This window comes from Monopterus albus, unplaced genomic scaffold (genome assembly GCF_001952655.1).
Source record: "Monopterus albus unplaced genomic scaffold, M_albus_1.0 scaffold209.1, whole genome shotgun sequence".
NCBI lineage: Eukaryota > Metazoa > Chordata > Actinopteri > Synbranchiformes > Synbranchidae > Monopterus > Monopterus albus.
The window spans coordinates 1,411,890-1,476,713 of NW_018128089.1; the positions used below are offsets into that span (position 1 = coordinate 1,411,890).

Sequence of the window (64,824 nt, forward strand, 5' to 3'; positions counted from 1 at the left end):
GTGGAGAGGGAGGAGGAGGGGCTGTTCTGCTCAGAGGGGGCAGGGGAAAGCTCTGGCTCTGTTTCCTCCATCATCGCCACTGGGAAGCTCTGCCCCCTCCAGGGGAAACAAAACAAGTCAAAGGTCATTAATAAGGCAAGATCCAGTCAAAGGTCAAACAATGGAAAAAGTTGGAAATCATTTCTGCTACATGTTCTGGTCTGCTGCTGCTGCTTTATGTGCAGTGTAAAACATAACACAGGTATAAACACAGACTGAGTGAGATCAGGGGGTACTGCACAAAAGCAGATTTAAGAAACCCAGGTTAACAAGACAAAGTGAGGTTTGACCTAGTCTGCCAAGTGCATCCTGGCTTAATGCGATTCACAAAGGCTAAGCCAGGTTGAGGATTGTGGCTAGGTGATGATGCCAGGTCTAAGTAATTCAGATGAATGTGCTTTCACAGATTTCTTCAGACCACAAGTGGATCACAGATTCACCGATGCTGACATACAAGCTGCATTCCATCTGGCCATGCTGCTACACAGCATATTAAGTACGGTCGTTAAAATGAATGACTCCACACCCAACCGGCACGAACGGCACCGTCCTGGTTGTGGTTTTGAGCACATTTCAGATACACTCATCAAGCACGCTCATGGACGCTTATGGGGAATTCAGGCACATGATCTGTAAAAACAAAATGAAACACAGACACCAAGACCTGCCAGGTGGCAGCGGACCGACTGACTGTGTAAAGTCGCCTAAAGGATAAGGAGGATAACCACCATTATTGGCCAGGTATGTTACACACAAGGAATTTGTTTCCGGTACAGAACTGAGGCAGCCATCTGTGGCGCCAACTCAACCGATGGCTCTAACCATCGGGGGCAACTTGGGGGTTCAGTGTCTTGCCCAAAGACACGTGGACTGCAGGCACCGATATTCAAGCCTCTGAGCCTCCGGTTGGGAGACGACTGCTCTACTCACTGAACCACAGTTGCCCCCGCACACATTGACTAACCACTGTTCTTAACTGAAACCATACGTGACTCAAGAAATATACCACAAAGGTTAATTACAGCCACAAATCCACAACCTAAATGTGTAAAGTTCATTCTGCAAATGGTAGAATCTGGGTGATATTGTAAGCATGTTCCCACTTACAAACCTGAAACTTCTCATCAGCAATTTCTAAATTCGATAAATCCACAATAAGCAGATCTTAACGCAGAGGCCTATTTTGGGTGACTGATCTCTTTGATATTATTGGCATTAACTTGGCTTAAAATATTTGCTAAAAATAAAACTGAACAGTACATGATTAAACTTTGTTTTATCATTGCAATCACAGTCTTTATCTATTCAATACAGCCAGTATAAGTAACGTGATTATTATGTCAACTTTAAAGATTTTGGTGTCTGCAAAAATAAGATCGGTGACATCTCTTCCACTGTTTTCTAAAATAACCAATATAGGCTTTTTAGATATATATATATATATATATATATATAGTAAAGGAAGACAAACACATACAGTAGTATAGACTGACTCCATTGAAGACGCCTTTGCAGCTTTATCCCCTGTCTCTAATCGCCTCAACAGCTGCAATAAAATTCATCTAACTTCTAACAGTAATATGAACAGCAGTCTTCATGAACACAATCAGTAACAATGACTATCACATTTAACAGATTAACTGTGAAAGAATTAACTGGTTTCTGATCAGAGTCACTACTGACAGAATCAATAAGGCACCAGGATAAATTAAGCCTGGCTGTTAGCCTGGTCTGGAGCAGACAAGCTGCACAGAACAAACTTCCATGGGAACTTAATCTATCTTAGTTTAACCCGCTTTCATGCAGCCGAGTCAGGACTAAATTCAGCCCAGATAACTGGAAAATCCCAGTGTAATCCCTTATCTTGGTTTTGTGCAGCACCCCCTGGTCGAACACATCCCGAGGATCTGATCATGCTCCTATTTGATGCAGTTCAATTTGAATCAAGCAAGTCTACAACACACATAACATCTGCTCATATCTGACCTACAGTGTTACCTTGTGAGGCTACAGTAAGTGCCACAGTACACTTTCGCATCATGTGCTGTGTCTATACACACCATGCTAACAGTGGGCCATGGGTCTCAGTCACACGTTTAATTACTGTGTGAGACAGTACAGTTGGTATATTTTTGAGTTTACCTTTGAAAACTCAGTAAAACTGTCCACCAGCTGCCAACGCCTTGTGCTTGAGAGCTCTCTTCCCTGTTCCAGGCATTCTGGAGCCAAGGTTGCCCTGTTCACAAAAACACCAGAAAATAGAAAGTTAAAATCTTCACGCTCTAACATGTCAGTATTCTACCATCTATTGACAAAGGAAATACATGTGCACAGACTTTTTGGTACACTGTAAAAACTGACCAAATTAATTATTCAAGCTTATCAATATATTGTTTCCCACTGATCTGAACACCAGTAGATTTAGGACAGGATTTTCCTTAATATCTCGACATGTTCCTGTTTTATTCTTGCAACGTCTGTTCATTCACCTCACTCACAACACTGTCCATGAGCACATCAGTGTGTTTTATAGGGTGTCTGTGCTTATGTGTGGTCTGTTGTAACTAATCCTCGAGCTCTGATGAAGCATCTATCTACATTTTAAAAAGGAAACAGATTCAATCACTATACCATTAGTCGAGATATCTATAATCACAGTTCAACTCATCTTAACTGCTGAACATAAGTAATGAGTTTTAAAACTAAATTCCCCCACTGACAACCAGACTTCAACACAAACGACCTGCACATTTCATACAATAACAGATGTATCTTGCAGCTTTATAAACAGTCTTTTGGTTTATTACAGCTCGTTTCGTATCGTTCGGGACTGTAAACACTGGATTAGTAATGCTCTACACGTGAACACAATATAGAAAAATAATAGTTTGTTAAATCGTCTTTTGAGCCGTTGTACCAAGACTCGGACGATGTTAGCCTAGCATGGCTTAGCGCGAAGCTAACTGCGACGGGGGGGAGACACTAAGACTCCTTAACTTCTCCAAAAGAACCGTTGCCACTGAAATGGTAGTAAATCAGCGTCAACTGTAACGTTACGGTTCGAGTCATCATTAGCGTAGACGGGTTAAAGTTCAGTTATAAACGGACCAAGTTATCAAACTGCTAGTTACAAACTAAAAATTAGCATCGCCCTGTTAACAGTTAGCCTCGAAAATACTCGGAGGCTAGCTAATTACATGCTGGCCTAAACCAGCTTTGGATCTTGACTTTAACACAAATTTGGCCAACTCCAGCATTAGCCGAGAGATATCAGGCCAAATGTTTCTATGTCCGCTCAGCTGTTTAAAATCTGTATGCTAAGCTAACATTAGCACCCTCATAGTAACATGTCTGCGCTCCAAGTTAAACGATGTACCCAAGTATTTTCAAGTGAGTCAGTCTTACCTGGTGATAGTTTAGCGGGTCTAAAGTTGTTTTATATCCAGTTCTTGTGCTCCATTGATTCAGTTTGATCTTCATCTCACAACTATAGGTTGTAGCTAGCGCACAACAGGGGACGCTGTCGCTGATTCTTCATCTGCTCTAGTTGTTACCCGTTGGTCTCTCGTGCTGGCTGTTTCATTTAAAGGTAAACAAAATGTAACCCAGGTTATGTTTTGAAGCTTTTTTTTGAGACAGACTGTAGTTTGGGTCATATTTTTGTGGATACAATGCACTGTGCACTCGATCTCTCTGTTTGTTTGTGTGTATGTGCATACAGCACATGTGCAAAGATATTACTGGACATGCAACTGACTTCACCATGGTTCAGTGTTTGGACATTAATTCTCAAGAATGCTGAACACAAACATAAAATGTCTACAGCTTCCCCTGACCTACAAAGCAGCAGTTCACATAGCGAGGGTACTACAGCAAGGAAGATGTTTTCAGCTTTGTGTGAGAAAAAAGGTCCATTCTTTTGAAAAGAGAAGACTAATAAAAAGATATATTTCTCTATATGAAATTTATTATGCATTAACGTATCAAAATAAGCATGTGCACATGGATCTCATCTGTTTAGGATAAACAGAAAAGACTAAATTCAACTTAGCAGTACACAACATTTATATGAAAGAATGTTGCTCTCTGATTGGTCCAAAAACTGTTGGGGAGGAATTGTGGTTTAAACTTAATTCTCCCAAGATTGGTCCTTCAGTCCGTCCATCCTCCTCCTCTGATCCAATGGTTGTAAACACCCAGGGTTACAAAAACAAGGATTAAAATGTACTAAGATCAAACTTTGCAGTCAGGACAATATAACAAAAAAATCTGGTTGTGTCAACCCAGAGCTCATACTTGGCTGCTGTTGTAAGTGAGGGTCTACCTGGGCAGCTAGAGAATGAGTTTCACATTTCTGATCAGAGGGAAGACACTGCTGCTGCCATCACTATACATCGCACAGGCCAGAGGATGTGTTGAAACAAATGAGTGCATCAAGTTTTACTGTAAAAAGTAACAATATAATCTACATTAATGTGAAATGTGCCATTTTGCACAATGACCGATTTTATTTTTGCTACTTCAAGTGTACTTTCCTGCCGATACCTTTGTACTTTTACTTAAATAACATGTTGAATGCAGGACATTCACTTTTAACAGAGCGTTTGTCCACTGTGGTAATGAAACCTTTACTTCTTCCATCACTGGGCACCATACTGCTGGGGAAAGCGAAGATGACTGTGCCAGGACCTCTGAATTTGGCAGCACAGCTGAGAATATTTTGTTGAAATGGTTAAATTGTGTTCAGTTTCTGTGTCTCTTGTCAGGTCAAACAAAATTAAGCTTGTTCTTTGGCATTAAATACAAATACTCAGATGACCGATCAACCTAAACTTTATTTAAACATCAGTTGTGTTTACATTGCAGGAGAGCGACAGGTAATGGTGAGACACGTGAGTCTGATCTGATCAGATGCAGGCTGACAGTTGATTTGTTAGGAAAAAGAAACTTGACAGAGCAGGAAGTGACTGTGAGAAGAAACTAAATGAAAAGATGATGTAAGTGTAGGGTGAATATCCTGTCTGGGCATTTGCAGCCACAGAAATCACTGATGCGACATCTTCACAGCCAGATGTCAGACGTACAGTCCCCTCCTGGATATCGCAACTCATGGGCCAGAACCGGACCATCAGGTTCTTTACCGAAATCCACCAGGAATTTCTTGTTCAGGGACAGACCTCCACTCACAGAGTTCACATCGATCTGCATCATGAGCGAGCCCTTTCTGAAAAGAGAGAGGACAGGAGACGAAGTTTATCACAGGTCACTATGTGGCCAAAAGTATGTGGACAGTTACCAGCAAATATCAAATAGCATTTTAGTTTGAAATACCCAATCCAGGTGACTAGTGCACATACTTGACCATATCGGGGTAAAACTGTTTGTCCCAAGCACTGTACAGAGACGTCGTCACATAAAGTCTCCGACCATCCAAACTCAGCTGCAACATCTGAGGCCCTCCATAGACACGCCTCCCCTGAGAGAGAGAGGTGAGACAGAGGTAAGAGGGGGACAGGTGGACACAGTTAAGCAGAGACAAAGGTGAAGAAAGGGTAACAACCAATCAGTAAATAATCAATAAACCCCGCAGGGGACAGCAGAGAGATCCATGCTGTCACATCACTTCCTGTCTGCTGTACCTTGATGATGCATGGAGGGGGTTGTGGCTGGTTCTCAGGGTCCTCCAGGACTTTAACTGGCCCATCACTGACAATACTTCCTCCCAGAAACACCTGAAGCAGACAGAGTGGTGAGCTGTCTCAGTCTCCGTTTTCTACCTTTCCAACATCATCAGTGGACCAGTGTATTATCTGAGCTCACCTGTCCAACCATTCGGGGGTTCCTCCTGTCTGTGATGTCATACTGTCTGATGTCGCCATGCAGCCAGTTACTGAAGTAGAGAAAACGGTCATCCAGTGAGATCAAGATGTCTGTGATCAGACCTGATGGGACAAACAGACGGATAACAGGTCAGACCAGACACCAGAAACTAGACCAGACACCAGTCAGCCAGACCGGAAACCAAACCATACACCGGTCAGCCAGACCGGAAACCAGACCATACACCGGTCAACCAGACCGGAAACCACCAGACCGGAAACCAGACCCACCGGTCAACCAGACCGGAAACCAGACCCGACACCGGTCAAGGAGACCAGAAACCAGACCAGACACCGGCCAGTCAGTCAGTCTCACCAGACATCTCAGGCAGCATCCATCCCTCCACCTTCTTACTGGGAACACTGATCACCTTCTCTGCAGCCCAGTCACTTTTCTGAAAACACACAGACACTGATCAACAACCAAGACCAGGCACGTAGATGTTACCTGTGGCTGCTGGTTTAAACCCCACATTTTATAGGAACCAACCCTGGAACTAGTGTTGCTTTCGTCAATGAAAATTATGACTAAATGACGTCGTCAACGAACCTTTATCGCGTGACGAAAACGAGACGAGACGCAACAAAAATGCTGGTCATGTGACGATGACTATAATTAAATATATAATGCAATATTGTTGACGATAAAAAACGAGACGAAATGTTATGTTATTTCGTCTTGTTTAGTCATGTTATTATTATTATTTTGCAGTATTTCTGTTTCCCGTGTCTCGCTTCAGGGGCCGCATCAGAACACAGAGAAAGGGATCGATGGCCGGCCAGCCGCGGTTTGTCATTGGGAGAAAAAGAAGAAACGACATTTGGAAAAACTTTAATTACATAGAAGTGGAAAAGAAAACGGAATTTGTTGTGGAAAAAGATGGGGAGAAATGTGGCCACAAAATCACACAAAATGTGTATTGGATGTACTCTTGAGTCTATAAGGTAACAATAATATAATAAGATAACCTTGTTTGAAATGGGTTTGACTAAAAGAAACGTTTTGGTCTCTATACTACTAGTAGGTACTTATACTCTATAGACTGGGTTAAATAGAATTGCATTACTAAAAAGAGACTAAAATACTATTTTCATTGACTAAAACTAGACTAAAATGTCATCAGTTTTCGTCGACTAAAACTAGACTACACTAAAAAGAGTATGAATTGACTAAAACTAATAAAAACTAAAATGACAGCTTCACACAAAGACTAGACTAAAACTAAACTAAAAACAGGCCGCCATAAACAACTATACCTGGAACATAATTTTAGCAGCTGTATTCTTCCTGGGATCTAAAGCCCTGTGGTACTCACTGAAGTATTAGTGCAGACCAGTTTATATGATACTAAGTGGAATCATAGTGGGATCTGGAGCCCTGTGATCCACCCTAGAGTCCTGCTGGGATCAGGATCTAGATCCCTGTGGTAGTGACTGCAGTCTTACAAGGATCAGGAGCTAGAATCTTCTCCTTATGACAAGGACCTATAACCCTGTGGTACTGACTTCTGTTTTGAAGAATCTGAAGACTGTTCCTTGCAGGGCACATCCCACGTAGCCCTCAGTGGCGCTGGGGTCGTGGAGGAATCGCACCTCCAGAGGAATAGTACCCTCTTCACCCAGATCAATTGTCTGCAGCTTCCTGTGGGTGGTCCAGTCCCAGACATGGATGGATCTGCCGTAGTGACCTGGGACACCAACAACAAAGACCTGAGGTTTTGTCCGAATGTGCAGCAGGTAGTTCTTGGATGTTTGTAGAGCTGAGTGGAAACTATCAGCACTGATGGGCTTTTACTTTACTGCATGACATTTTTTCCCAGCAGTCCTGACTACAGACTAGCACCAGAAGCTTGTGTTACTCACCATAGACTAACCTTTAATCCTGCTGTACTAACTGGGCTTTTACTGGAATAAGACACTGAATTGCTGTTGTTCAGACTTGAGTCTTACTGAGATCAGAACCTGATGGTGCTGCTGGTGGTTTGTAGATTTTAATGGAGACTTACTGGACCTTCTGTGCCAAGTTATCTCAGTAAAGGAGTGAAATAGAAACACTAAGACTTGTGGTTAGGAAAGGTTCATCCTGACCCACCTTCTATGACGTGAGCTGGATTAAATCCATCAGCCAGAAATTTAGGTGCCCCCCATTCGGTGCTGATCATCACGTTGTGTCGCGGTTGGTACCAGAAGTCATACCCAAAGGGCACAGCTTCACCCGGGAGCTCCCAGTTACCGACCACCTCAAATGTCTCACCATCCAGCAGGATGAACCCACCTGTGAGGACGACAGCAGGCATAGTGTACATAAACAGTACTACTGAAGATGATTGTATACTTGGGGTTTGAAGGACCTGCAGTTGGCTCTGGGTCTCACCCTTGCCATTGCCATACGGGTCTCCCATGCAGCTGATCATGATCTGACCATTGGCCAGACAGTGGGAGGTGTGAGGGTTGGCCAGACCGCACTTCCAGTACACATCCACAGGTTCCACCATCTGAAGTCAAGAAACCACAATAAAAAGATCAATGAAAACAAAGTGAGTTTGTTTTTATGGAGTAAAACAAAGCAAAAGCTGCAGAGCGCTTCGCAACAAGCACTTAATTTAAAAACAAGACATCTCTGCTGAACTAACTCACATTTTGATGGTGTCAGCAAAGCACTAGCAATGATCTGAAACACCCTGGCATTTGAAACTGGGACTTTGTTCCAAACTGTGGTGTGATGTCTGGACCTGGAACTTTGGACGCACATACATGTCCCACTTCAAAATGCCTGTGCTGAACCTGGAACTTTGGATACACATGCATGTCCCACTTCAAAATGCCTGTGCTGACTCTGAACCAGTCCATCTGGTGAACCAGAACCTGAGCTACTGACCAGCAACCTCAGACTGGGAGGTGCTGACTCTCATCCTGCCCCAGTGCTCACTGGTCCCAGTCTGAAGAAACCAGCAGAAACACATCCTCTATCAGAAGCCAAGAATCTGTGTCTCTGATCATTATTTTTATGATTATCAGACAGAATGAACCCTGGAGTTCAACTTCTCTTCCCGTTATTTGAAATCTTTAAAAGGTTTTTTATTTCCCCACTTCATCCACAAAAAGTCAAAAGTCTGTCAAACAATTTAAGTTTTATCAAAGAGCAGCTGGGACAGTGCTTATCAGCCTGAACTCTGGATGAACCTTCATCCCCAGAATAACAAGCTTCTGACATGTTTTCACTCTTAGGTTATTCCTCTGAATTTAAAAAAAACAGCTGCTGTTTCCACGTGGACCCACTAAATCCTGGTCCTCCAGGGACACTCTATGAGACCAGACCTGAATTTGTGGAAATCGGGCAGGAGCCTCCTCGAGCTCCTTTCATGTCACTTTATGTTGTGTTATGTTGTGTTGTGCCCCTGCCAAACAATTAATCAAGTCACCACACACTAAATAACAATGGACCTGCAGCTTTAAGACCCCTGAGGCACTGGGCCCCAGGGAGAAGGTCTCAAATGACTTTTCCTTCAAAAGCAGCATGAAAAACAAAGTGAGAAACAAGAAGTCCAGTTTTGCTCAGTTGCGTTTCCTGCCTGCTGTAAAAACCAGATCACATATTCAGCAGTTTCAGTCAGTTCATCACAGATGTGTCTTTATGAAAACTTCAGAGAAACCATGTTGGTGTTTTACTGACAAAGTACTTGACATACCTGCCCCACTACAAACACTTCCAGCTGACTCTCAGACTCTTCTAGTAGCTTAGGAAATGGATGAACTGCACATTGTCTTCATCACAATAACCAGGACAATTTGAAAATGAAGGTTTGTTTGCAGTGAATTGCTGCAGTCAAGATTTACAATGGATTTTAGATACATGGGGAAATTAGGGTCACCAGTGTCAAACAGAATGCTAACACAACAGACCAGCACTGTGAGGATCCTAACAGCAGCCTCATGCTAACAGTCAGGAAGAAGAAATCTGGTATTTCAGTGGGACCTTCTTGGACAAAAACAGGATAAAATAAAAAGTGAGTCCTTAGACCCTCGAATCAGAGTAGCAATAAAAAAATCTTTAAGAGGGGAAACAACTGAAGGAAGTTCAGGAAGGGCAACAGAAAAGGGAGCCCTGTTCAGGACAGACAGACAGGAAGTAGATGTATAAAGAAAAGGTCCACAGCCTCAGTGCTCGTACCTTGTGTAACTGCGGCGCCCTGGGATTTGTCCCCACATCGACCACGTAGATTCTGGACGAGATGAGCGACGGCAGAATCAAGCGGTTCCTCTTCTTGGAGGCGTCTCCAAAGCAGCTGCTGCAGGCGTTCCAGCCCGAGTGATGCAGCTCGTCACGAAGGTTCGGCATCGGCAGCCGGTGGATCACCTGACGGGGCAGAGGCCAAAGTTCACGATCATTTTCATTTCTCTTCAGGCTGGGTTTATTTATATACAGATCTGCAAAACCACAAGGATTCTATACATTTACAAGAAGGTTAAAGACTTTAAAAGGTGCATTAACTAAGGTTTTGCACAGTCTGATCAACCCAGTGAAAGTGGGACATGGTGTGTCTCAGCTGTAGCACACTGGGTTCCTACAGCCCTTCTGCTTAAGAAACAGGTGGACCTAAAGAGCCAGCAGTGGCCAGTTCAGGCGCTCAGTAGCCGGATCTACCTGGCAGTAGGTGGGGGATTTTGGATCCACGTCGACAGTAGCAAGGTAGTCTGGTTTCTGGATGTCTGTGTTGCGGTAGATACAGGGCAGGTAGACAATCTCCTCCCGAGGACCTTCGATAAGAAAAACAAGAAAACTGTGTGAATCCACATCTAAAGTCCAGAAACAGGGAGGCTGCAGAATCCAGATCATCCTGAAGGTGTATGGGCATTAGACCAAGGAGGCACGTGTTGTAATGTCCTGACAAACTGTCTGACACATGCTTTGGAAGATTCTGCCAAAATACTTCCACGGGAGCTAGAATCCAAGTGCATGTTCAGTTCATCAGATGGTGACATTTATGTTGACTACAGACATATGGAATAAATCACTACGCCTGTCATAAAGGCATCAGCAGAGGTACAACAGGACACTAGCTAGGAGGAAAAAGCTGGTAAACAACAAATCACTCTCAGTAAAAAGGTTCATTTGTTGGAGACTATTTGATTTAAAATGAATTCTGTGTGATTTGATACCAGAAGAAAAATGGAGACGAGCAGCAGCTCTGCAGTAAGAGGAAGGAAGGATCGGCATCTGACTGGCTTTGCTACAACTCAAGTGGAGTTGGATTTGATGAAAGGGATCATGAGTTCAGTCTGGGGTGTCAGAAGATGTTCTGAGGAAGGAGACCAGGACTGGAACTGATAATCTGAACAGTGAACCAGACGTGTCTCACCCTTCATGGCATCCAGCGGGCTGCAATATCCCGGTCCACATCCTGAACAGCTGGCTGAGAAAACACAACAACAGATGAAAGACATCAGAGGGTTCAGTACTGGACCAGCACTGCTGGACAGCAGGCATCCCTGCAAAGACCTGTATCGCTGTCCAGAGAAACAGTGGCGTGGAGCAGCAGCTCCACAGTTCACAGTCCACCTTTTACTTCTCAGACTCATGCACTCTTGATCAGTAATACCCAGCATAGGCCTCTGATGTATACACAGCTGTAATGAATCACAATATTTTAAACAAAGGCCACAACATGCTGTGCACGGTTAGTACTGTTGGTACAGCTGTAGCAGGGGGCGGATTCTCACCGTTCTTATCAGGTGTGCCAGCTCCTACACCTGTACAGCACACCACCTGTAGGCTTCCTATTATTATTATTAATAATAATAATAATAATGTTTTATTTTTCTTCTGCCAAGATTTCGCTGTGATACTCATCATTAATAATAATAATAATAATAATAATGTTTTATTTTTCTTCTGCCAAAATTTCGCTGTGATACTCATCCCATAGTTTTTGAGATACGTGCACAAAATTCATGTATATGTCGTGTCTTCCCATTGGGAGTAGTGTGCTATAACTTCTGGTGAGGATCCGAGCTACAGTTTGCATACAAATTGCGAAAAACGAGTGATTACGCGATCACGAGTACAAATGCCGTACTGGGATGTTCTGTGGGTCCTTCTGGTTCTTGTGGTCTGTGATCTGGATGAAAATAAAAGTGCTCCATCTTGTCTTACACAGACACACTGTTGCTCCATCTCTGCCTCTTTTTGTCGGTCTTCCGTTTCCTGTCACTCTGCCCTAGGACTTTCCTGTATTGTGTTGTATTATGTCATGATCCAGCCAAATCCTACGTCATTCTCTACATGATTCAACAGGATGTCACCGGGTGTTGTTTCATCACCTGTGGACAAACCCTGTACCGCCGTGTCCGACCGCAGCGTGCGCCCTGGGTGACGCGAGTGGCGGCTGGAGCTCGCACGCCTAAAATTCCTTCTGAAATGTTTAATTCTCCAGGCATCCTGTGCACCCATCAGTCTAGAGGAGCTGCGGTGGTTTTACAGTCAGCTGCTGTGACTGGACCCACGCAGTGAGCTCCGGTTTAAGATCTGTCCCTCAGGGACAGTAGTCTAGTCTCGGCCAGCCCTTTGTTCACCTGCTGCCGGCTGGTGTTACTTTTCCTTTTCGTCTCAGAGCTGAAGTATAATATCTATTGCTACGAGTTTGCCTGAAGCTAAAGTTGAACTGAGAACAAACCCAAACCCGTCTAAACCCACACTCTGACTTTGGCCCCTAGGGGGCGCTCTTTCAGACGTTTCCACGCGGTTCTGACTGACTCGGTGTTGAAAGCTCCGAATCTCCTCATGTCACTGCAGCGGTTTTCAATTCGTAGCAGGTGTAAGAGAAGTCAAACCTGCACACCATCTCCACCAGCCCGGAGTCCTGTGAACAAGACGCAGCTTTGGTCCAGTAAATGTGTTGTCACACAGCAAACACCACTCCTGCTTTATCACAGAGCAAACACCACTCCTGCTTTGTCTTGTTGCGCAGTTGTTTTGTGTCTGAGGAAACGTGCCACATAAATATGTGTTGTTCTAAAGAGCTGTAATATCGGGCACAAACATGTGTGCACACACACACGTTTCCTGACAAACAACAACGTGGAAGCTCATTCAGATCCATCGTCCTCAGCTCTGACACACAACTGGTTCCACAGTGTTTACTTTTTCTCACATTTCCACCATGTTTGTTGCTGACTCTGCCCCATTTCCTCTTTTACTCACTCTGACTTAATGGTTGCAAAGTTTACTTTCACGGAAGACCATGAAATCACAACCTTTGGATCCTGGGCTTGTTATATTTTGTGTGGAGAAGTCTAAATATCGGAGCTGCCCCTGGACCCAAAGCTACGCCTCCACATTGCAATCAAAATAAATCCTAAGGCCTTGGAGTGACAAGTGCAGCGTATAATGACATTTTGGCACATTTTTAAAATTATTTAACAAAATGGATAACAGGACATTTAGACCTCTAGCTGCTCTTGTTGCATTTCTGCCTCTCTTAATGTTTGTTTGCTCTCTTGCCTGTAGTTTGTCCTGATGATCCACTGTCATTTAACAGTTTAAAATCTATGGACTGCACCTTTAGTTTTCCCTCATGAGAACTTGAACCAGAACAAAGGTCATCAACACAGCTGCAGCTCTTCTCCCACCAGACTCCATGCGGGAAAAAAACATAATTTAAGTAGCTGCATTGGGGCTGATTAAATAGAGAAAATTAAAAGAGCTCACCCATTATCTGAGCTCCTGGTCTGGTCAGATCCTGTAGTTCCCGCTCTCAGTCCTCTGGACTGTCAAGACAAGATCCACAACAAAAAACCAGCAGGGTGGAGTGTAGTTCCAGCCAATCAGAGCGGAGGCTTGGGGCGCACACTGGCCAAGAAAGCTGCATGTTAACCCTCTGAGCTTCAGTTTAACATGAACTGTGTGTGTGACTCAAAGTGAGTTTCACCAGCGTTTTATTCTTTTATGTTATGTAAAACAAAATCTGGACACAGTGGAAAAGAAATGGAGATCTCTACAGAGCTGGTTCGATTTCAGTAAACTATCAATGAATTTAAATCACACTCAGATAATTGTTGTTGGGAAACATGCAACAGATACACAAAGCAGACTGAGACAATAAATGAGGAGACACTTGCTTCCTGGAATCAAACTCTGGACAAATAGATAAATGAGCCAAGAGTCATGGCTCTGCTAGAGGAGGCTGTTGTTAGTTTGGCAAAGCTGCTGTGGTGTTTTCTTATTTAAAAAAACCAGCCGTCCATTACAGCCCCGTGACACTGGAACACGCTGCCTGAACAAACACACTAACAGGGCCCCGGCTTCTGTCAGCTGACGGATGAGACACGAGGGTTATCTCACTTTCTTTGTGTGAGTCTGAGGACAGCGTGTGTTGTGAGCTGTGTGTTGGAAACAGACAGCCTCCCATGTTTGAGTTATACTGATTTAGAATTCCGACACTGTACTTGTATGAACTGCATTAGTAACATTAGTGTCTGCAACTGGAAATGAGCTTGTAGCTAAATCTGGTTCGACATCTCTGATAAAAGTAAACAAAAGGTCAAATCTGAGCATGTTTGTGTTTTATTGTTGAGGAACAGTATCTGAAGTCTCTGTACATCAAGAGCCTGCATCACACAGAGGTTTGTCTCATCAAGACAGGAGCTAATGAATCTGTGCATTTCAAATAAAAACAGGCAACGTCTCAGACATTCATCATCATCGTCGTCGTCGTCGTCAGTTCAGCTCGAGGTCACATGACCGTGTGTTTGTGTAGTTCAGTTCGAGGTCACATGACCGTGTGTTTGTGTGCACCTTCAGTGTTTGTAATGACATGACAAAGTTTTAACCAGCAGTCACACACCGATCCAGTAGATTTACCTCCACCTGTTCCAGATCAGCCAATCAGCTTTGAGACCTCATCTCCATCACCACAGTGTTCAGGAACAAGCTAAGTGCTAACAGACAGGAGTTCCAAGTCATTTTCACCTCTAACATCTCCCCTCAGCAGAAATGTGCTTCTCGTTGAAGCATCTGTAATTTGCTCAGCTTTATAGCTCCTGGATGTGGATTCTGGCGGACCGGCTGATCTGGAAGCACAGCTCACACCAGTGTCACCAGTTGAAAAAGATTCTCATCATGTTAGTCAGCGACTGATTTTGACATACATCCAGGACTTGTAGTCCAGTTTTCCTGGTCAGGATTCAACAGCACACCTGTGGAAGACTAGAGCCTCAGGTCCAGGTGTGTGTATGGGCGCGTTTCCTTGGACCGACAGGTGACTTGGCCTTTCACATTTAGCTGAACTGTTGCTGCTTCTTGTTCCTGTGTCCACCCCTGATCTGGTTTTCAGGCTCCAGGAGACTGCAGAAGGGAGAAAATCCTCAGAAGCCTTTACAGGGACTTGGTCAGGTGTTTACAGTCTGTGGACCTTCATCCTCTAATCAGCTTTTGTCCATCCTGTCCTCATCTCTGTCAACCTCTACACCTTCAGTCCTGCTCTTTATCTTCCACTCGTCCCCAACTTCCTCTCCTATCATAATCCTGGTCTCTCGTCTCTCCTTGTTCACCTCCTTTCTGTCCTCCTCTGTTTCCTTTCCTTCCTCCTCACTGTCCTCCATCAGCTTTTTAACTTCCTCCTTCTTGTCCTCCTCCTCTTGTGTTTCCTTCCCTGTCTCCTCCCTGTCCTCTTTTACCTCCTTCCCTTCTTCTTCTTTCCCCTCCTGTTTCTCCTCTGATGTCTCCTGTCCTTCCCCTCCTTCTTGTTCCTCCTCAGAGTCCTCCTCATCTTCCAGTTCCAGTGGATCGGAACAATCCCTGAGAGCTTCACACCCAAGCAGGGTCTCTGTCAGGGTCTTGAGGAGGTTTGACTGGATCTCCCCAGGTTTCTGACTTGTCTCCTCCTCTGCCCCATCCTCTGTTTTCAGAGCCAGCTGGAGGCCCGTCAAATGGAATGACTTCTTCCAAAGCTGGGGGAGTTTGTTCAAGTGTGTCAGGGCCTCGACCACCCAGTCAAGCAGCAGCTGGGCCACATGCACTTGGAGCCGATGGGGTGATGTGTCCTCCAACTCCTTTGGGTTTCCAGCAGTAAACTTTGCCCAGCGTGACAGCAGGAAACGCTGCAAAACTGGCTTCACGCAAACCTCCAGAGGCTGGAGACAGAAGGAACAGCCTCCAGGGATCACTGCTGGGAGGGTACCTGATCCACTGATGGAAGTAAAGAACTGATCTCCCATGTGCTCCCGGTGTCGATCCAAGACCAGCATTGATTTACTGGGCTGAGTTGGACCAGACAGGTGCCGTAGCCAAACCTTGTTAGTCCAGAGATCCAAGGCTTCTTCTACTAAGAGACTGTCTGGGCTGGCCTCCAGCAGGATAAACTCTGGCAGGACTGTCTTGGCCAGCTGCCCATTTGCCAACACCAGAGATGGCAGCATGGTACCATCGGCCAGCGCGGTCAGGTACACAGTGACCAGAGGTAAAGACCCAGTGAGCTCCAGGGCCTGTGAACGGCGAGACTTGTCCTGAACCGACCTCAGATCCACAAAGAGACACAGCTCATCCATTGCAGCTACAGTGCTTTCTGACAGCTGGTGGTCCTGGATGATTTTCTGGGTAAACTCCCTGAAGGAGGTGACTTTGGCCTCCAGGGAAGCCGGCAGTGTGCGCGCCAGTGTGGCTGCCCTGCCGATGGTCCGTATGCCCAGCCGGTGCTGCAGCCTGAAGCTCACCGCCCAGTCGTAAGATATGCGGAAGGAGTCGCTGAAACCTCCTTTCTTCTTCAGTGTGGAGGCTTTGTGGAAGAGGCTGCTCTCAGTGATAGGAAGCTGCTGCTCACGCATGGACAGCACCCAGGCCACCATGCGATCCCCGCCATCAGTGTGGACCTTCTGTTCCTGTTCAGTGTGCTTAAAACGCTGCTTGGCCTCCTTCAGCCACATCCGGATGAGCTGCATGTCGGTTGAAAAGACCCTGGAGGCTTGGCGGAGTCCATCACACAGGGCCAAGAGGGCGATCCTCAGCTGACGGGCAGTGAAGGAATCGTCACGCTCTTTACAGGCAGACAAGATGGCTGCAGGCTGGGCATGGCTGTTTGTTGTGGTTGGTAGCTGAGACATCAGAGGTTTGAATTCTTTGATAAATTCTTCCTTAATATCTTCGGCTTCCTCATGCGTTTCATCCAGATCGTCCATTCTCTCGTCATCTGAAAAGTCCATGTCCTCCACGGGGGCCAAAGTCTCATCCATGTTATCCTCGACTTTGTCCACCTCGACTGCTCCACTGTAAGAGAATCAAATGTACATTTGTCGATATTATTGTCAAGATGAAAGAACAGCAGCAACTTCCAACAAAACACAGGAAACCATTATGTTTCATTCAACCCTGTCACTAACACAGGAGACAACAATTACACCCAAAACAAGCATGTTTACAAATGAACAACAAACAAAGCCAACATGTTTCAGTGTGCATACATTTGGTGAATAGCTACCTTATTCTGTCCTTGAGAAATCCAACCTTTGTTGATCCTGTTAAAAACATCACATACGCATCTTCAGTTATGCAAAGCTGAACAGCAATAAACCAACTTGTTACTGACACAACTGAGCAGGACCTGTTGAACATGAAACACTGACCTTTGTTTAGAGGTGACAGGCCGTGATATTCCCAGAAGCAGCTCGGCTGTTTACATAGGTTGGCTTTACATACAACGCAGCCATACACACTCTCGTGGCGCATGTTCTTCAAGTTGCAGTTCTTGCACCTCTTTGAGATGGCGCTGATCTTCACCATCCTGTGTCTTTGTTTAACTGGTTCACCAGCCACTTCCACCCTCATCCCGCGGGAGCTGGCAATCTCCATGGTTTCAAAATATTTCTGGGCACACTTGGCAAGCTGGTTGCCCAAACGCTTACGGAAGTTGACCTGAGTAAAAAGACCGTCTTGCACCCAAGTGGGTGGGTTCTCTTTGCGGCTCTCCCGCAGCACAATGAAGGCATTGACAATGCTCAGGTTGATCAGAAACCAGAAAAGGCTGCGCCAGTGTCGGTCCTGAGGGATTCCTCCCAGTGGGTTGCAGGCCAACAGCTGCTTGCAGATGTCGACTCCTCGCATGTTCTCCTGCAGGAGGCGAAAGGCCATGGGGCGGTTGATAGGGTCCAGCCCCCCCATTTTGGTCTGAGACCTCCTCCAAACTGTGTCCTGTTCACCTGGAGCAGCATTAGTCGACAGGCAGCCCATCTCCTTGGTGTCCCGCCAGCGGGTGGCCAGCAGGGGTCCAAACTGTCTCTGCAGGAAGTCACCGGGTTTCTCCAGTTGGCCCTCATCCCACAGCTCTCTGGGCAGGATGGAGTTTGGTGGAGGGAACGAGCTTGAGGCGTAGATGCCCCTGTCCAGAAGCTTCTGCATGAGTGGGACAGATGTTAGCGAGCTGGCTAGGTAGAGCTGGTGGTGTTTGCCCTCCAGATCCTTCATGAGCTCCGGCACCACAGTGAAGCCTGGCTCCTGGCCCACCTTCTCCCCCACCTGAATGAAGAAACGGTGGCAGTAGCCTGACTTGGAGTCACAGAGCAGCCATACCTGGGGCTGGGTCTTTGGGTTCCCCTTTGATTGACAGCTCTCCTCCTCCAGGCTGGGCAGCAGTGCCCTGTCGATGGTCAGGCAGCAGTTTGGCCAGTAGGCGCTCCACATCGCTCCACCCAGGATGTCCAACATCGGTCTGAAAATGTGCAGCGAGTCCGTGGGGTTGTTGGTGCCACGGTAATCATCTGTGGCAAAGCTGCCCATGCGGATGTTGGCAGCGATCTGCTTGAAGCGTTTGAAGCTCATGGCTCGATAGAAGGTGTAGCTATTGTCGTAGTGACTCCAGGACCAGTAGTGTGATGGGTCAGGCAGGTTCTGAATCCCCATCAGAATGACCAGGCCCATGAAACCTTTGATCTCATGGCTGGTGACAGGGACCCAGTTTTGGGGGCAGGAGCCCAAGAACTGGCAGGTCTTGGCATGGGCGTTGGTCTCACTGGTGATCAGCTCTACTAGCGCTGTGGGGAAGAGCAGGTTGAAGAAGTCGATGGCATCGCTGTTCTTGGGCAGGTGGTGACGGGGCCCGCTGCTTTGACTGAAAGGGATGATGGTGTATTTGGTGCTATCGCTCTCTGCGGGCTGTTTCCAACTTTGTGCTACCCTCCAGGATGGATCAGGTAAGTCCTTGTTCTGAGCTTGTTCCTTCTCTTCTGAAGGAAGCTGCTCTTCACTGTTGCAGAACTGGAGGTCAGGTTCAACGTAGGCTGGAAAGAAGAGAAAAGACATTTTTGTTAATATCAGAAGCATCACTAACAAAACAGAGGAAACTTGCTAAACCTCCTGCACCATAATCCATGTCTTCCCTGTTAATTGAGTTCATCAGTTAAGTTTCAAGCACCCAGTCTGGTGAAGTAGTTGTGAAGCCAGCATGTTGTAGTGCTGTTGTCATAATTTTTGTCTGTGTCCGAGTTTCAAAGCATGTTCCCACGACTGCATCTGTCTCGAGCCTCCTCACGATGCAAGAGCTCTGTCTGAAGTGACGTGATTTACACAGCATGCATTTTTCTAGACCAGCGTTCCAAAGTACCTCACAGTTACAAACACTACTATAAAATGCATCTGTGGTTGAAATATTTATACTACAGACACACAAGCACTGAATAAATAGCTATAAACAATAAAATCTTGCAGCAGCTAAACTGGTTAACAGCCATCACACCTGCAGTTAGTGGGTGTAAATAGTTACACAACCGATCTCTACTGCATTTAACAACTAGTTTGTGTGACACAGCCTGATTTAATTGAATGAAGGTGTAAATGCCAACAGAATAAACACTGTAGAAGCAGAACGAGGATTCACTGACACAGCTCTGGTCTCACAGTAAAATTTTTACTGCACATGTTGCTGCAGTCTTCGCTTCTTCAGACTCGCTGAACACTGGTGTTGCCGCAATTTTCGCTTCTTCAGACTCGCTGAACACTGTGACAAAGTCTGAACTTACAGCTGGAACAACTGGCTCCTGGCCCTTAGAAGGAAACTGATGCAGAATGAACAGAAAAAGCTTGAGAACCTGGAACTAAGATCAGAATCCCTCTGATATGATGGAGCAAGAGCAGGTCAAGCCCTAAAACCAGATATAACTGGTTACAAATATTTACAGATGTTCTGACAAGTTCATGTTGCTGCTGACTCCAGGAGTCCATGTGGATTTACCACAGATGGGAGTGATCTCTCTGCTGTCTTCTTAAAAAAGCAGGAATGTGGCTGCATCTGAAGCCAGGAGCTGAGTGCTGTCTGAGCTGTGGAGCAACAAGCTCCCAGACCTCCCAGGGGCAACAAGGAGGAATGGACGCAGCTGAGGATTCAGTTAAACACTCAGCAGAGGAGATGTGACACAATGACAGCTCAGCAGTATGTGAAAGGTTTTACAAATCTGATCAGATATTTAGTGTTGAAACACAACCCACAGGCATCAGGATCCTTTTACTGGGGCACGTGCACCAGTACTGATCTGCTGTGTCCCAGTAAAATCACATGTTCGATTTTTAACAAGCACCTATATTTGGTGGTGGATTCAATTAGGAAGATAATAGAAAAATAACTGATTTGTTCTAATCCAGAATGTCAAAGCATGATGCAAGCTGAGGCACAGCGGTCAGAGTCCGTACACCATGGTGCACACATACTACATGTTGTGCACATTGTAGCTGATTCACTGCAGCGCGCATGCACAATTTATGTATTGGTGCATGAAACAAAAGAAAGGAACGGACTGTATGTGATGGGGACTAAGTTAAGTTTTTGAATAATACCGATGACCTCAAACACCCCAAATTTTCTCATAATAATAATAATAATAAAATTTATTTATAAAGCACCTACCAGCTCAAAGAGCACTAGGTGCTACATCAAAAAAAATTAAAACCAAAATCATCAAAATATCAATATCAGAATAAAAATCAACTAAGTAGACATATGACAGGCACATACATTCATCGATCTATAGCATAATTCCTGTCCAGGCTGACACCCCTCAGAAAAGCTAGAATAAAGCTAAAATAAAATAGAAAGCCAAGAGGAGCCTTATAAAGATTAAGCATAAAAAGCTTGTTTAAAAAAATATGTTTTCAGTGTCGATTTAAACGGAACCAATTCAGTTATAGAGCGTAAATCTAATGGCAGAGCGTTCCACAATACCGGGCCGTACACGGCAAAGGCCCGACCTCCCCATTTTTTATAACGGGAAGAAGGGACCACAGGGGCATCAGATGTGTTAAGAGAGATGAGGGTGAGAGAGGTGAGACCTGGCTGTGGTAGGGAAACAAGGTAATGTTAGTTTAGTTACCTTGTACATAACCAGGCACAGATGTTGAATGTGAAGCAAATTAGGGACATGAGTGTCACCACCAGCCATTGACATCACAATTCTCAAGTAGATGGAACATCCATATGTTATGTGGCCTTATGAGTTAAAAAATGATTAGATTGTTTTTTGAATGAATTATTTGTTAATAGATCGACTTGTGAAAGTTAAAATTTGACAAAAAAAAGAGGGGCTGCTTGACAACCCAGTTAAGAGTATACGTAAGACTTTCCTTACTTACGTAAGTCCCCCCGACCCCCACCCCTATAAAATAAAGTGTTGATGTGGTGTTGACCCTTTAGTGTGTGTGATACGTTGTGGACACTTACTCCGGGTGCGACAGGTGCCGCTGTGGTGCTCTGGGTTCATCAGTAGGTGGTCGGCCATCTGATCTGCAGTCTGAGGGGTGAAGGCACACTGGGAGCACTGCAGGAGGAAAGGGCTGCAGGACCAAACAGACACAACGCCACAGTGAGAAAACCTGCAGGAGCTCCTCTTTGCCGTCACAACAGAAACAGCTGATCACACCGGACATCAAAGAGTCTTGAACACATCTGGGTGTATCTCACAGATCTGTGGCTAATCAGAGCATCTCACCATGGAGGAGGTCGTTGGTGCAGAGGAAGGACTTTGTCTTTGGAGCGTGGCACATGGTGGCTGAAATTGACAACACGACAACAACCACAGCTATCAATCAGAGCAATCACTCAGTGCAGTGCTCTGAGTATCAGTGTAGTATTCTTACTGGATCATGTGGGCAGCATAGGCTCTGGAGCAGCAGCTGCTGTAGGGACAAAGCAGACAGTGGACGTGGGTCGGGTAGTGAGCAGAGAAGTCAGAGGCATCAGTTCCACACTCCAAACACACCAGCCTGTCTCCATCACACGAGGAGCTCCTGCAGGAGGGAGGACAGGAGCATTTCACTCATATCTGAAGCAAGGGGACTGTTGTGAAGCAGCTGTTCCAGCTGATTAGCAGCTCTACTGTAGCAAACTGGCCCGGAGTGTCCGCTCCAGTTCATAGCTCTGTGAGGCTGTGCTTAAACACAACACTGAGCTAAATGCTAACGTGCTCATGATGACTGCTGACATGCAGGTAGTGTGTTTAGTTCAGCTTGTTAGCATGCTAACACTAGCTAGTTTGTAGCAAACACAGCTGAGAGCGATGGGAATGACAATGGTTTTGCAGGTGTTTTTTTTTTTTTTTAAATCACTAAAGTATTGGACACCTGATATTAACCTGATGATGGTGCTACAGGAAAGGACAGAGGATCAGCAATTTCTAGTCCCAGTCTGACCTGCTGACGCTGACTCGGCGGCTGATTGCCCTCTTGGTGGGGGATGGTTGGGACTTGGAGAGGACAGGATGTTTCTGGATCGGGGACTTCTGCGGCTCTGTCTTGATGTGGATTGGCTGGATGAGAGATGAGGGACTCTGAAGGAGCTGACTACCTGCTGATGTCGTCACAGGCCTGATCTTCCCATAGGTCCTGATGGTCACCTGGAGACAAGTGGATCAGTAAGAACAGATGGGCCAGGCCTCACGTGGCAGAAATATGAAAAAACACCATAAGTGCTGCTTGAGGGTCCTGACGCTCCCAGCTTAGTAGAAAGGCAGGTCAAAGGAGCTGACCTTTGACCCCGGTGGCAGCCCTTCCAGCAGTGCTGGCCGCCGGAAGCTGCGATGGTTTTCCAGTTTATGTTGCATCTTGTCCTTGAGGAAGACGAACTGAAGACGACACCTGTTACAGTGGAAGGCCTGGTTGATCTGAGACACACAAAGTCTATTTTAGAGATGGAATAATCCAAACATGGGTTATAACTGAATGCTTACACTGCAGGACATTCGGTTCTGTACAATGATGCTCTTCAGTTTGGGAGCGTCATCAAAAGAGTTACTGTGCCGTTTGCCTGATAGACTCTTCATAGCAGGAGTAGACAACATGACCACAAACCAAAATCTAGACAAGTTCAGGGCTGATTCATAATTTTAGCCGAGTTTGTAAACCTGCAAAACATGTTAAAAGCATGTTTTAGAACCTAACGCGCATCACGGCTCAACAAAAATAATAAAAGACCTGAACCACCTGCAACGCTGCCACTACACACATTTTTAAAACACCAGGTTGTCTCCAAATTCTGTGGGCTGCTTCAACTAAACAGCACCATCCTCCACGCCAAGTTCCACACAAAGGAATGAGCACACTGCACTCATTTATCTGCTGCAGTGTTTGGTCCCGAGCCTGATATCTGTGTACAGGGATTAGCAGCTGTAACTGGCAGGTCAGGGACAAAGCAGATCAATTTGGAGTTTCCAGTTTGTCTCACGTGCGAATGCAACAGTTAAATTCACATTGAGATAACCAGAGGCAGCGAGCAGTGCCACCAACTGCACTATCTCACAGCATCAGAGTGGATATGGAAGGAAGCCGTGTTTCGTTCTGTTTCCTGGAACTCTCAATTTCTGGTCTCTATGTTCTTGGCGAGCTAAATGACATGTATCATTAATGATGGGTTTGTTTTTGCCAAAAAGGTCTGAGAACTCGTGCTGGGACACTATCAGTAAATGATGTCAAGGATGTTGTTTTCTTCTCACTGGATTGTAAAACAGCGGATGTGTTCATTTGTACTCCGAGTTATCTTAACCAATGTGTTTGTGAAAGAAAGTTTGCAGTCCTGTCATAAATATACTCGCTTCTTTTCGTCACTGTACGACAACTCTTTCTTCACTGACTTCAGAGTGACTTTTCAAGGGCGTCCAGCTCTCTACCAGTTTACCAGCCTGCTCGCTTGTCAACAACAAGAGCAGTGGTCTTCAGTCTTACTTCCAGAGCAGAAGCAGACTCTCGTGTTAGACTCTGCTCACATGGTGGATGTGATTCACTCCATAGTCCGACAACAGCAAAGAATTACCTCATGTATCAGTTTTAAAGATTAATTTATTTTCAGGGGACTGACAAAATTGTCGGTACGCTTGCTTCTGCAGAGTGTGTGACTGCAGTGAGAACACGTCATGTTTTTATTTATCTATCCCTTATTTAACTAGAAGGTCTCTGGAGCTAGAATCTGTCTTTTGAAAGAGAGACCTGGCCAAAATGGCAATATGAAAGGGTTACACAACAACACACACCTACATAGTCACGCACTACACAATAAAGTAAGATCTGTGAAATATGAGCATAAAACCAAATCATGTAAAGCTGTTACAATCCTCCTGAAGTATTTCTGTAATATGACATTTAAATATCTTCTCTTTTTTTCAGTTGAAGTTTCTCCTGTAGATTTTTCCAAACCCAAGGTGCATAAAATGAAAATGCAGTTTTTACGAACTTGGAGCAGACACTAGGTTTACTGTAGGTGATCCATCTGACTCCATCCAGCCCATTGCCGGACAAATTGGCAACTCTTGTTAGATAACATGGCACCACATGTAAATCAGACAGGTGTGAGTACTTACCTGGTGTCTCAGCAGGTGCTGCTGGTAGCTGGCAGGATTCCTGGTCACCTTTAGACAGAACACACACAGCAGGAAGCGAGAGTCTCTGTGGAAGCTGGCAAAGTGCTGCGTGACGTCCGAGTAGAAGGACGAACGATACGAACACACCTGCAAATCACACCTGAGTTAACAATGAGCCCTGAGGACAAACCCTGAGGGAGGTCAGAGGTCAGACTCACCTGGCAGATGTAGGGCATCTCTCCAGGTTTGTGGTTGGACTTCATGTGGTTCAAGAAGGCCGGCTCGTTCTCAAATGCCCACTCGCAGATACGACACATAGCTGAGAGAGAGCAAGGTGCTGTAAGAGCCAAGTCCTCATAAAGACAGGTGAGACCCAAAGTAAGTCCTGAGAGAAGCTCCGAGTCAAGAAAGGTCAAATCCAAAGTCTAGACCAGTACAACCAATGTCAATCCTACCAGGAACATGCAAAAGACTTTCTAAGAGGCAGGGGCTCACATTTGTCATTAATTGTAATATTAATTTTTTTTCAGTATTACAATTATTAATTATACAAATAAATACATGTAGTAGTTGTGAACTCCCTGGTATACATTGTGTTTATCAGATTCACAGTTGTGAATATGAGACACAGTGGTATTATATTTCTATCCTGACGCAGCTATCTTTAATTGAGAAATGAATCAAATCCAACAGGGCCTTCTTGACATTAGTGCAAAGTCAAATCCAGGAACAACAGTGTGCAATAGCAGGTGTGGTTCTTACAGGAGGAGAAGGCAGGGCCATGCACTTGCTCCTGGTGATTCTGCAGCTGAGCTGGAGACGAGAACTGTCTGTAACAGAACTTGCAGCACTTCCTATCATCACCCCCTCCTCCAGTCAGCTCTGAGTGCTGGAGCATGTGCTGCATCAACCTGTACACAAACACACACAGGTGAACATTTCTGCATCCAGACAGTCAAGGTGTGTTCAGGTTCTCAATGGCCTCACCTCAGGTTGTTCTCAGTGAGGTGGCTGCAGATCTGACAGGTGAAGGTGGAGGTTTTGATTCCCAGCGGGTGTGGCTTCCTCAGACTCAGGTCACCTTCAAATGTCCCGTAGTAGAACTCCTCAACACTCATCACCACCCTGGGGGGGTCGGAGGTCGGCGCTGAGGTCACACAGGGGGCAGTGATGACACAGGGGGTGGGACCAGAAGCTGCCAGACCAGGTGAGACAGAAACAGTTGATAAACTGCATGGGTTAGAATGAAGCTGAGGTGGGATAAGTCCTAAGCAAACAGGTGTGGACCAGCTGTCAGCAGGTGTGTTTCCATCCACCTGTTTTTTTTTCCACCGAGGCGAAAATCGGCGGAGCCAGGGGGTCGCACCAACCACCCCCAGAATCCGGCTGGCTACCCCTGCCAGAGTCAAAATGTGACACTTGCCAGTATTAATGAATGCAAAATAAACAACTGTGACAAATTGTTGCCTTAAATTCAACTCGGTTTTCTGGTGTTTTATAATAAAATCAATTTGTTATTGAGACTGGTCAAATTAGTTTTATTTTATTGTATTTCATCATTTTTTAGATCTGCCCCTGAGAGGAAATCCTCAAAAGACCACAAAACCTTTTCAAGCTATGCTGATGTGAGATAGCAGGTGCAATATTGAAGTTCAATATTATTTGCCCATGTCAAAGACAGAATTTCTTTTTTAGCAGTACAAACTAACAAAAAGAGATTTTGTTCACCAATATCAGAAAATAGTGGCACCGATATTGATCTGCTGTTCGTACCGCTGCTGAACAGAGTGGTTCTGGTGACTCCATTAGCTGAGCCTGAGGGGAGGGCAGGAGAACCCGCTAGTTTCAGGGAGTTGGCCCTGCCTGCCTGGGTCATCTGAAGGTTAACTGGGAAAAAAAAAAAATCCATCAATCAATGGATCAGTCAATCAGATGGATCATTTCTGAGCAGACCTTCCCTCCAGTATGTCCAGTGCACTGACCGGGCCCTGGTGTGCTGGTGCGGATGGTCAGTGTGGCAGGAAGCTGCACAGCAGTGAAGGTGGAGCCAGGCTGGACAGGGGCTCCTGAGGGGGCGGGGCCAGGTCTGGTCTGGATAGATTGGCCCTTGGGGAGGACTGGGGACATGCCCACACTGGGTCGCACCAACTGGCCCAAAGGTGGAGCTGTGGGGACAGAAAACAAGAGATAGTCAGATCCACTGGGATCAATAATCAGATCAGGTTTATTGATTACTGTGAGCAGGAGTCAAGTCACTTACACTGGATCAGGGTGAGTGGCTGGACTGTTTGACCCGGCTGCAGGTTCAGAAGCAGAGGAGTGCCAGGGTTCACCACAGGGAATCCCTGTACAGGAAACACAAACAAGTGACATTACAATCAAGGTCAGAAACACCAGCAAACCTGAAAGCAAAATGTCTTTCATGTTCTTTTACCTGCAGCACTGTGGGCGAGTTCTGCAGAACATTACATTTTAAATGGTAAATGTGAAATCTTGCAAAACCAAAGCCACATTTTTATTTCTAGCCCAAAAGTGGATATTTGTAAATGTGCAATAGTTTGGAGCAGTGTGTCATTGGCCTCTGACCATCTACAGCTATGCCTGCTAAGCAGAGCTAGCTAGTTGGCACATTAGAGGGTCATCACATCTCTGAAAACATCTGAGCAAATTTCTAAATTGGCTTTACTCAGATCAACTGATTGCATAATGCAAATCATTTCTTCAACTGAGAAAATGTCAAAACTTATTAAAGTGGCATAATTGCCCCAGGACAAAAGCCTGCCCTGTCACCACCATGGGACGATGGGATAGGGCAGTGTCCATCTACTACTCGCATACATATTTTGGTTTTTCGTGCCATTTTGTCCAAATTAAATAAATCATCAAAACTTGGAGCATCTCTATTTAAAGATGCTCCAAGTTTTTAAGCAAGCAGATTTTTTTTTCTCCACTACACAGTCAGTTTTGTTGGATACAACATCGCCCCCCCCACCCAAAAAAAAAAAAACTGTCAACTGTGGTTTTTCTGTTCTAGAATTTTATAAATACACCAAAATATTGTGTTATTATAATGGGGATGTCAAGTTGAAGTACAGTCTAATCATGAATAGCCTATAGCGTCACCTTCTGGTGAAACACGTATGAATGAACCATTTAGACCTATTATGGCTATTTATATTTAGATTTATTTGACTATCAATCAGCTGTGGTGCCTCCATGTATAAGGGCTCAAATAGTTTTTGTAGCTCAAGGCAGAGAATTTTTTTTCTGGCCATAAATGGCTCTTCATATAGTAAAGGTTGCTGACCCCTGATCTAGTGGTTGCACTTATCCATCATTACTCATATTTTCATATTTAACAGTTTGTTTATTAGTGGGGATTGTTTTATTGCAATGAAAGAGCAATCTGTGTATTGCAATCAGATCAGAATTGAAAAACTGTGGATCAGTCCATCGCTACCTGGGTTGAACCTGGTGTCCGTCACAACCTAAGCATAGGGTGCATTTGTTTCCATACCTGTGTGGTGAGGAGGATGGGCTGTGCATTTCCTGTCCCGGGGGCTGCTGGGAGGAGAAAGGTCCCACCTGAAGTCTGTGTCAGGATAAGGGGAGGGGCCTGGGTAATCAAGGGCGGGGCTGAGATGGAAGGTGTGGAGGGGGTGTGGAGATGGGGGCCAGATGAGGAAGAGGTGATGGAGGGAAGAGGAGGAGGAACCACTGAGGGGGATACAATCTGAGCAGATGAAGCTGAGGAAGAAATAGACATTTCTGTAAATGAAAGTGAAAGTGCTGCGTTCCTCTTGTTACACTGTGGCAGGGCGGAGAGAAGGGGGCACATGTGTGGCAATTTGGAGGCAATTACCTGGTGGAGCACGGGTGACAGATGGGGGGGTCCTGGGGGGCGGAGTCTCCGAGGCTGGAAGAGGAGACGAAGAATCTTCCACTGGAGAGAGACATGTTGTGTCAGAGGATGGTGACTCTTGTGTGTTTGTCTCAGTGTGTGGGTGTGTCTCACCTGGCTCGCAGTAGCTGTCCAGTTCCATCTCGTCTTCCTCCACGCCGTCGTCCACCTGTTGCCATGGCTCCAGATCCTCCTCCTCACACTCCATAAACAACTCTGTGTCCATGTTTCTATGGAAACAACAGGAACCACAAGAGTGACCTCTGACCTCCACTATCATTGTCATCATCATCATCACAAACCAATTCAAAACACTCAAACAAAACAGGAGCTACACACTGAAGTTGACACCCTGTTCCCTCAGCAGCTGTTCTGAAGTTTTCAACAACATCACATGAACTTCATCACCGGTTCCCAGCTGACCTCAAGTTTTCCTGAGCACATTAGATGCACAACATTAAGCGAGATGACCCTTGGGCTGAGAGGGTTGTTTTGGTCAAGACTGAGTTTAAATCCCAGTCAACACAGTTCATGTACATACGTATTTTATGGTGTATTTGTGATATCATCTTACTATGTTACAAACAACCCTCATCTGCATATTTATACAGACATTTTCAAACACAGGAAATGAGCAATACAAGCAATACATCTGAAAGTCTCCAAGCAGCAGAATAATCATCTCAGTACCAAAACAACCAACTACAGTAAAACCTTGGATTGCAGAGTATAATTCATTCCGGCAACATGCGGTTGCATCCGGCGTAAAACATGTGCCAAATGTCAACATGCGAGTCGTCAGTGTGACAATTTGCTGTGGCGAAAAGCCACAAAAACGGGAAAAGCCAAAAGTGACTTTCTAACGTGCTTGTAATCCAAAGCACCCGCATATCCCCATAAGAAATAATTGAAACTCAAATGATTCGTTCCACACCCACTTACTCATATAAAAATGATTACAGTAATACAAAATACAGTATAAAGTAAAAATAAAACAAATGAACCTGCACCTTACTTCTGAAAAGAATCGTGGCTCGAGCGAGGGGCCATTGTTGCAGTACAGATGTTGACTATACAAGTGAGGCGCAAGAACCATCGGCTCAGTTGTGGTGTGATGCTCAGCAGACAAAGCGTACATACTACTTGTATTATGACACCTCGCTCGTCTTGCAAAACACTCACAGATCGGGTTACTAGCAATCCAAGGTTTCACTGTATCTGTAAGACAATGACTTTATTTACCTTACCAATCCCAGCTGCCACTTCACCAATCATAGAAATAAACAAGATACTGTATGTAAAGACTTCTATAAATAAAAGCTGAATGGTATCCAAAACTAAACTTGACTATAAAAAAAAGTTTAAAAGCATATAAACAGAATAAACTAAAAAGTAGTGCATGCCTAAAGTGGACTAGAGACAACTAAACACTGCAAATAAATAAACATACTATGACAGACTAACCATTAGTTCAAGTTGGTGGATATCCGACAGAAACTGAACATCAAGGTGCATCCGTGGATTTACGAACCAGTGTAAGATGAACAGATGCTACTTAAATCTGTTGTCAGAGAAGAACTCATCAACCCAGGTGTTTATGGAAAATAAGACAAGACAGTCTCTTTGACATGCTGGTCAATGTTTTCTTTCATGAGTCCTGTACAAACTGTTAAATCACTCGTTGTAAATGTTCAGTTCTCTAATAAGATCAGATAATCCTTTATTGTCATTGTAACATGTACAATGAAATTTTAGAGTGACCTCCAGTTGGTGCAGTAATAGAAAAAACATAAAATATGAAATAAGACCATATAAAAAAAGATAACCGCTAAAGAAACGAAATAAACAACAGACCTCTCAGAAACAGGCATATTATACTTTAGCAGCATTGAGTGTGGTAACTGCTGTTCGGTAAAGACTATTCCTGAATCTAGTGGTCCTTGATTTGATTGCTCTGAACGCCTACCTGAAGGCAGAAGTTCAAAGAGTGAACGTCCTGGGTGTGAAGTGTCCTTAATGATGTTCTGGGCTTTTTTGAGGCAGCGGGAACTGTGTAGTTCTTCCAGAGTGAGGAGAGGGCAGCTGACGATGTCCTGGGCCGTATTAATGACCCTCTGGAGCATTTTCCTCTGAGCCACTGTGCTGCTGCTGCTGTACCATACACATATACAGTATGTAAGGATGCTCTCAATGAAACATCGATACAAGGACACCAGCAGACTCTGGGAGATGTTGTTCTTCCTGAACACCTGTAGGAAGTACAGTCTCTGCTGGGCCTTTTTAAGTCTAAAGGTATTCACGTCCTAGGTCAAATCCTCTTCAATATGGACTCCCAGAAAATGGAAGGCTGGCACCCTCGCCACACGATCTCCGCTGATATACAGGGGCAAGATGTCGGTTTTCTTCCTCCTGAAGTTTTCTCTGCACCAGACTATCAGCCTCTCCACCTCATCCCTGTAGGCAGTCTCACCCCCCCACAGATAAGCCCCACCACCATGGTGTCATCAGCAAGTTTTACAATGGTGTTGCCGTGGTGGGTGGGGGTGCAGTCATGGGTGTACAGGGTGCAGAGCAGGGGGCTCAGCACACAGCCTTGAGGTGAACCAGTGCTGAGGCTGAGAGCCGTGGATGTGTGTGGGCCCACTCTCACCCTCTGGCTACGTCCAGACAGGAAGCTCTTAATCCATATGCAGGTGGAATATGAATTCCCAGGTCCACCAGCTTGTCCACCAGTTTGTGGGGGAGGATGGTGTTGAATGCGGAGCTATAATCCACAAAGAGCAGCTGTGCATAGCTCTCCTGATGCTCCAAGTGGGACAGCACGACGTGGAGGGCTGTGGCTACGATGTCCTCTGTGGATTTGCCCTGTATGCAAACTGGTGTGGGTCAGATGTTGGTGGGAGGAATGATATAATGTGTCCCCATACCAGTTTCTGAAAACACTTCCATCACCACTGGAGCGAGTGCAACTGGCCGGTAGTCATTGAGGCAGGTTATGTTGGGTTTCTTAGGCAGGGGAACTAGGATGGAAGACTTCAGGCAGGGTGGGCAGTGGACTGGGCCAGAGACTGATTGAAGATCCCAGTGAAGACTCCAGCCAGCTGGTCCGTGCAGTCCTTCAGTACACGTCCGGGGACGCTGTCCAGTCCAGCAGCCTTCCTTGGGTTTACGGCAGCGTGCGCCTCACCTCATGCTCCCCTACTGTGAGGGTGGGGCTGCTGTGGGCCGCAGGGTGCGGTTTGGCTGTGTCTGGTTGCTGCCCCTCAAAGAGGGCAAAAAAGAGGTTCAGCTCCTCTGCCAGCGAGGAATCACCTTCAGCCGCACCCAGATTATTCCTCTAATGTAGTTTTACAATCATGTAAAAATTCCCTTATGATATGGCAGATAATTTAATATTTTTATTGAGTCAACCACAAACATCATACTGTTACTATGAGAGATAATAGTTATTAGGAACCATTAGTAGTACTACTAGGCTAATTATTAGGCCCAACTGGTCGAGGCGGAGCACCACCCGACAAGAGCTGGAGTCTGTCGGAGGTTTATAACGTTAAAGGGAATTTTTCCTCCCCACTGTTGCCAATTGCGGCTCAAAGGGGGTTTGTTGGGGACACTGTGAGGTCTATACCTGATTATGTAAAGATGACCGTTGTTGTGAATTAGCGCTATACAAATAAAACTGAGCTGAATTTAGTTATAGTTATTTTAAGTGTTCACTATGTATTAGGAGACTTTTTTGTCTTATTTCTTCAGTTTTTCCCCCTCAGTTATCACATTTTTAGAAAGTCGGCTCATATCACCGCCGTTACCGAGAGTACGGTTCCAGTCCGGGGTGTCATGCCGAGCTACAGCCGCAGAGGGCGCTCCGCCTACCCCAAGTCCTCTTCGGGCTTTTTGTTTCTTGACACCCGGGTGGTGGGTGTCAAGAAACGGCTGGAGGAAACTTCCAGTCTGGAAGTATAAAAAGCATTAAGTGGGTACAGTTAAACCAGTAATATCTGAACCCGGGCCACCGCGGTGCAAAAAGACAAACACCCAGCTCAGCCCGCCGTCGCGGTGAGTTTGGTTTATGTCTGTCTGCACCGCCCCTCCATCAGCAGCTAGCTGCAACACACCGAGCGCTTCCTAACCGTTCCTGTACGGCCAACAGACTTGTTCTGGGTGATTAGCCGGGCCGGACCATGCCGGACTTACCTACGGCTCAGCTCTGTTGGGTCGCCGGAGCACGGACGGGTTCGCACGGTTCTTCTCCAGGCGTGCTCCGGTCGGACAGAGGCGGGGGACGGGACTTCCTTGTGCTGTACGCGTCGGAGCTGCGGATAGGCCAAACCTACGTCACTTCCTCTTTAGGGAGGGCGCTGTCTCTGATTGGCCAGTGTGAATTTTTCTGGAGAAACTGGAATCCAGTCTGCTGCGGAGCTGCGGGTTTTCAGGCTGGGGGCGTGAAAAAGCAACGCAGCAGCTGGTGTGACGGTTAATCAGACTGATAGCGACAACAGCCGCAACCGGATTAAGAAAACATACCAACAAGTTAACACGGAGGTTGAAAGCACCCTAAACAACTACTGGTCTGAGGGCGGGACGCCATCTTGTTTTTGTTGTTTGGAGCGGGGCGGGGTCTCAATCACTGACGTCACTGACGAAGACTGAAATTAAAAAACGAAACGCACCCCTCCCCAAAACACTCAGACATTTAAAAAATGCAGGGCTGTAATAAATCATATTTTACCACTGTCCGTCCTGATTAAATTTCTATTTATTTCAATCAAAAGTTTAGTGAGCTGCTGCTTCTCTTTGTTCACTTCCTCCTCCCCTGCGAACAATGTGCTCTGAGAAAGAAAGAAAGAAACTTATAACTTATTAGTTTCATTACTGATTAATGCATTGATTATTTCTTTATTCAATTAATCACTTTTATATACAAAAAAGTGGTCCTCAGCCCACAATGATGTCAAATGTCTGACTAACAGCTTAAATCTAATGATATTAGATTACTACCATAAACAAACTTGAGAATATTATTAAAAAGGACTAAACATAATCAGTTATCACTTTTCTTAATGAACTAATCATTGCAGCTCTGATAATAACAGCATGGCAGTAAGATACATTTACTCTAGTACTATAGCTGAGGGAGTAAAATATTGTACTTTTTACACTATTACATTTATCAGACAGATACAGATATCTTTCACATGAAGATCTCACCCAAAATTAAACTGATAAGGCATTTTGTTAAATGGACTTAGCACTTTCCTACACACTCAAAGTATGTTCCTAATCAAACACTCCTGGTTGCATGCAGCCTTTCTCACATACCAGGAGCAACCCACTGTTCAGTGTCTTGCCCAGTGACACTTGAACACATGGACTGGAGAAGCTGGGGGTTGAACTACCAACCATCCACTTTGGGAACGACCTTCTCAGCCTCCTGAGTCACAGCTGCCCCATTTAGCTTTCTGACTTTTGTTAGAGTTAACATGAGATAACTGTATGAATGCATTTTTTTAGTTGTACCTCATACCATCATGTCGGGTTTGTGTGTGTAAGATTTGAATTACTTACATCATGAGGACCAAAACCTGTTAGCACACTCACACTGTGGGGACTTGGCCATCCTTGTAGGGACCAGAAGCTAGTCCCCACAATGAAATCACTGAATTTTAGGGTGGCAACATGGTTTAGGATTAGGATGAGGTTAGGGTCAGAGTTAGGATTAGGCAAGTAGTGGTTATGGTTAAGGTTAGGACAGGTCTACCGGAAATGAATGTAAGTCAATGTAAAGTCCCAACAAGGAATGAAAACCATCTCAACTGACGGCTCTAACCATCGGGGGCAACGAGGGGGTTCAGTGTCTTGCCCAAGGACACTTCAACACGTGGACTGCCGGCACTGAGATTCAAACCTGCAGCCTTCTGGTTGGGAAATGACTGCTCGACCCACCGCACCACTGTCCCTTTTTTTTTGTGGTTATGGTTAAGGTTAGGCTAAGGCTACAGGAAATGAATGTACCGTAAGTCAATGTAAAGTCTCCACAAGGAATGAAAACACAGCATGTGTGTGTGTGTGTGTGTGTGTGACTGAACCTGTGATGGTGTTGGAAGATGAAGTCACTGAGGTCATTTCATAACACTGGGAACTAACTACATACATTGGTGTTGTTTGCAAAGTCGATCACTCTGGATAGACTGAAATGAAAATCATCAAACAAAGGACATAATGTAGATATGATAATGATAGTAAGTGTAAAAATTCAAAATTCACACAAAATTCTTTTCAATCCTATATCAGACTGATCAGTGTCCTTAACTGTTTTTTAGTTTTCTGGAAAGTGAACATGTGGGAGATCTATGGTTTGCAGCAGACATGGATCCTTCCTGCATCTCACTGATCCCAGAGCAGCTCTGTGTTGGATAATCTGCTCTAATCTGAGTTAAATCGCCACCTCCTCAGCTCAGTCGGGTCTCTCCTCAGTCTGCTCCAACCTCAGGGATGAGAGCTCCGGGAAGGTTCCACGTGCTGCCATGGCCTAGTGGCAGGTCGGGCCCTGAGCTGAAGATGGGGGAGGAGGCCTGGGAAGGGCGGCTGCTGAGGTGTGGAGCTCTGCTGGGACTCGCTCTGACCTGTAAGACTGTTTCTGATTCATGATCACTTAACACCAAACCAGCAGAGAATAGATGTATTTTCATACTTTAAAACATTCAGACTGAAGGGAAACAAGTCTTTATGTTGTTTGTACACAGGAGCTGAAGCTAGTTTGCAGTCAAACAAATAACTTTATTTATAATGCACTTTTCTGTCTGAATTACAAAGTGCTGAACAGCAAATTAACAGTTTAAAAAGAATTCGAAGTATAAAACGCTTATGTTGTGTTTTGTACTTTGGATTAAAAATACAGACTGTGTACGTGTGTGTACTACCCTACCCAGGTGAAAATAACCTGCTGTGTCCCAGCGATGCCCCTGTACATCACAGTTTCATTATTTCTCCAGAAACCAACCAGCACTCTGGAGCTGGAGTGATCAAGCTCAAACAGACTGACACAAAATTTACAGTTTTGATAAATGAGTTGTTTGAATAATTTTAAGCAAAAAAGTGAGAAATTCGTTGTAGGTGCTTCTCACATGTGAATATTTGCTTTGTCGACAGCAAGGTCAACATCTTAGTGTTTGTGACCAAACAACAACCTGAAAACAACAGGACTCGAACACACTGAGGTCATTTCATATCATCTTATATTTGTAGACATGACTGTTACAGTCGTAGCGTCACATTACCAATACGGCTCACACTCATTTAGCTTGCCATTGTAGCCTTAACAAGTTTAAAAGACTGAGAACTGAAGTCAGTTTGCAGAATTCATGTATGATTCTGAGCCTTTTGGTGTTCGCAGGCACAAACGGCACAGAACTACAATGAATGGAGTTAAAATGAGGGGAAAACAGAAAATAAACAGGTCAAACTCAGAGTGTTTGGGCTGCAAACATGAAATGCTGTGAGTGTTTAATCTGCTGCAGCTGATTATCAGAGGATTGACTGTTATTAACTTAACATTTCTGTTTTCTGCTGCTTCAGCAGCTCCTCTAACAGGCACTGCAGTGTCTCGGCCTATACTGTGCATTTGTCTTTAAAAGATAATTATACCAACAAACAACACAGCAAGAAGGGCTGGTACAGCACTGTGAGCACTAACCTCACCACACAACCCTATAAGCTGAATCCTCTCTTTCCCAGTTTTTCTCTGGTCCAGTGTTTAAAGGAGGAGGAGGGGACTGTGTCCATCTGTGCAGAAAATTAATCTTCTGGCCAACAGGACAAACAGTTGCATCATACAGTATATGAGTTAATTGTTGTATATTCAGACATTTGCTGCATGTACAGTATACAATTTAAAATTTCTTTCCCATTATAAACAGAGGAGAAACTTCTGTCACATACTGTATGTAGTAAAACACAAATCCCCTGATAAAATGTTTTAACCTGGGGTGAGAAGGTACAGCTCATGTTCAAAAAAACATAAGTTATCTTGCTCAGTTACTACATGTGTAAATAATGAAAAATAAGCTGATTTCACCATGACGAGTAAAACTCTCTTAATAGTGTGTGTACAAAAGTGTGATATGCATTGATATCAAATTTGTTTGGAGTTGGCTGCATTAATCTTTTGTGTGATATTTCATTGTACTAATGTTTTTTTTCTCTTTTTGTCTTTGTGTAGTGTTTTGTGAGGTACTTTGTAATATTGTTTTTTAACTTGGTACCTTGCTTTACACTCTTCATATACCACAGTCACCCGCTGTTGTTTCCATGTTAACAACTGCTGTGTATTTACAGGTGTGGTGGTGTTGAGAAGGTGGATTGCAGGGGGAGTGTGTTGTTGTTCGGTTCGTCTGGATGGGAAGACGGTTCTGATCACTGGAGCAAACACTGGCATCGGCAAAGAGACAAGCAGAGCGCTTGCATGCAGAGGTCAGACTCAGAGAGTGCGTTCCTCACGTCGTGGGGACATAAAAGTGTTCACTGTTTTCACATTGTTGAGACTTGACTTCCTGTTGGGAGATAAATCATTCAATTTTAGGACTGATATTTGTGTTAATGTGTGGGTTTTATTTGCCCTGGTCTCAGACTCACAGGCTCTCACAGTTGGTATAAGACCCAAATGGTCTTATACTTGTATAACGCTTTTCTATGCATTGGAGCACACTTGAAGTGCTTTCACACTATCTGGCTATTCACCCACTTGCACTCCCAAATTCACACACTGGTGACATCACCAGGAGCAACTGGGGGTTTAGTGTCTTGTTCAAGGACACTTTGACTAGACAAGTCGGGAATCGAACATCTAATTTTCCACAGTTAGGAGACGACCCACTCTACTTCCTCAGCCACAGCTGCCCCTGAGATGGAAGAGGGATCAAAAATGGTGGCAGGTCATATGAGTGATGTAGCTTCAAATAGTTCCAAACAGTCCATTCACATCTATTGTTTTCTCTGGTGATCAGCTGCATTTATCAGTCATTACCATACTTAATGACTGGTACAGCTTAGCAAATTGATTCAGTGTTCAGTTGTTCTAGAGCTCAGCTAATTTAACTAGTTAGCTTGGTACCTAATTAATAAAATGATCCAATATTTGAGAAAAACAGCTAAAGAATTGTATAAAGTGTTTTGAAACATGTTGCTTACTTCAAATTTCACAAGTACAGTATAACTACTGTTACTGATACTTTGGAAGATAGTAGCTCAGTCAGTGTAACTCTATAGTGTTGCTGCTCATGTTTAGAACTGTTCATCATTCCTATGATCTGCCATTACTGTAAAAAAAAAAAAAAAAAGGTCCACATAGAATCTTAATCCTCTCTGACAGGACGTTTGTTCCGTTGACCAGGGGCCCGGGTGGTGATGGCATGCAGGGACCTGACTCGGGCGGAACGGGCAGCAGAGGAGATCCGGCAGTCGACAGGAAATGGTAACATAGTGATCCGACACCTGGACCTCGCCTCCCTTTATTCTGTCAGACAGTTCGCTAAAGACTTCCTGGACAGTGAAGACAGACTGGACATCCTCATCAACAATGCAGGTACAGTATGTAACCGTATATCTGTCTGTCTGTCCCCGTCTCTTTCATTCCACCTGTCTGACTTGTCGTCTCTGCCTGCAGGAGTGATGATGTGTCCAAGATGGCTGACAGAAGATGGTTTTGAGACTCAGCTGGCTGTCAATCATCTGGGTCACTTTCTTCTGACCAATCTGCTGCTGCCAATGCTGAAGAGCTCTGCCCCCAGCCGTGTGATCACTGTTTCATCTATCGCCCACCAGGGGGGTACGGACTCTAACCCCTGACTCACCATGGTTATGATGTTTATTGTTTTTTTTGTTTTTTTTAAAAATTTGTATATAAATATATTTTTTGGTCATATCTACTTCTTCGGCAGGAGGCCATACAGCGCCCTGGAGAGCTACCGACAGAGTAAACTGGCCAACGTTCTGTTCTCCCGAGAACTAGCTCAACAGCTCAGAGGTTCACACAAACACTACAAATCACAAATGTTCAGAGGTTCACACAAAAAACAGAAACACTCAGAGGTTTCCACAAGCACTCTCTTTGTGACCAGCTAGATGCCAGGATAAAGACTTTAATCCAGGCCTGTTAAAGTCCCAGAAAGATTTAGAACAAAGTCTCTGTAGAAGCTGGGATACAAACCTGTTGTTTCAGCTCCCTGATCCTCAACTTTCCTGTCAACTTCCCTCAGGTTCGGGAGTGTCATCGTTCTGTCTCCACCCAGGTGTGATCCGGACTGAGCTGGGTCGGCACATCCATGGCTGGTTCCCCCTGATGAGGATGCTGCTAATCATTCCCTCCCTGCTGTTCATGAAGACCCCCAGTCAGGGCTGCCAGACCAGTGTCTACTGTGCAGTGATGCCAGGTCTGGAGGCCCGATCTGGCCAGTACTTCAGGTGGGAGTGGGGTGAAAGTACTCTTGAGCCTCCTTTCCACCAGGGAACAGAAACGTTTTTTGGTTTAGTTCCTCTATCTGCATTTTGACCAAAGGATTCAGGGTCTAAATTTAGTTCCGGAACATAAAAAAGTACCCAGTCACAGTGTAGTAAGGAGCTAGGCTAACCCAGAGTTAACTCTTTATCACATAGCTGCATTTTACAGGGTTCAAACTAAATTACAGCAAATTTATGTTCATTCAGTCATTTTCTACCGCTCAGCAAACTTATGTTTTGATCTTTAAATTGCAGTAAATGTAGACATAGTCTTTTAAAGACTGTATCACACTGTGGGACATAGTGTAGACGGGTTTCCTTCTGACAAATATCGGAGGACCCACATGAATCCAGGGGGCAGAAAGTGTGCTAATGTATGATAATGTTTGCTTATATTTTGGAGATTTTCAGTATTTTTAAACAGCAGTTGGTTGAATGAAGCCAGTGATTAGTTACCTGCCTTTAATATCAGATCGTGTTATAGTGTTATACCTCAATTATCATCATGTAATATCCAGTTAACAGCCTACATAAAAAAAGACACAGCAAATAGGTTTCTTCTGTTAAAGGGAGCTTTTCCTCCCCACTGTTGCCAAGTGCTGCTCAAGAGGGGTTTGTAGGGTTTTCTCTGATATTGCAACATCTAGACCTGACTATATAAAGTGCCCTACATTGGATTTCAGAGTTTTGTGTGGGTCCAAATCCAGGGACTGAATGAACCTTCATGTCCTTCTAAGTCACAAAAGGGGTTTATTTGTGTTTGTCAGTGACTGTGGAGAGAAGGAAGCAGCTCCAGAGGGACAGGATGACGTGGTGGCCAGAAAGCTGTGGGAGGAGAGCGCCCGACTGGTCGGATTAAAGGACAAGTACTGACCTCTGAGCTACAGCAGCTCTTCATTAATCCTTCACTGAGTTTGTGTGTAAAATCCCTCCTAAGTTCTCAGTAACTGCTAGTAGGTTTTAAACTAGTCATTTACTAAACATCTATAGCGCTGTCCGATCAGGAGCAATGACTTATGTAAACAGGCAGTCACTGTAGCATCACATGGTAACTTCCCAGAATTTTCCAAAGGATTCGGGGGTTGCAAAAATATCTCAATTTATTTCTGTCTGGAGAAGTCTGTGTTTCAAAGTTAGTCATACTCACAGTCTGAAAAACAGACTGCACTAAGCTAGTTGACATATTTACTCAATAATGAATTGTTATTGGGTTTATGTTTCATTATGTGAGTTATGCTGTTATTTTAGTGATGTTACTACTACTAAACAGAAACAGCATTGATCAGGTTTTAGGTCAGACATGTTGACTGTTCTACATATTAGCTACACAACTGATTAATTTAGTTTAATTTATTGGCCAAGTATGTTACACTCGAGGAATTTTTTCTGGTACAGAACCGAGGCAGCCATCATACACTCACACACAAATGGCGGCGCTGTCCCTGCAGGTCGCTGCTCTGGCCATTGGGGGCAACTTGGGGTTCAGTGTCTTACCCAATGACACTTCGACATGTGGAGTTGGGAGAATGGGAAACAAGCCGCCAACCTTCTGCAAGCTAGCATTAGCTTGGTCTGTCAGTGGGTGTAAATATTTCTTTATGTAAGAACTAGTTAGTTTGGTGCAACCTGTTTTAATTTAGTCAAACCCCACTTAGTAAACACTGCCGTTAGCAGCTGGCTAAGTGTAAACTTGCAAACAGCTTCTGCAACTGGTTACTGACTGCTGACAAGGAAACAGGAAATGAAGGAACCTCAGATTGTTGCACCCCCAGAGCCAATCAGATGCCTCCCCAAGTTCACGATGGGAGCAGTCACAATAATATGATTATAATAAAAATAAATCATACAACTTTATTTGCCTGATGTAATAAATCAAGAGTTGTGTTTTATCATCACTTTACAAGTTTTTTTTGTTAAAACATTTAAAATTTAAGATGCTGTTGTATTTCTTTGTCCCTTAATTTGCACAAAAATAAAACTTTATTAAATAGCTGTGTAAGTAAATTTGGCATTATTTACAGTACTGTTATTAAAAGAGACGTGTCAGTTTTCAGCTAGAGAAGCAGAAAAACAACTAGAAAATGTTGTTTGTTGCAGAACAGGGTTTGTATGACCTGGACTGGCACTACAGTGCCTGACCAGTGCTTCGCTGTGACCTTTGACCTGTGTACAGGTACAAGGTATTTGTTAATCATTCCAATAAAGTTTGGGCTGAATGTCTTTTTACTTTCAACATACACTTTCTTTAAAATCAGTTTAAAACACGTCTCCTTAAAGTTTTATTGATGTTTCATTTTAGTTTTATTTATGTTCCCTTATTGTCCCTTGGTATTCTCTAATGTTTCAGTAAAGTTTGCTTGACTTCAGTGAACCACCATCCTTCTAGTTCCGTCTTGATCCCAATGAACTTGAAAAAAAAAATCAATGACATGCTTTATATTCAGTAGAATTTGAAAAGATAAAGAATACTAATAGAAGTTACTCTGAGTAAGTTGTTGTGTAGATTATTTTTTATGAAGCTTTTTGTGTTGGAGCCATTTACCACGAGACCGTTACAACCAAAGAAGAGCTTTAAAGATAACCTCCACTAGCTGGGTCATAATTCATGGTGTGATTGGTACATGAAACCCCCACCCACCCACACAGCCCCCTGTGGTGCTTTTAACTCAGTACAAATGTCTGCGTGAATCTGAACATAAGAACAGCTGGAACAACTGGCTCGAGACAGTGAGATTTAAACTGACCCAGGAGCCTGAACAGCACAAGCTTAGCCACCTCGGGGCCTGAACTTTAAACAACCAGCGGACCTTGTTCTGTGGTCAAATGTCTGTGTGGATCCAGCTTGACCCAAACCAAACCTTACTCTAACCTCAAACCAAGTCTTCACCCTACAATGTAATGCTTTACCTAATGAGGACATGTTTTTGTCTCCAGCAGACAGCTTTATATCCCCACAGTGAGAGTAAACATGCAGAGTGCAGACAGGTGTGGGTCTCACCTGCTGTTCCATCAGCAGAGCAGTGGAGGAGGTTTTCTGCAGCTGCTGCACCTTCCTGACCCCTGTCAGAGCTGCAGCTCCTTCTGCTCTGGTCATTTATTTACTGTCATGTGTTTGTCCTGTAGCCATGTCACCGTTATCTGATGAGCTTCACCATGTCAGGGCGACACAACAAGTTGCAGAAATAATAAACAAGCAGAGGAAAACAAAGCCAAGAAGCACGGTTAATGTTGCGAAGATCATTCTCAGATCAGGTGACCACGGATAAAGAGATAAAGGAACAACGACTACAGTAAAGTGTTTTTGATTTTTGTATATTTCAGCTGCACAACTTCCGATGCAACACTGAAAGGTCATGGCTCAGTTTAACTGCAGCAGGGTATAAAAACGGTTTTTCAGCTTGTATGTCTGAAACGTCTCCTCTCGTAAACATCTCTGAGTCATGGGCAAACTAACCAGGAATGTTATTCTTTAAGAGCTGAAACAGGTAGCTGATTAATCAGTCAACAGGAAGTTAATCAGCAGCAGCTCTGATAATTGATTGATCAGTACCACAGTCAACTAAAAGTCATTTAAAGACATCAACAAGACCATACAACATTTTTAATGTATCTAAACAAACAGTTAATCAAGAACATGAGTGACAGACAAGCCAACAATTTGAAAGTAATTATTTAACTCTGCAGCTGAACTTAGTTGGAATATTTCTTCTTTCCACAAATTTAGATGAGACAACAAAGCTGACGTCCAGTTAGTTCTTCTAATGAGGAGCTGTTGAGCTGCTGAATCAGCAGGTGGCAGCTGAGTCTCACTTCCTATCAGCTGAACAGAAGGAACCAAACTCCCCTGGTTATTTTCACAACATCCACATCTGTGTCTGTGGCAGCAGTGACAACACTTTTGGGAATCAAGTCTCAAATATCAGAGCCTCCCTGTCAAATTAGTTGTCTCCATCTTAAACAAACAAAATCAAACCTATGTTTAACATCCAGGCATCTCATGTACAGACTGCTCTGTTGACGCTGCATCTCCCCTTGGCTTTACGGTGAGTTTCAATCCACCCTGAACACCACAAGCACCATACATAAAAAACAAATAACTCACTCCTGAATCAGGTTTACTGTGGACCTGCATGATGCATCTGCTGGTCTCTGTTGTTGTTGTGTTTACTAAAGCGTGTCAGAGATAATCTGCAGATCTAGCCCTCTCTCACTCTGACCCAGTTCCTGATCTGTGCTCAGTGAATCTGAATCCAGATCAGATCCCCCCCCCCTCAACAAGACCTGATACAGTAAACCCAGTCTTTCATTGTTCACCTTTTGGCAGAAATCATTCAATTAATTCATTGATTATTCAGAAAATTAATCATTCTTCTGACTATTTATTAGAAAACTGAACTTTTAGTTTCTGGACAATTTTCTTCTAAAGTTGAGATGTGAGCTGTGCCACATGACCAACGCCCAATGAATTATTACTACTAGTACTACTACCAGTGGTAACAGTATCTGTACAGTATCTTTGCAGCTGAGAGTTATTTAAACTAATTAAACAGCTGCAAACTAACAATAAATGTGACTAAAAAGAAAAAGTAAAATATCTCAGTGCCATTCATTAAAACGTTTAAGACAGGCAGTTCCAGAATAAAAACCAGTACAGTGCAGTCCTGCATTCAAACATTTACTTTAGCAAATGTACAAAAGTATCAGCATCCAAACACACTTGAAGTAGCCAAAGTACCAGTAGTCATCCTGCAGAATGGCCCATGTCACATGAATGTATGTGACATTACTGGATCAGACTGACTGATGCTCTATCGTCTTTAATGCTGCAGCTGGCAAAGGTGGAGCTGATGTTAACAACCTTATCTACTTGGAATTTTGCTTCTTATTGTCCAACAGTGGCCGGAGAGCCAATGTGACATAACAGCCTCCCCTCTACTGGGTCCAGTCTGTGCTTTACATGCTGAACCCACTGCATGGATTTACTCCCAGACAGCAGAGGAGGTCCAGGTCCAGGTCTGGCTGGATCAGGCCTGGGTTCTGTGCAGGTTCACCTCTTCCTCACCAAACTGGGGATGAAGCTGCTTTTGTGTCAAATTTAACCAGACTAAGACATACTTTTATCCATATAGGCAAGTTTGACCCAGTGGGGGGCGCAGTGAGGCTGCACGAGGAGCCAGCAGGGAGTCCGGAGGAGGAGGAGGAGGAGGAGGAGGAGTCATCGGACATCGACTCACCGAGCGGCTCCTGACCGGTCAGAGCGCAGCGGAGCCCCAACGAGCGGGGCGAGGGGCAACGAGCACATCATAGCGAGGATCGACAGCGGGGGAGCGGCGGAACTAAGGCGGAGGCTCCGGTCCTCCCTACTGGACTTTAACAGATTTTAACCCGCGGTTATCTTCTCCTCCCTCGGCAAATAACGGAGTTACCGTGAAAGTAGTGGAAGTATCGCGACTGGTTCGCAGCCGCAACCATGAAGAAGAACAACTGCGGGAAACGGGTGAGTGTTAACAGAACCGACACCGGCGGCTCGTGACAGTCGGCTTTATAACGTTAAACCGGCGCTCGAGGAACAAAAGCCTCAAGGATTAGTTTAAGCATTTATTTTGAAGGGAACAATAGCCGTTAGCTGGCTTAACATTTACTTCCGTTTTTCAGAATAAGAAAGTTTTAATGTGGAACACTAAGATGAAAAAAAGAGAAAAAAACATGATTTATAACAGATTATATACAATTTAATGAGGAGCAGTGAGCGGAGCAGCTCCGGTTTCACCGCGTTAACGGGACTTACGTAACAAGCACTCAATAAACCATCACCAGCAGCTTTCTGCTCAGATCAGTGATCCATGCACAGTTATTAGCTTATTAAATAGACAGCAAACCCCCACCAAGGCAGCCCACTGTCCCCCATAATGCCATCACACCTAAAAATCAATATTCCCACGACAGTGTGACCCTCTTAATATGATCTCCTTGACCATGAAAACCTCCCCCTGGCATTTGGAAATACATTAATATCATTATTAGTGTGAAAGTTATTTAAGATAAAATACAATTCCTGGATCCAGATACTGATCTGGATCACCACCAAACTGTAGCCTAATGGACTGTTCTGGGGTTCATACGCTACTTCTCCAAAATATTTTATCTAAATCCATTCTTAACTTTTTGAGCTATGCTGTGAACAAACCAACAATCGGCTGTAAAAACAACCTCCTTGGCGGAGGTAATCCCGGAGAGATGAGAAGGTTACTTGTATTGATTTCATTTTATTTTTAATTTATTTTATTTTTTACATTTTAACTTAAATATATTTAGGTATACTTCGTATTATTTATACAAAATGTAAAATACTTTTTAATGATCGGTATTTCTACCTGAGTTTACATGTAAAAGTTCATTTTCCTGACAAACTCTGCAACAAACCTTCCAACATTTCTCTCTCTCTCAAAAAACAGCTTTCTGTGGAGAATTAGGTAAAAATAAAAAGTATCAACTCAATACAATTTGTATAGCTCCAATTCACAACAGCAGTCTTCGCAGGGCATTTTACACAGTCAGGTCCAGACCTCACAGTGTTATAAGAAAAAACCCAACAAATCTCCCCTGAGCAGCACTTGGTGACAGCAGGGAGGAAAAACTCCCTTTAATGGAAGAAACCTCCAACACCCCAGCTCTTGGTGGGCGGCCTTCTGCCTTGACCGGTTGGGGTGAGTGGATAGAGGAGAGAGGAAAGAAAAGCAATGAGACAAACCAACACTGGGCAGGTTGCTGTGGTGTGGCGTCTGTGGTACTGAAACTGAAGAAGCAGCTCAGGACTTAAGAAGCTGTGTTAAAGGGTTAAACATTCTACCTGTGCTGACTATTTCCTGTTTTTCGCATTAAGGGTCCGCTAGACTCGGTGCCACAGAGCATTCAGCCCGATAAGGTTGGCTGGATCCGAAAGTTCTGCGGTAAAGGCATCTTCAGAGAGATCTGGAAGAACCGGTTCGTGGTTCTGAGAGGAGATCAGCTGTTCATTTGTGAGAAAGAGGTGAGAAACAAGGGGGCGAGCACACCTGTACTTCTGTCAGCTGACTGATTAGCAGCTCCACATTAAGGACTTTCATTGCTGCTGTGGTAAAGAGGTGGTGTCATCAGTCTTCATTACCCTGGTTTGATTGTACTGTAACAGATTTAAAGGGCCAGTGCAGCTTTTTATTTACACATTTACAGAACATAATTGAGTTTTCATGTGTGGCTCTAGTTTCTCATGATTTCTCAGGTTCCACCTCTTTATTGACTGAATTTGGTTCTCAAATGCCTGACAGAACCACACTGAGCTAAAGAGATATTTGGTGTTAAATCAATCAAAACACAAATCAATAACAAACAGTGTCTGTTTCAGGCTGTACTCTAGAATATTCAACAGTACTTGTGGGCACTCTCTTTAGTATTTGTTCTGTTCTGCTGTAGTTTTAGATCTGACTGGAAATAGAAAGTTTCTCCTCCACTTTGTACAGTCGACATTTGGCAGGGGTCAAGTTTCAGTCTGGGCTGCAGAGACACAGAGAGCTCTGGTTTCACTGCTGCAACACAGGAGGGAATGTCCTCACAGAACCTTTAACATACACAGGACGTTCTCACAGAACATTTAAAGTACACAGGACATCCTCACAGAACCTTTAACGTACACAGCACCTTTATTGTACAGAAGACGTCCTATCCATTAACCAACTTTTGCTTGAGCCTTCATTATATACAGAACGGCCTGCCAGAACTTTTAAGCAGCAACAGAACATACAGGTCGAATCTTAATTAACTACAGAATGACCTTTTACAACCTTTATCAGCTAAACAAAACTGTGTTAGAACAACAGTCACCCAGGGGAGCATCCTGCCGGAACCTTTATTAATCACAAAAGGTCCTGTTAGAATATTTATCAACTACAAAACATTATTGTAAACATTTAAATACAGAATGACCTGCTAGAAGTTATCAACAAACTGTTCTTTTTCCTGTGGATTAAGAGGTTTGGCATAGTGTATTGGTGGGGGGTCTCTGCCTGAACACTTACCCCCTCTCTCCTCATCGGGTCCTCTTTGAGCTGCATCTTCCATCCCTAATCCATGTTCCCTCTGAGCTGCACCTTCCATCCCTAATCCATGTTCCCCTTCCCTCTATGGACGAGAACAACACTCAGTAATTATCAGTTATAATCTCCCTCTATGGACGAGAACAAACACTCAGTAATTATCAGTTATAATCTAAGTTTTTTTAGCGGTTGATAAATTAAGTCCTCAACAGTTTACTGGTCTCTGGTGTTTCACTCAACAAGGTTATCACAGCCTGACGTGTACAGTTCAGCGTCTGAGCAGCTGTCAGTCATTGTCTGCTGAGGAGCTGGAAGGGCAGGGAACAAACGGTCTTCACCAGGCCGACCGGCAGCAGAAATGTGCTGAACAACAACAGTAGCACACGTGTCAGTGACACATTTGATAGAATGGAGTTCTGTCTGTTGCATGAAAAACGCATCCATCTGAATTGGCCTTAATTGCAGCAGTGTATGTGTCACAGCACGGCGATGCAGAGAAATGTTACCAGTGGAAACACTGGTTCTGTTAGAAGCAGTGAAAAAGTTATTTCAAAGCCTTTACCATTTCTGCTTCAAGGCCTTGCACTAAGCTAGGCTAGAGCAGCATTTGTCCTGGACACTCAGAGTGAGTCTGATCTGACTCTGGGAAGACACAAAGAAAGGGACGGAGAACAAAATGTGCTGCTATAAATCTAAGGTTTAAAAACAACATTATAGAAGGTGACTAAATATAAGTGATTAATAGGAAGAACAGAGATCCCAGGGTGTTTCCCCAAGGAACCCCATGATACTGTGGTTTTACTGCCCAATCTGCACCAACATGTGGACTTTCCAAAGAGAGGAGACAACACATTGGACTTTGAGTACACTACATGCAAGGGAGCATACAAAGCCTCCCCCCTCCCCCACCTGGGTCTCTCTGATCACATCACCATCATGCTGAGACCTGCATACAGACCCAGAGTGAGAGCCATCAGACCAACACAAAAGGAGGTACGCGTGTGGCCGGAGGGGGCTTCTTATGCTCTGAAGGACTGTTTTGACACTATAGACTGGGACATTTTTAAACAAGCATCCACTCACATCACATAGACCATCACAGCATACGTCACAAAATGCATTGATGATGTCACTTAACAGCAAAAATATCAATGTTCGTGCCAACCAGACGCCATGGATGACAGGTGAGGTTCACAGACTCTTGAGGGCTCAGGATGCAGCCTTTAGGGCCGGTGGCACCACAGGCCTAGCAACAGTAAGAGCCAACCTGTCCTGTGGAATCAGGGAGCCAAAACGCCAATACAACAAGAAAATATCTGGACACTTCAGCAACACTAGAGATGCACAGAGTCTCTGGCATGGCATCCAAACCCTCACAGGCTATAAACCGCCACCTCGGAATTGTGATAGTGACATCTCTCTTCTGAACAGCGTCAATGACTTCTTTGGCCACTTTGAAACACAGAACAACACACCGGCACAAGAAGGCCACCCCTCCCCCGGATGAACAGGCTGTATGCCTGTCCACAGCCAGCGTGAAGAAGATCCTCTCCAGGATTAACCCACACAAGGCAGCTGGACCAAATAACATACCTGGTCATGTTTTAAAGGACTATGCAAGGTAAAGATGTTTGTGGGGACATCTTTAACATCTCCCTGAGCCAAGCGGTTGTTCCCACGTGTTTCAAGGCCGCCACAATAATTCCAATTCCAAAGAAGCCCCACCCAACCAGTTACAATGACTATTGGCCTATATCACTGACTTCAATTATTATGAAGTGCTTTGAGCGGCTGGTCCTACAGAACATCAAGTCCATCCTTGCTCCCTCTCACGACCCATTTCAGTTTGCATACAGGTCAAATAGGTCAACAGAAGATGCCATTACTGCTGTTCTCCATCCAGCCCTCACCCACCTAGATTCAAAGAACCGTTATGTGCGAATGCTGTTTCTAGTCTTCAGTTCAGCATTCAACACAATCATTCCCCAGCAGCTTACACAAAAACTTGGACACTTGGGACTCAAAACCTCTCTCTGCAACTGGGTGCTGGACTTTCTAACAGGGAGGCCACAAAATATGGGGGTCAGCAGCAACACCTCCAAGACCATCACGCTGAGCACAGGGGCTCCACAGGGGTGTGTGCTCAGCCCATTGCTCTTCACACTGCTGACCCACGACTGTGTGCCAACCTACAGCACCAATCACATTGTCAAGTTTGAGGATGACACGATTGTAGTTAACCTCATTACCAACAATGATGAGGCCAACTACAGGAGTGAGATGTGCCAACTGGAACAGTGGTGTAAGGACAACAATGTCTCCCTCAAGGTGGGGAAGACTAAAGAGATTGTTGTGGACCTTCAGGAGAAAACCTCTAAAGCATCCACCACTGACCATCGACGGTGCTGTAGTGGAGAGAGTGAGCAGCACCAAGTTCCTGGGGGTGCACATCTCTGAGGACCACTCCTGGACCAACAACACCACATCACTGGCCAAAAAAGCTCAAACACGCCTCTACTTCCTTTACAGACTGAGGAGAGCCAGTGTCCCACCCCCCATCATGTGCTCCTTCTACTGGGGCACCATTGAGAGGGTCATCACTGGCTGCATCACTGTGTGGTACGGAGCCTGTACTGCCTTCTGCTGAAGGACCCTGCAACGCATAGTGAAAACAGGCAGCAAGATCATCAGCGTCCCTCTGCCTTCCCTTACAGACATCTTCAACACCCGCCTCACCCACAGAGCCATCAGCATTGCTGATGACACCTCCCACCCTGCGCACTCCCACTTCAGACTCCTGCCTTCAGGGAGAAGGTATCGGAGTCTCCAGGCCCACTCCACCAGACTTACAGACAGCTTCATCCACCAGGCTGTGAGGATGCTGAACGCTGTCCATTATCTCCCCCCCTCTGCCCCTGGACCGTAACCCAATACAGAACATAAAAAGACCACCCCTGCAGTTTGCACAAACTCAGTACATTTTCCCTTTTTGTTATATTACAGGTAAATCTGCTGCTGACTGTTTTTTACCATCATATCTGCTGCTGTTGGTCATTTGCACTACTGTCCATGTACATTTCATAAGCTATTATTCATCCCATCCCATCAACGCCCCTGGTGATGCTGACCACCTGACAATCTTCTTGTTATTATTTGCACTACTGTCACTGTTTGCACATGGCTTTGAGTTTCTTCATAGCCTATTAGGTTGTACCATCTAGTTTATCCTGATTACTTGAATTCAGTTTTCATATTCTGTTTATTCTGTGTTTATTCTACTTTTATTCAATTTTAGTTTCTTAAATGGTAATGGCATTCAACAGTAGGTGAGAGAGAAACAGTATTTCGTTTTTTTCTGTATGTCCTGCACATATAGTGAATTGACAATAACAATCTTTGATCTTGATGCTGAAGACCAGACGGTCTTTGCTGTGAAGGACTGAGGAGACCTGATGGCTGACACAGTTATCTGGACACATTTTGTAGACTAGGCTTTTGTTCTGAAACGGGAAGTGTTTCTGGTGGTGACAAAAGTGCCACATCTCTAAAAAGTTGGTTTTTACTGAAGTGAAAGAAGCTGCTAACTGCAAGCTGTTTCTAGAATAGATGTGAAAAAAACTTATCCCACTTTCTTTTAATATATACTGTATATATATCACATGCGATAATATGTATGTGATACACTGGTTAAATATGGCAGTTAGGTCAGTAAAGAATTTTAAAAAAAATCTTTAATGTCCCTCAGTTCCTCTCTGTCTGTCACATGACCAACTTCATGACAATCGTGTCAGCACCAAATAAGGACATCTTTTACTCTCCAGTGTCCTCACTATGGTCGATGTTCAGTCCATTGCTGTGGCCAAGTTTTCGTTTTGCATCAAACTTCCGCTGTCAGCAGCTTAACTTCCTGTTTGACTAAAAGTAGAAACCACATTTATCAAAACTTTGTGAGGATTTTCACTGACACACTGCATCCCTTTGCCCTTTACTCTGCCCTTCACAACTAAGTGTCTAAACCTGGTTCTAACCTGAACCCTAAAACCAGGTGTACAGAAACAGGCTGCAGTGTCCTCTGACCTTTTCCGTCCTGTGGGGAAAACAAACAGCAGAAACATGAGGTACATTTGCTGCCGAATCTGAGGTGAGACTTTAAAAAGACGTGGAGGAAAAACCAGCAGCTTTTATCATGTGAACATGCTGAGAATGCAACAGTTGAAATTAAAATGAGGTTTGATGCAAATACATTTAAATCATTAAAGCCAACAGAGTTAATTAAAAATAAACTGGCTCTGATTTTAGGTTTTGTAAATAAAAGGGACTTGTTTACTGACTGAGCAAAAACTGATTCAAAGTTTGAATATCTGATGTTCCAGCTTCTCAGACATGAGGCTTTGGAGCTACCGTAGTTTGTATCAGATCTTAGGTTTGACTGTCACTCTGGGAATTTCACAGCCAAAATTATTCATCAGTCACTTCCAATTTGTTTAAAACATGATTACATCAAAGGTCAAAGACACAGCAGATGCACAAACTACGCACATGCAGATAGATGTTTGTCTACACATCATCGTCATGCGTGACACTGACGCTGCCCCAGGATTACTGCGGCTTACCAACACACACAGACAGGCTTACCAACAGAGACAGAGGTTAAACTGTTTCCTGTGTAGCCCCAGCGCAGGGTAGCGGTCACAAACACAGTACCGTTTGCAACAACACCTAGTGTCAGTGTAAAGCTGTGGTAAAACAGGTATAACACATTGAATGGCAGGAAAAAGGAGGCAGATTGTGACCCTTCTGTCTTTTTAAATACATCTTATGTCTGTGTGCAGGTGTTACTTTACTCACTGACAGAGTAAACAACACAGAATGAGGAAGGATGCCCTTTGATGGCCTTTTAGACATGTCGGCCGTTTCAGAATTCAGACCTGGTTTTAAGGTTCGGGTTAGACTCAGTTTAGAGCTAGTGGATGTATCATGTCAGTGAGGGTCCTTACAAAGATAGAAAGACAAATGTGTGTGTGGTGGGCGTGGCCTGTCTCCCAGGAAGTGTCAGTTTAAAGCAGGTTAATAATGGATGCTGTTTCCATGGAGATTAGTGAGCTGGGTTCACCTGCAGCAGAGACATGCTCACACCTGCAGTGTGTGATACAGAGTTAAATGTAGCAGCGGCTCATTAAGGATTCACTGGTTATCAATTAGTTTATCAGTGAATGGTACTAGTTAGTGGTTGTGAGGACTCCATGCTACAGACATGTCAGTCAGTTCTGAGCTGGAGTCCCCAGGAACCAGGTCTCAGGCTGTGGCTGCTCTGTGTCAGAGAAGTCCTGCAGCCGGTGGGAACAGAGCAGGACAGAGACCAAGCACAGAGCAGTGACCAGAGTAGGGTGTTTATTGGCCCAGTCTGAGGATCAGTGCTGCGAGAACAAGACTGACACATGCTCTGCAGGATTCACTTCAGCAGATAATCACCGTTTTATCAGTAAAGTTCTGTATTTGGCTGAAATTCTGATCATGTGTTTGGTGCTTCAGGGAAAACTAAATGGTACAGCAGGTGAGTATTGCCACCTGTATCAGGTTTAACCTGCCTCAGCCTTTGGGAACCTGCACAGTCTGATGAACCAGAGTCTGTGTGTAAATATAATAATTTAAATCTACTGAAAGGACATTTCCATGTCTGTTCTGGAGTCTTATTCTGCTGTCTTTGAATGCATTTGCATTTTGATTTGATACTTCACGAGAAAATGTTGTAAAAGGCGAGTCAGGACATGTTACTATTAGCTTAGCTTAGCATACAGACTGGAAACAGGGAAACAGCTAGCCCGGCTCTGTCCAAGGCTCACTGATTACCGTATTACATCTCGTTTAATCTGTACAAAAAAAACAAGTGTAAGAACATGCTAGCTGTTTCCCTGTTTGCAGACTTTATGCTAAGCTAAGCTAACAAGCTGCAGGATGTAGCTTCATATTTAGCATACAAATGTGAGTGGTGTCAATCTGTCAAGGAGAAAGAGAAGAAGGGGACTTCTGTTGAATTGTTCCTTTAACAGATAAACCAACAACAACAATAATTATTTTTACAACAGCTGCATCTCCCAGGAGTCTTAGGGAGCCGGAGCTGTTGAATGATTAATGTCATTATGTTTAATGTTAATGTTCACTTCAACAGTCCTGATGAAGACCACAAAATACAGTTGAAAGCTCTGGAAAAGCTAGTAAGTGAACCTTGAGTTGCACTGAGATATTTTAGAACATGGATAGAAAGCTCAAGAATATTTTCATAAAGTGACACTAAGTGATCAAATCCACAGAGGACCAGAAATTATTTGGGACAGGTCAGGCAAATTCTTGGCCTGTAAAGTGAGACATCTGTGTGTTAGGATAACATGGTCCTCAATGGACACCTGTCTCATCTGTCCTGTTAGTGAGCTGACCCCTGACCCATTACCCGTGTTACAGGTGAAAGAGCTGGGTCGGGCTGATGAGGCGTTGGACCTGACAGACTATGAGCGCTGTGAGGAAGTGAGGAAGAACAAGAGTCGCAGCAAAAAGAACCACAGCAAGTTTAGACTGCTGCGCTGCAGCACACCGGGAAGCACGGTATGCCTGTGTAGTCACACACCTGTCTGTCAGTCTGTTCTACACCCATCTACACACACCTGTCTCACATTCACCTGTTGGCCTGTTAAAATCAGAATGATGTTCATTTCCAGGTCAGCTGTTCTACGTCACCTGAACTATGCTTACTGTGAAAAAAACATCAGGATGTGTGTAGTTTTGTTGAAGGTAGAACAGAGTAAAGGAAAGACTGGAGTTTCAGTGCCGAGTTGGACGTAAATGAGTGCTGGAGAAGATGTCATGTGACAGGTCGGCTGCGGGTAAACGGCCTTTGTTTTGAGACTGACATTTTACAGTACCGATGGCTAAACTGTGTGTAAAACAATGCATATAAATGTGGCAGAGGCGAGAGTAAGTCACACATGTGCAATTCCCAGCTTACTGTGGTGAGAATGAAGCAAGTCAAGTCAATTCATACAAAATTCTGATGATGTGACAATGTTATGTTATATCACATATTTATTTAACTGAAATGTTCACAAACCTCCTCTGATTATTAATTGTACATTTGTATGCTATATACTAACCCTTAGCTGTTAAATAAAAAAAAGCTTTCATGCCTTTCATGCTATCAGAAACTCAGTAAAATGCATAATCGATTTTAAGCCACATCTAACAGCTCAAACTTAATGCAGACTAACACTTCATACTGGTGGAGTTGGTCTCACAAAGCCTCTTAGATGGTGGCACCACCTCTGTTTCACAACATAATGCTAAAGGATCTGTATTTTTGACAGTTATTTTAAATACCCCAACAATCCGATGCACATAGCCTGTATTTATAACGAAATTCAAACAGAGGGAGACTTATGGAGCACAATAAATGGGAAAATCACTTCTGGAACAAGTTTCCAGCTCTTTTTCTGTACAGTCACTGTAGTGCTCTGTAGCCTGGCAGCCAACATGATGTCAGTGATGACACTGATGATGATGAAGATTAGGTTATTATATCTCAATTGATGTATGAATTGTGCGCAGGCTTTGCCGTTTGTGTACATGATGTACATATTTGTAGCCTGTTTTGTTCTGAAGAAGAATTTCTGCTTTTTGGTGATGTCTTTGCTGGACTTCATGCACAGCTCAGCTCCTTCACTCGCCTGCTAGTCCCAGCTCATTTTTGGGCTAAAGTTAGTAGCCTACTACTTAAAGGACTTGATGGTGGGTTTCAGCCTCTACTGTGTTCGACGTCACTTGATGTGAGTGGTGTGTATGCACAACTTACTAAGGCTTGATTTATGGTTCTGCATTAAATCTAGGCTGTACCTACAGCGTAGGTAATGTGTAGCCTTATAATCTACAGCTGAATTTAGACTTGTGCATCGCTGCACATATGGGAACATGTGTCGTTCAGAGACGGTTGCACAGCTGTTGCATTTATACTTGTGCAGACGTTAACCTTCTAACTTATTAATGGGTTCAGTTCAGTCGCAGTCAGTGACACACTGTATCATTATCAACACAAAAAAGCAGAAGATACTGAATAAAGCACAGCGACAAACAAATCATGTAAATGTGTGTCTTTATGTGCTTCAGGTTCCTAACCTGGTCTTCCTGGCTGTCAGTCCGGAGGAGAAGGAGTCCTGGATGAACGTCCTGAATGTCGCCATCACCCGAGCCAAAAACAGAATACTGGATGAGGTATGGTGATACACAAAGAGTCCATTATTGTCTCTGCATGGACTCCATTAGTTGACCACAGGAAGAGAAGCTGTCTGGGTTCTTAAAGAATCAGTCTGGTGTTATTCTCTAGTCTCATGTGCAGACAATGGATGTATTAGAGGAACCGGATCCTGGAATCAAAGATGGCACCCAGTCCCGGGACTGTTTACCTGGTGCATGAATCAAACCTGCTTTCTAGGTTCTGTCCCACTCCATCTGCTCATTAGTGTTCCCCCAGTGTGGCCCACAGACTTTACACTGTGATGTTATGTTATATTTGTGGTATGCGCATGTATGATTTTAGAAAACATGACTTCCTGTGACTGTGGTGTTAGTCATGTTTAAGGTACAGCAGCAGGAAGTCTGTCAGAGCCACTGCCTGCTAATGCAACAGCCAGTTAACAGTCCATTGACAACCTTCGCCTTTTCCATTAGTCAATACTCTGATCAATACTCTCTCTGTCTCACATCCAGGCTGAAATTTAATGTAAGCTGATAATGAAACATTCTTATAAGTCAGTGGTATGTTAAGCATGCTGATGCCAAACAAATACATTAAGGAGCTTTATGTTTTAAAAAACATAAAGCTAATGGCAAAGAACCATTCCTATAATGTGGGAGTTAACAGCAAGCTGAAATCAGAATCAGTTTATTTGCCAGGTGTGTTGGACACACGAGGAATTTGACTCAGGTACATCGGCTCTCAATGTGCAAACAGTAGACCAGCATAAGGTTGTGTAATATAACAAAATATCAGTATTAACAGCAATAGCCAGTGCAAACAATGCAGAAAAAGCAGTATAAATAGCAGTAAACAATGCAGACAAGGGAATGTTCATTGAAATGAGATAATTAGGGAAACAAGCCAACAACAAAAATGCAACTATCTAAAGCAAGTTAACTATGACCTAACGACAAGATAACATGACATAAAGCTCCCTGAGAAATGGAACCAACTGAGATTTACTTAAAAATATGAACACAATAGCAAGTGTGCACTGAATTAAGATCATTTTGTCTAGAGAGAACTTGGAGGTTTACCCATAGGTTCACCAGACGCTGCTGTGATCAAAGAGAATCTACAGCTCGGTTCAGTTCAGGTGGAGTTCACCAAAGGTCGATCCTCAGCCCTTATTCTTTGAATCACTTATTACAGATCACAGCTTCAGTATATTTTTGCTTGTTAAACAGTGAAACCACATTTTGTCTCACCTGAGGTTCATGTTGATGATTTCAGGTGATAGTAAAAGACTCTCAGCTGTCTCATCTGACTCGAGATCGGGTGAAGATTCCTCACAACCGCCGACTCCCAACCAGAGGTCACCTGCTGGCTGTGGTCAGTATGATCCTCCTCATCGCCTCCTTCTTCCTGTGCGGGAAGGCCTTTCATCATAAAATGCCCATTATTTTGAGATATTTGCAAATGCATTTTGCTGCAACATAACAGTAGTCAGATAATTATTGGATGTTTCAAGACAAAACATTAAGTACATTTGAATCTAAACATTTTACAAATATGACACGTACACCTGAGTGTCATCGGCGTAAAAGTGATAAGGCGTATTGAAGCTAATTATAAAGTCCAGTGTTAGCTAGAGCTGAAACAAGAACTTGAATGATCAATTATCTGAAAAATTATTGGCAGATATTTTTAGAATAATCATTTCAGACATTTTAAAATAAAAATTTAAAAACTATTCTCCAATTCCATCTCTCTCACATATTTGGTCTTTTGTCCAAACAATATAAGCCATTTGAAGATGTCACATAGACTTTGCAAAGAGGACTGACAACCCTCCTCCTCTCTTTTTTTTCAGGCCTCCACCTCCTCTTCAGATGGGATGCTGACTCTGGATCTTATCCAGGAGGATCCGCCTCAGGGAGTCGATGGCTGTGACAGTTTCAGGGCCGACTTGGACAAATCATTGTTCCACGTCATTCCAGACTGTGCCAGGTCCAAAACTGACAGTACTGTCTCCGCCAGGACTGCAGAGGCTTCTGGGAAATCCCAGAGCCTTCCTCGTGAAGTGGCGGTGGTGTGGGAGCAGGCGAGCCCTGCACAAACCCCCCAGCCCAGAAAACGCTTGACAACATCAGAGAAAAACCGCTGCGCCTCAATGGAGGAGATCCTGTCCCACTCAAAGACCAAAGCTGCTCAGAACAAGACGGCAGTGACGTGTCGCTCGCTTGGACCGACCAACACCACGGTACCCATCGGCCAGCTGCAGGAGCTGATCAGCCAGAAGCTGCAGAAGACAGAGCAGCTGCTGATAGAGGTGCGGATGAAGGCGGAGGCAGACGCTGGTGAGCACGGAAAGACAAAGGGGAAGGAGTCGGCTGAAGCAGCACAAGTTGAAGCAGAGAGACTCCTGAAGGAGGCGGCGGTGGCCTGGAGCCAGGCCCTGGAGGTGTTGGAGGAAGTGAAGGAGCTGAGGGCCTTGTACCAACAAGTGGACGCCTCTTCCACCATCACCCCCTCCAACAGCATCAAACCAAAGCCAGACCGCAAGAGCCTAATATGAGCTGGAGGGTATGGACTCTGGTGCAAAAGGGTTCACACCAATCTGGTCCAGGTAAAGCTGAAGGCAACATCTGCTTCTGTTTGCTGGACTTCAACGCTGCTGCAAAATGGTCAAACCACTTTTAAATTATTTAGAAAACTTCAGGTTTTGAGTCTCAGCTATGAAAAAGGACCTGACCTGTCCTGTAAACTGAGACAGCTCAGTGCTTGGGTGCATGAAACATCTTAGATAAATATCTTCCTCTAAAAAGTGTATGTGTAGCAAACATTTTATCTTAGTCATGCCCAGGCTCCAAGAAGTCCAGAAACATCTATTCGTGGCTGCACAGACATCCTCAGTAACAAAAACACCAGCAGCCACTCAAGGTACCATTACAGAAAGTTAATTTCTCATCAAAATGAATGAAAATGTGCCAAGAGGAGAGTTTATAGATGAGGAGAATCTGCAGTCACTTGATCTCATCTGCTGTTTCTGTCTGTTTACATCATGGTTTGTCTTACTCGCATGTTGGAGATGTGAGAAACCAAATCAAGAATGTTTTTCTGCAGCTGGGCACTGGACTGGAGGAGGAACTGCTGACGGTACGAATACAGGGTACAGAGGAGGGAGGACTTCCTGAATGCCACAAAGGTGGAGGAGGATTCTGAAAAAGACAAGCCCAGCACAGTGAAATGATGTGAAAAGAATCAAGTCCCATTTTCTATGGATTGTTTCTGGGGCCCAGGTCCATTCAGGCCATTTGCGCTTTTGTTTTGTTCAGGTTCTGTTTGAAATATACTCGTCCATCCTGGAAGTCACAGATCCACTTTGTCTCCGGTGCGATGTCAGGCCCCAGATGAGGACAAACATGCTATGCACCCCGACCATCCGGTCTTTACGTTTCTTCTTCATTGTGAATGTGTTCTGAGACACGCTGGAGGCTATGACGCACCAACAGACTCAGCTGGAAACTCAGGTGTAAATGTTTGACAAGGACTGGACTAGAACACAGGAGCCTTCAGTCTTCACTCATGGTTTCTGTAGATCAGGATGTACTAACAAAGCCATTTTGACTTGAAGATACAAAATAATGAGTTTCTCTGAGCAATTTCTTTTTTATAACTCATAACATTTCATTGTTTTTTGTAGTTTTTTGATCATCAGGTCCTGATCCTGCTGAGAGGAACAGTCATGGACCGAGGATCAATCGTGAAAATCATTTTAAATTCATCAAGCTTGCTTAAGATGAAAACCTGGTGTAACTGGAGAAAGAATCTTTGGTGGAAAAATAAACAGCGACACTTATGATTCATGATAAACTTGATGTGGCAGGAATCATTTTCACTGAAACATCTGAAGACTCGACTATGTTTCATACAGTCAAGAGTTTTTTGGTTTTTTTTTTATTTTTTAAACGAGATAGTTTTCTACTGGTTGAACTGGTTCCTCTTCTGTGTAGCAATAAGAAGTGACATCACACCAATGGCAGTGTGAAGGGACAAAAAAAAGCTTTTACTGGTTGAAACACTTTCATTGCAGACTCACCAATACCAAGAACTTGGCCAGAAAATAAACATTTGAGTTTGTAATTAAAAACAGTGAGACAAAGGAATGAACCAAAATTTTGGCCACAACAGTGTTTCTGAACAGCAGAAGCTTCTCAAAGTACTTTTGTAAATTAAATAACGTGCTGTTTTTTTGTAGTGCCTTTATTAACCAAAATGTCCTCCTGCTGATATTTAAGTCAAGGATGTAGCTGGTGATTTTCTCTGTGTGTTACTGTGCACAAACCCCATCCAGAGACCAGCTGCACCAGTGAATGTGGTGTCCTCACCGTAATGTTTGAGTCCAGACCCTGGTCCAGCTTATCATTCTATGCCGCGCGTTTCCTACTCAGGAAACATGGGAGGCCATCTGTTTCCAACAACCAGCTCCAACATGTTGTTCTGTGCAGCGTGAGGAGCAAAGACCAGTGACGACTCCTTCCTTAAGGCACTGTACTGAGTGACGGCTGTGCTCAGCCTGTGGAGCCGTTTGTTGAGGCTGTCCCATTTTCACTTGATTTATCAGACAATGTGGAAATCTTAGTTAACGCACCTTTGATATTAATGAAGGTGATGGATTTTTTGTGTTTGACTGAAACAGTGGATTATTCCTTTAATTCTCTTACTGTCAAAACACATTCACGTGTTCGTTTCATCTTCCCTGGTAATGTTTCTGTTCTGTCTCCTAGTAGCTGCTGAGGCCTTAAACCCAGAGGGGATGATGGGAGATGTAGTCCAGCTCATGTGCTAAAATAAAATCAAGTTGAACCTGGATCACTGCTGCTTCATTAAACTGTCAACGAGGAATCCTTCAGGCTTTAATTAGTGTGTGACTGCTTGTTGCTAGGCAACGACTGACACCTTCAGTTCACACCTGCAGAAAGAAAAAAATCTGTTAAAAAAGCAAAACAAAACAAAACTTTACCTTGGGGAAAAAAGTAAGACGGCATGTGCACAGACTAAATCATAACAGATTTACAGTTCAGACAAACGGGATGACAAAATTCACTGGAAACTGGGGGGGGATGGCGCCGGCTTCATTGTGGTCAGCGGCCAAACAGGTACATGTTTGTCCCCTGACAGTGAAACTCCTCTGTCCGACTGTATATACCTCTGCTTGTCCACACACCTGGACCCTGCCTTTAGACATACCTTGTCCAAACAACATGAGAGAATCAGCCATCGGCTGGTGCTGATGGAGGTGCTGTCTTCAGTCTACTCAGCTCCAAGATGAGTACAATCACTGCTTCATTATAGTAGGATATACTAAGACTGGTAAGGTAATACAAGCTAACGCAGTACTTCCAAGTGATATTTACTGAAACTGTTCCAGAAACAGTTCTGAGCTGTGATTTTTGTCATGTTCAGGCCCAAACCAACTACAGTCCTGGTTTTCTGTCTGTGCCTCTGAGCTCACTGGTTCTGGTTCTGGTACTGAAGACGCCAGTGTTTTAAAAACACCTCACAGATGTGTCAGTTCAGTTTTAGCTGTGACTCTATTGATGTTGACGTCTGTTGGCCCAGACTGATTTGACCAATTAACTTCCAGCCCCGGAATGTAAAAATTTATAGTCAATATTTATAACTTTGGGAGACTTCACTCTAGGATGCGGGAAAATGGGCAATTGTTTTTGCTATTTTTTAGACAAAACAAAAGGAGAAAATCTGCAGATGAACGGGAAATGAAAATGATTGTTCGGTGCAGCGCTGGGTTGTTCCTGGATTAAAGTCTGATGGACATACTGTATGTCTGAAGCTGCTCTGTTGTTGGCTTCAGCATTGTTTTTTGGTGCAGGTGAAACTTAGAGGTGATAAAGATATTCCAGTAAAGTGAGACCACGAGTGTGTTGCACAGAACGTAAATGTAGTTAGGCACCAATCTGTTGTACAGTCTGTCCATCCGGACAGCTCTCATGCAAACTAACCTCCTACTTTACTCCTGCTGTTTCCTTGACAACATCCTAGTCTAACCCCTGACCTCAGTCACACCTGGGGTCGGGGGGAGGAGGCGAGCTTTGACACCTGGTTGATTACTGAGTCTGTCTGTCTGCAGCTTCTTTGTTTGTCAAGCGAGTCTCTGCTCATTAAAAGAAAACCAAACTATTTACATACTCACACACACACACCTGAGAGACAGGTGATCTGTGAAACAGTCTGAGCACAAACTGAACATCATCACCTACATGAAAAACAATTTACTGCAGGACTGTTGATTAGACTTACTGTAGTTTGACACATGTTCCTAATAAAATGACTACCAAACATATACAGTGTAGTCACATTTTAGCTGAATACTATGGCTGTGAGGACATTTCTGCACCCTGAGGACGTGTTGTCCTAACATCTTCTAAAGGCTGTTTGAGGGATTTCCGATTTTATTTTAAGGTTCGGGTTAGAACCAGGTTTAGACATAAGGTAAGAGGCTATGGGGTACATTATGTCAGCTAGTAGGCAGCAAAACCAGCACACGCATCCCACACAGTCCTGTAGGCCCCTATAAGGACAAAAAGACCCACCCCCCCACCCGTATATCATGTGGCTGATGAGGATCAGATTCTGTTCAACTGAGATAGTTAATGCATGAAAACATCACACTCATGTCACATGACCTCTGACCTTCAGAGTGGTGAAGCTGTTCCATCCATCTCCTCCTCAGGGGTCAGAGGTCATCAGGATCAGCAGTGGAAGAGGCTGCAGCTCAGTGTCAGTTTAAGAGCTGAAGATATTATTTCAATCAGAAATACATTTATAAAGACTAATTACAGACTACTGGGTTCTGCAGTTCACACGCTCCATTTAGAAACATTTGACTCAAAATAAGTTCAAAACTGTTTTTTTTTAATTTGTTGAATGTACTTTACATTTTTAATTTATTAAGAAATATTCTGTCATATTATATTAAATAAAATATACAAGTTTGCATCTGTTCAAATAAATCAAACATTTTAAAGACACAAAAACACTGAGGTAACATTGAAGAGAAAATACAACACCGCTAACATTAAAAAGAAACCTTTGCTTTAGAAAGACAGAAAAAAAATTATCATTTTCATGCATAGGTCTGCAGCGCCACCACATGGTGACAATGGGAACTGTGCCAGAGGAAACATTTCACATTTAAAAGAGAATAGAGCTCATAGCAGCTCAACACTTAAAGCCAAACTTGTTTTAGCTTCCAAAAGTAAAAGTTTTTTGTTTAAATAAATTTATCAGTTGCTCCTGTAATTTGTATTCTTTCAAGAAAATCCATCTCAAAATGGTCTTTTTACTCCCAAAGAGCTGCTAATTTTTGTTGTTCCCTGTTGTATATAAATGACCATTATTACATGTGATCACAGGTCTTTACTGGAACCTTACTTGGATATACTTGTGGTTTGGCGCAGTGCGACTTCCACTTGCCGCCGAGCAGTCTTGTCGCCGATGTCCCTCTAGAACCTGCTTGAGAATCCTCCTGCTGATAACTCCTCTCCGCTTGCTTATTCACTTTACCAAAATAAACTAATAAAAACTGATTTCAGATCCTACAGCCTAAACATTTGCATCAGATAATTTGAACTATAAAAATTGGAGCTGAAATTAATCTGCAGCAATTTAATCAGTAAACCTGCTCTCATGCTCTGGTTGCAATCGCTTTCCTTTCTGCCTCCATAAACTGACGACACCAGCTTCCAGCAGAATGTCATTTTAGAATAACAAACTTCATTGACAGCTAGTTTTAAACAACTGTCAGATCAAGTCTCACAGAAGAACGTCATCCGGTTTAGACCACAGTCCTTTGACTGATCCTTCGTACTGAAACAACATTTTGACATTTGTGTTTACTCTCCATTCTATATAAAATGTTAAGCCATTTTTTTGATGTGCTTCTCCGAACGTGCCTAATTTTCCATCACAATAAACTCGACTGTTTGTACCAAGCAACACATTTGAGGACATCAGCAAAGACATGTTCCACTCTTGTTCATTGGTACAGACTAAAGTACTGCTGTGTGTTTTCTACAGGGTCCAGCAGATCTTGATTGAAAGAGGAAACGTGAAGAGTTCAGTTGATTTTATTCAAAAACACTCTGGTTACAGCAACACGATCAGAAGACAGGAATAAAAAAATAAAATTAACTGGGAGGATGAATGTCCGCTGCGGCTTTGTGTTTCCAAAGTCAACACCGGGAATTAAACAAGACGACAAAAACCTACAGAGACTGGTTCACCTCTATTTACACAGACCAGAGACCGGGGGGAGCCAAATGGCACCGTGAGCTGCAGACCGACAGGTGACAGGGGGGAGGGGGGTAATCCAAGTCAGAGCATTAACACACAAACAGTCAATTGGCAAACTGAAAAAACAAATCAACTTTAGAGCACGGCTATAAAAACAATCCAATCAGAGCTTTGGACAGGGTCAGGAGGAAACTTTACTGCGAAAATCTACCTGTTCAGAGAGTTTTCTATCAATAGAAACAGTGAAACCAGCCAGAAACAACAAAATCTAGAAGATTTTAACTTCCAAATGTTCCGTTTCGCTTGCAGACAGTCTGCGGCAGCTTAAGGCTCAGTGATGTTAAAACAGTGAAAACACAGGCAATGTCCAATATGAATGTCTTTCAAGTTTAACGGCACTGTGTTTATGACCATATCTGATCAAACTGATTCTGATCAGTTCTGATTTAATGCCTCTAAATGTTCCTAGGCAGTCGGCCACTGAAGTGACAATGACTAACACCCCACAGCGTGGATGTTTCCAGTCGTCTGTTAAATCAACCCTGGTCACTATCACACACCGTTTCCTCACGAGAGGCGAGTAACCTATTTTTTTTAACTTTTAATAAAGGCCGTTGCCATGTTGTTGCTATATATGATAAATAAAAGGCATATTTCTGGTGGGTGCAATACTCACCCTCTAGCAATACTTCACTCTCGAGTGCCAGCTGTGTCTGCCGTATTAATATGCAAGACTCCTCATTCAGCCAGTTGCTTAATGCAATGGCTGCAGCCTGTCGAGTGCACGACCGGGCTACGGCTGGGCAGATAATCTGATCAATGACAGGAAACACGGTGCATCTCACAGCAGCCTCTGATCTAATCAATAAAATGACGTTTGTAAAATACACTACTGCAGCGTCCTCTAATCAGTAACTAACAGAAACGGAGTACCTGAAAAAAGACCTGATCATGAGTAATATTGATCCGAGTATTGATCTGTGAGCTGATCACATCGTCAATCTAACACAAGAACAGAAACAAACCGATCCCGGACCCGTCGCTCTGCAGCTCTGAGACAACGCCTGGCAAGGACAG

General features: G+C 44.0%; 4 protein-coding genes across 7 annotated transcripts in view; 2 read left to right on the forward strand and 2 right to left on the reverse strand.

Moving 5' to 3' along the window:
• The window catches only part of pi4kb (phosphatidylinositol 4-kinase, catalytic, beta), a 19,993-nt gene extending 16,355 nt beyond the window's left edge, over positions 1–3,638 (reverse strand). The window contains exons 1-3 of one of the 2 annotated variants that reach the window (XM_020618727.1): positions 3,445–3,638; positions 2,182–2,275; positions 1–96 (exon numbers count right to left, since the gene is read on the reverse strand). The exon at positions 1–96 is cut by the window's left edge and continues 556 nt beyond it. In XM_020618727.1, the coding sequence (XP_020474383.1) occupies positions 1–74 (74 nt within the window). In that variant the 5' untranslated portion in view covers positions 75–96; positions 2,182–2,275; positions 3,445–3,638. The remainder of the gene's footprint in view (positions 97–2,181; positions 2,276–3,444) is intronic. The other variant, XM_020618728.1, reaches the window with a different exon arrangement.
• A 1,216-nt stretch (positions 3,639–4,854) lies between these two features.
• Positions 4,855–13,729, reverse strand: selenbp1 (selenium binding protein 1). Of its 2 annotated transcripts, XM_020618667.1 has the most exons (12): positions 13,627–13,729; positions 11,279–11,332; positions 10,564–10,676; positions 10,090–10,275; positions 8,293–8,413; positions 8,011–8,193; positions 7,425–7,606; positions 6,235–6,313; positions 5,860–5,981; positions 5,679–5,771; positions 5,397–5,515; positions 4,855–5,263 (listed from the first exon to the last, which is right to left on the reverse strand). In XM_020618667.1, exons 1-12 carry the CDS (start codon positions 13,628–13,630, stop codon positions 5,101–5,103), a joined length of 1,419 nt encoding a protein of 472 aa, XP_020474323.1. In that variant the 5' UTR covers positions 13,631–13,729; the 3' UTR covers positions 4,855–5,100. The 2 variants fall into 2 exon arrangements, with proteins under 2 accessions (XP_020474323.1, XP_020474324.1); XM_020618668.1 differs by lacking the exons at positions 11,279–11,332; positions 13,627–13,729 and adding an exon at positions 11,079–11,255.
• Positions 13,730–36,984: 23,255 nt separating this feature from the next.
• LOC109970858 (retinol dehydrogenase 13) lies at positions 36,985–40,008 on the forward strand. Its single transcript, XM_074527675.1, is given in 6 exon segments — positions 36,985–37,110; positions 38,030–38,221; positions 38,303–38,501; positions 38,577–38,662; positions 38,895–39,099; positions 39,903–40,008. Coding segments are annotated over 5 exon segments (774 nt in total). The 5' UTR covers positions 36,985–37,110; positions 38,030–38,043.
• A 3,900-nt stretch (positions 40,009–43,908) lies between these two features.
• LOC109970918 (pleckstrin homology domain-containing family O member 1-like) lies at positions 43,909–60,533 on the forward strand. Of its 2 annotated transcripts, XR_002276467.1 has the most exons (7): positions 43,909–44,632; positions 46,019–46,165; positions 53,667–53,807; positions 55,359–55,463; positions 56,722–56,820; positions 57,302–58,057; positions 58,555–60,533. XR_002276467.1 is itself a non-coding variant. In XM_020618835.1 (6 exons), the coding sequence occupies exons 1-6, from the start codon at positions 44,606–44,608 to the stop codon at positions 58,004–58,006; spliced, it is 1,224 nt and encodes a 407-aa protein (XP_020474491.1). In that variant the 5' UTR covers positions 43,909–44,605; the 3' UTR covers positions 58,007–60,533. The 2 variants fall into 2 exon arrangements, 1 of the variants encoding a protein (XP_020474491.1); XM_020618835.1 differs by having other exon boundaries at positions 57,302–60,533.
• Positions 60,534–64,824: the final 4,291 nt, after the last annotated feature.

Bases quoted from the DNA above. Each gene is read 5' to 3' on its own strand.
- selenbp1 (XM_020618667.1), bottom strand. The intron at 5,772-5,859 runs GTGAGCTCAGAT...TGTCTGCTTCAG, and splicing joins ACCCCCGAATGGTTGGACAG to GTGTTTCTGGGAGGAAGTAT. The intron at 5,516-5,678 runs GTACAGCAGACA...TCTCTCTCTCAG, and splicing joins CCCCTCCATGCATCATCAAG to GGGAGGCGTGTCTATGGAGG.
- LOC109970918 (XM_020618835.1), top strand. From the start codon at position 44,606: ATGAAGAAGAACAACTGCGGGAAACGG. The intron at 44,633-46,018 runs GTGAGTGTTAAC...TTTCGCATTAAG, and splicing joins AGAACAACTGCGGGAAACGG to GGTCCGCTAGACTCGGTGCC. The intron at 46,166-53,666 runs GTGAGAAACAAG...CCCGTGTTACAG, and splicing joins TGTTCATTTGTGAGAAAGAG to GTGAAAGAGCTGGGTCGGGC.